This window comes from Loxodonta africana, chromosome 10 (genome assembly GCF_030014295.1).
Source record: "Loxodonta africana isolate mLoxAfr1 chromosome 10, mLoxAfr1.hap2, whole genome shotgun sequence".
Classification (NCBI taxonomy): Eukaryota; Metazoa; Chordata; class Mammalia; order Proboscidea; family Elephantidae; genus Loxodonta; species Loxodonta africana.
The window spans coordinates 26,197,556-26,269,644 of record NC_087351.1 but is presented as its reverse complement, the minus strand read 5'-3'; the positions used below and the strand labels follow the sequence as shown (position 1 = coordinate 26,269,644).

Below are 72,089 nucleotides of genomic sequence, written 5' to 3'. Positions count from 1 at the left end.
AAAGCCAACCTCCCAGAACAAGAACCAGAGTGCCTATAACAGAGACACACAAATACAAGTTATGCCTGCTTGTTAGCCAAATTGAAAGTAAACTCTTGATGCCAGAACTCACCGAGCCGGAGGGGCACTGAACAAAGGGAGCCCACGTGGCCGCTTCACCTCTCTAGAGGTTAGATCTGCTCAGATAGTTGACTCGGGAGAACCCAATTATGGCCCCATCTGGGTCGCCAGGAAATCTGTTACCGAATGCAATGGGTTCACTGCTTGTGTTCTTACAAAGAATAACTAAGAGCAAAGGCATAGTTTGTTACTCGCAGTAAGAAGACAGGGAGACCACTCTCAAAACTCTGTCTCCTGGAAGAAAGGACTGGAGAAAGTTTTATGTTACACAAGAAAGGGGAAGTCATACATATTCATTAAATTTCTGGGCAATATTAGGCATATTTATTGTGAGGGCAGGCTAGGAATTGGCACAGAAGTAGCCGATTGACCTCATGTATCTGAAATGGTCTCGGCTGCTGCTCATGATATAAGTCCGGTGACTTTTAGTTCTTTGGCATGAGTCCTTTGGCTCCTTCACATGAGTTTCAAAGCTCAAGTTCAACTTCAGGTCAGTGATTGTTTCACAGCACATGCATGGGGGTCTGGCTTCAGCTGCTTGACCTGAAAAACAAATTTAAGTAGGAGGATTAGGAAGAAGGGGAAACCACTGCACTTAAGCTTTAACTGCCCTGTAAGGGGGCTAAATGGTGTTTGTGGTGAAGCCATTGTGTTTAAACGTTAACATCCTTCTAACTGGGGTAAGCAATGCTTTGTGGTCAATGCTATTCTTTTTCTACAAAATTTTAACTGACCGCAGCTTATTGTTTAAGGCCTTTTTCTGTTTTTAGCTGATCTCAAAAGCATAATGTTGAAATGTAGCAAGACTAAAACTCACTTGGGCAAAATAGAATCTGTCTTATTTTTCTGTATCCCTCAATTAAGTTTAATTCAATAATTAAAAAACTGAGTGTCTACTGGATGCAAAACCATAGAATAGCAATTCAAGAATAAGTAAGCCAAAGTGCCTATTTGTAAGTTGTTTGCAATTTAGAATGGGCAATTAAAGAAAATAAATGAAAAATAATACAAATACAATAGCATACATATTGCAAAAGAAGAGTAAACACAATTATGTACATATTCAACACTGGAAGAGATTCTATTCTGCTGGAAAGAAAGAAGTACAAAGAAGAAGAAGGATTGAGAAGGAGATAAACACAAAAGAGAAGGGAAAAGACAAAACTGTAGTATTTGTGAAGGGCCTTGAATGAGACATAAAGTTTTGAAAGGCAGGGACAGTGAGCAAAAGAAGATTATACAGTGTATGTAGACCAAAAGAAACAAATGTGTCAGTGAAGTATACTAGAAGTGACCCAAGAACCACTGCTGCGGCTTGGCTAGAGCATATGTGTCAGAGTTTTTAAAATGCACACCACAAGAGAGACTTTTACTGGAAAATAATTTGGAGGATCTTAAACAGAGGCTTTAGGATCTTGTACTTAATCTCTTGGAAGACAGAATGCTATTCATGGCTTCAGTGCAGGGGGCTGTGCTTCAGGAATATGTAGAAAATGGATCTGGCAGTGTTTGTGGAATTGACTAGAGGGGGAAAGGCTAGAGGTGTGTGGGTACAATTGGAAGCTATTGGAGAAGTTCCCTGCACATGCCCACCGAAGTCATGAGATGGGTATAGATGGAGATGGGACTAAGGTAAAAGCATTTCAAGGATAGGATGATTCTTGTTAGCTGCTGTGTAGTGGGCCCCTGATCCATGGCAAGCCCATGCACGTCGGGATCAGACCATTGTGATCCATAGGGTTTTCATTGGCTGTTGTTTGGAAGTAGACCACCCAGTCTTTCTTCCTAGTCCATCTTAGTCTGGAAGCTCTGCTGAAATCTATTCAACATAGTTAGAACATGCAGACTTCCACTGACATATGGGTGGTGGCTGTGCAGGAGGTGTATTGAGCAAAATCAAATTTGGGTCTTCTCATGGAAGATGAGAATTCTACCACTGAACCACCACTGCCCTACAGGGATAGGACATTCAGACTTAATTAGCCACCTCGAAAGATAGGTGGAAAATCAAATTATAAAAAACCTGGAAAGCGATGGATACTCTAGTGCAGGAAATTTCACAATGTTATCCATGGAACTTGGAGGTGCTGTTCTGATGCACCACATGCTCCTAAAGGGGAATGGAGGCTCCAGATCTCCCCACAATCCCAATATGCTACAGTCAGGCTGGCACAATACAAATAGCAATCCACAAGTTAGTATATCAGTGCTGTGGTGCATACAGTAGGGCAGTGTTCAGCAATAAGAAAAAATGAACTACTGAGAACCACAACAACTTGGATGAATCTCAAATAATTATACTGATGAAAGAAGCCAGACCCTCCCTCCAACAGAAGAGTACAAAAGATGGTTTTGGGGAGGGTTGGGAGAAAACTTTTGGGGTGATGCATATGTTCATTATCTTGATCGTGGTGATGGTTTTTGACATACACATGACAAAACAAATTGTGCAGTTTGAATATGTTTGGTTTATTGTATATCCATTATACCTTAATAAAGTTTCCTTTTTTAATACAGCCACCATAAGACTCAGTAATTGCACTACAAGATATTTACTTGAGAGAAAGGAAAATATCTTCATCCAAAAACATGTACAACAATGTCTGTAGGAACTTCATTCATCATCCTCCCAAATTGGAAACTTCCCAAATATTCATTATCTGGTAACCAGATAAATAAAATATGATACATCTATACAATGGAAAGCTAGTCAGTGATAAAAGAAACAAGGCAATGCTCAAGAATAATTGATTCACGTACCAAATGGGTGAATTTTAAATGCATTTTGTGGCTTAAAAGAAGCCCTTCATATGATACTCTGGAAAAGGCAAAACTACAAGAAGGAAAACAGATCAGTGGTTACCAGGAGTTGTGGAGAGAGGAAAGAGGTTGTCCATACATGGGGTACAATGGGGAAACTTTTGGGGTGAAGGAAATGTTCCTTATGAAACTGTGGTGGTGGACATGACTCTGTATTTGTCAAAATCCTTAGAAACGCACACAACACACGGTGAATTTTGTTCTTTGCAAACTTGAAAAAATCACAAATAATTAAGAGAAAAGGCTTACTTATCTTAATATAGCAAAAGTACAAACAGGCTGAGGAAAGCAGTACTAAGTGTCTCAAAGGGTATGGAATGCGAGGACAATTCACAAAAGATAACTTCATGAGAAATCAAGAAAATGCAAACGAAAAAAAAAGCAGTCATTAAACTTTCTCACTAAATTAATACATTAAAATTTTATACGCCATGATGCAAAAGTCTGTGCTTAGTATGCAGTAAGAAAAATACTCTGGAAAGCAATTTTGAAAAATATAACAAGAAACTTTAGAATGCTCACATTTTGTCTTCCTAATTTAACTCCCTTTCAGTGGAAAAGGAATATAAACTTGCAGAAAAATATTTAAATAGTAAAAAAATATGTAATAATGAAACATACCTATAATGGAATATGATGTGTTTGTTAAACTAATGATTAAGAATTTTTTTTTGTTTAATATTTGGAAATATTAAATACATGAGTATATTTACAGTTTGGAGAGTGACGATACTTCTGGCTGGTGCCTGTGAATCACCTTAGGCTCTGGTCACCTCACCACCAGCACATACACACACATTAAGGAATAAGGAGATCCTTCTATCAGAGCCTGGCCAGGTGGAAGCTCTTCAACTACAACCTGACAAGCAGAGAGTTCCTGGGGCACACAGCCCAGGGCTGGGGTCCATGAAATGCCATTTTCTCAGAATCATCTGCTCCCATATTGGATAATGCCTCTGTAAATGCTTGGCTTGGGAGAAGAGACTCTATCCCATAATGAGTATCTGACTCCAGCTGAGAGGGCTATGAATGAAGGTCAGTGGTGTGAGTGGCAGCTAAGGCAGAAGAGGGCATGCTGTGCAGACCCAGCAGGAGATGGCATTTCCTAGACTGACAGTGTAAGGGACTGAAAGAGGTTTGATCTTGCTCTTCTACCTAGTCTTCTGTGGGATTTTAGCTGTACTCCTATCATTCACAACATGGGCTATGCTGCAGACTCTGAACCATGTGTTTCCAAAATGGAGTGGACAGATTCCTAATCCAGGATTTATGGTTTTTCTAATACCAGTGACTGCATTGATATGTCTGATTCAAGTTCCCATTATAGATGTATTGCAAACCTTAATAATTTTCTAAAGATATACTAGAGGAAGAAGTGCACAATCAGTCCTGTTGGAGTAGTTTTTGAACAGAAAGGCCCGATCTATAATGCATGGCAGTTTCCTGATACGCTACTTGAAACATGCAGTGATATGATCCTTTTTTTTTTTTTTTTTGCCTATCCCAACGGAAACGCTTGCATTTTTGTGAAAATGAAGGGAATAATTGGATTCACGTCTTGAGGTGGAAAAAAAAAAAAGATCATGCGGGCTTTGAAGGAAGAATACAAGACAGCTATGAAAACTAATACTCACCATGGAGATAAAGCCTTATTTTCCACTTTGTGGTGGTAAATTGCATACCGGGTATCTACAGACAGTTGTTGATGTTCAGGTAGTCTTTGATTTTATTGCCGATTCAAGGAAAGAAGCAAGCAGAATGCAAGATTTATAGATCACCCAAACGAAAAGACCAGGATGATGGTGACAAGTTCTTGGGATGAGTTAAATTCCAAATCACAGTGAATGCATAGCATGAGTAGGATATTTCCACAGAGCCAATGTCCATTTTTGTATTAGCTTTACCTGTCATTCCAGAATGAGATACCTTGAGAAAGTTGGGGCATGCATGACACTGGAGTAACATCAAAATATGTTTGTTCTCAGATCAATGTTCTCCAAAGTAACTGCCTGTTGCCTCTGCTGCCCTTTGAGCCAGTGTACAGACACCACGTCAAGGACTGATTCACTACATCCACAATGTGGGCCTTTTCCTATTTTTATGCAGTTTGAATTGCTAAGTGTTTAAAGCTTAATGTGTTGTGCTATGTAAATATTTTATTGTTTCAAAACTCATTAACTCTTATATTTTGATGTCAACATGGTTTTAGGGATAAAATGACAAAAAACGAAATGACATGTGAACAACATCAAGTACTTTAATAAAGTTGCAAAAAAAAAATGAATTATGGTGTGTGGACACCCATGAAGCTCTGTATGTGAGGAGGAAGACATAAAATAATGGTGGATATGAAAAGTGCTACAGTGAATTTTTATAAATTATTTTGTACATGCTGAGTTAGTCTACGGACGTTTTTATTGAGAGCACAAACATTTTGATGTAAAATACGTGGAAAAAGAGTACAGATGGGATTATTTTTGTGCTGGAACTAGACTTTACAAATTACTAGGAGTATTTTAAACCATAGTGCAACACAGCATTTTTGTTTAGCTGCTAGGATTATGACCTAAATTTTCAGGTAATTAAATTCATAAAATTTACATTTTACAATACTTTGTAAAGCAGCCTATCACTATTTTTATATAGTGATTCAACTATTTGCAGATTTTGTGAAAGTTGAAACAAGTTTTGGCTTCTTTCAAATCAAGTGCTCCTACAAGAGTGCTGCATCAGACTTATACTTGAGCTCAGACATCATAGCTTTTACAGGTCTTGACTTAGATCTCGTCCTTTTCTTGGCACTGTATTTTACCCTTTTCCCATTTCATCATTTCTCTATTTCATTCAGAACTGGGGATACAGCTGGACCATGGCAGATGAATGTGTTCCATGGAGATTCCTTGTCATTAGCTGTTTGCTGGGGTAAATGGCTGAAGTCCAGAGAGCCAAAACACTGTCAACCTTTCACAACTCCCAGAGCTATTCCCCTGTGTCACACTCACTGCCAATTATGAGCCTTTTATTTCTAACAGATTTGGGGAAATTGGTTACTTCATGAAGAATTGAATTGAATCTTTAGTGATATTACCCATGATAGGAGGAAAAAAACGGAAAAGCTCAGCAGAGAATATCTGATCCCCTGAAATGGTAGTGTATCAAGAATTTCTCTTTTAATCTTAAATGTTAAATACCATTAATACATCATCAAAAGTGAATATATTTGCATACAATACGCCTTAATTATTGTGTGAAGTGACAATATCATAACTTGGATTTGATAGGCTAATTCTTTTAATTTTGAAACATAGAGAATATAGTTTATTTATTTCCTTCTGACAAATATTTTGTTTACCAAAGTTTTTAAAAAGCGTTGGAGCTATGAATGCAATACTTAAAGGACAAGAAATTTGCACTCTACTTGTGTATGATTAAATAAGCCCTGACCCACTTTTAAGTGTAGAGTTATTCAAAAAATTAAAAAAATAAAATACAATGACGTAGTGCAAAGGCACTGCAACACAATTGATTTTCAGATGACAGATAAGAGTTTCATAAAAGATTTTACTATGCAGTTTCTCCTAAGCTCCTCAAGAACACTTCATATTCCTATATAATTTCTCACCAATTCTTTCAAGCATACTAAGACATATGGATATCCTCCTCTGACTTCCTTTCTTTTACTTCCCATAGATCTTTTTTTCTCCCATTTGTGGATTTTTCTAAGGCACAATGTAATGATTAAATAGAATAAGTGACTGTATAGAGCTTATTCTTAAGATATATCTCGGCCAGGTATATCCTACCTGATATGATGCATATCAGAAAAGGAAAATGAATTCTCCACTTTATCTATTTTAGGGTTAATCTTTCCAAAGTAGTGATATTTATAGGTGCCTTCTTCTGTCATCAAATTATAAGAGAACCATGGTTTTATCTAAGTGATCTCTTGAAGCTCTTGAGATTTAACAATAGATAGCCAAGGTTCATCTGCCAGTAGTAATTATTCATACCTTCCACCAGATATTTCCACTGGAACAAAGCAAATAACATATCACATAGTTGGCAGTTACAATGAGGACTGAAGAACCACAGGAAAAAAAAAAAAAAAAACCGGAGGGTCCTTTCACCCTTGGGCAATATGTGGAGTCAACTATCTTCTGTGAACTCTGTACAATTGAGCCTGCTACTCCAGGGAAAATGTGTGGAAAAGTACATGCTTTTGCCCAAATGAGAAATGCTTTGATTTGGGAATGGAAGTGAATACTGTTTTCTTGCCACATGAGTATGTGGTGACATGGGGGAAAGGTAATTACTTAGAGGACATAACTTCTTATTTCCAACTAAGAAAAGATGATTGGACAGATCACTTTTATTTTTCTGAGCCTCAGTTTATTCTTGTATAAAATGATTTTTAATATGTCAAACACACAAAAATAAAAAGAACTTTGAAATGAATATACTTAAAGTCCATGTTAAACTTTGACAAATCCCAATATTCTGCCACATTTTCCTCTATTTGCATCTTATGTATCACCATAAATCATTTTCCCAGAACTAAACCATAATCTGAATTTGATATTTAGCATTCCTAGGATTTCTATACTCTTACAACATAAAAATATATCTACAAAAACATATATAGTCTTGAGTTGCATATTTATGTACTTTCATACAAGTGGTATCATCCTCTATGCATTCTTTCACAACTTTCTATTTCCACACAATAATTTGTTTTGAATAGTTTTCTATAAGGATACAGAGAATTTTAGCTCATTCATTTTAATACTGTGAATTTTTTCTCAAATACTTTGTTCATTTGTCCACTTTTGTATGAATGATCATTTAGGTTGTGTTTGATATTTGCTATTATGAACAGCAGTATAATGACTGTTGTGGATTGAATTGTGTCCCCTAAAAATATGTGTGATCTCTGTTAGGCCCTGATTCCCAGTATTGTGTGGTTGTCCTCTGTTTTGTGATTTTCCTATGTGTTGTAAATCATACTCTTTGTCTGTGGTTAAAGAGGATTAGGGTGGGATATAACATCCTTGCTCAAGTCACATCCCTGATCCAACATAAAGAAAGTTTCCTTGGAGTGTGGCCTTCGCCACATTTTATCTTGCAAGGGATAAAAGGAAAGGGAAGCAGGCTGAGTGTTGGAGGCCTTGTACCACAAGAAAGTAACACTAGAAGCAGAGTACATCCTTTGGACCCCGAATTCCTGTGCAGAGAAGCTTCTTGATCAGGGGAAGATTGATGAGAAGGACCTTCCTCTGGAGCTGAAAGAGAGAGAAAACCTTCCCCTGTAACTGAACCCCTGAATTTGGGTTTCTAGCCTACTAGACTGTGAGAAAATAGATTTCTCTTTGTTAAAGCTATCCACTTATGATATTTCTGTTGTTGCAGCACTAGATGACTAAGACAGAATTTGGTACCAAGAGAGTGGTATACTGTTCTAATAGATACCTAAATGTGGAAGCAGTTTTGAAACTGAATGGATAAAACACTCAGAGGAAAATGAGGAGAACTGTTAACTTCAGAGAAGGCACAGAAGGTGAGAAACAGCATCAGAGCACTGGCAGCAGCAGTGAACTGACTGCAGCAGAACCAGGAGACCAGCACCAGACAGCACTGGGGCTAACCCATGGAGCAAGAGAGCTGACTGCCTGTGAGCAGGAGGCTTCCTGGCAGAGTGGGGTGCCTCCAGGCACTTATCAGTGGAGCTACTGAGCTTTGGAACACTTGCCCCAGTAGGGCAGTTATGGCTGTGACGCCCAAGGGCTGAGAAGCCAAGGAACAGAGGGAGCAGAGCTGCCTCAATCTCAAAAGGTATGGCTACAACCTCTGTGGTTTCAAAGATTGAAGCCATGGCCTCTGGTGTTTGTTTCTAAGGGTGCAGTCACCACTCAGATGGACTAGAAGAATGGTGTGCCTAAAGCTGAGGGAGCAAGTTGCCATATCAGTGGGCCTGGAAGGTGGAGCTGAAGTCCAGGGCCAAGGGGTTTCCACTCAGAATTCCGAGAATGTGGCCAATGCCTAGAGCCTGGAAGGCAGGGCTATTGAGCAAATGATCTCAGAGAACAAAGGATTATTTTCAAAGTCTTGTGGGCTAATGTAATGTGTCCTGCTGACTTGCTTGGTGCCTGTTATCCTTTCTTTCTCTGCAATTTCTTCTATTTGTAATGGAAAAGTCTACCTTTGCCGATTCTACCATTGTACTTTGGAGGCGGATACCTTGTATTCTAGATTTCACAGATGAAGAGGGATTTTTGGATTTTGGAAGTGGAGTTGATTTAAAATTTTGCTATGATATGATGGGGTGAATATGTTTTACATGTGGCAAGAACACGAATTTTGGGATGCCAAAAGGTGGACTGCCAGGGATTGAATTTTGTCCCCCCAAAATATGCGACAACACGGTTAGGCATTGATTCCCAGTAGTATGTGGTTGTCCTACATTTTGTGATTTTCTTATGTGTTATAAATCATAATTTCTGCCAGTGGATAAAGAGGATTAGTGTGGGATGTAACACGCTTGCTTAGGTTACACCCCTGAACCAACGTAAAGGGAGTATCCCTGGGGTGTGGCCTATACCACCTCTTATCTTACAAGAGATAAAAGAGAAGCAAGCAGCGAGTTGGGGACCCCATGCCACCAAGAAAGCAGCACTGGGAGCAGAGTGCATCCTTTGGACCTGGGGTCCCTGAGCAGAGCTCCTAGCCCAGAGTCCTCCAGAGCCAACAGGTAAAGTCTTCCCCTTGAGCTAACACCATGAATTTGGACTTCTAGCCTACTAGACTGCAAGAATATAAATTTCTCTTTATTAAAGCCATTCACTTATGGTACTTCTGTTTATAGCAGCACCAGACAGCTAAGACAATGACCATATGTGTGAATGTGTCCTAATAGTTCTATGTTACAGGCTTTCCAAAGTGTGTTCTTGGTGAAGAGTTACTAAGTCATAAAACTTATTAATCTTCAACATTACCAAATGTTTCCAGAATTATTCTGCAAAATAGTTTTACAAGTTTACATTTTATTTCAGTTATCAGTTTATTGCCTCTCAGATCCAATTGCACTTTTCAATATGTACTCTGTAATGAATAACGGGATTCTTTCAAGTATTTCTCCTTTAAAGTGAGCACAATCTTAAGCTTTCTCAAAAGGACATTAGAGGCACATTGCAGGAGGAAGAGAAATTCCTACAGTGTTTCCAAATGCCCGGAAGTCAGGAGTGTGGGCTTGAAGACATCTATGGAGTCTGCTCTAGTCATGAGTCCAGAACACAGTCTCTGTGAATTGCAGCCAACACCTGGTAATAACCTTTCTGCAGTCGTCTGAATACAGAAATCAAAGTTCCCATTCTGAGGAGTTCCTGTCCCTACCACACCCAGACTCCCTCTGCTCCCCCACACCACTGGCTGTTGTTCACCTCACTGATACCGTACTCCTGCCCCACATGTACTGCAGATGGTGGCTTATTGTTTGCCCAGCAGTTATAGACCAGTTCCAACCTAGCCAAATCAGTGAACTTCTTTATTATCTGGTCGAGTGAGCCACACCTCCAAACAGGCTCGAACTTTTTCCAAGTTTGTGTTTCCCTTGGGTACTCCCCCTCCACACTAAGATAACATTAACCCATTGGCGTCAAGTCAATTCTAACTCACAGAAAACCTATTAGGACAGAGTAGAACTGCTCCAGGTTTCCAAGGCTATAATCTTTACAGGAGAAAACTGCCACATCTTTAACCTACAGAGCACCTGGTGGGTTTGAAGCACCAAGCTTTTGATTAACAGCCAAGAACTCAACCACTAAGCAACCAGAGTTCATTTAGGGTAACATCAGAATTTTCTTATATCTTATAACTACTCTATCATAGTTAATAATTATATACATTCAATTTCCCCTTCTTAATCAGTGTGGTTTCTAGCCCATTATTAGAACCAGAGTGCTGCAGAATTCTACCAACATGTATGAAAGCTCTGATATTATACATTGTCACATACACACACACAGAACTAGTTGCATTCAAACCGTTTCTGACTCATTGTGACCATACGTGTGTCAGGGTAGAACTGTGCTCCACAGGATTTTCAATGACTGATTTTTCAGAAGCAGATTTTCAGGACTTTCTCTTGAAGTGCCACTGGTTGGACTGTAACCTCCACCCTTCATTTAGAAGACTTTGGTGGATTGAAACTTTTCTCACTATTCAATATTCCTCCCTGTGGTTGGTAATTTTTTTTTATTCTGATGTCTACTTTTTCTGATATCTGAAAGTCATTTTTGCTTTCTTTCAATTAATATTTGTGTGATATATCTTTTTCTATCCTTTTTCTTTCAAGCTTTCTATAGTGTTATATACTCATGTTTAATATGAGGATTTTCTTTGACAAAAATGAGAAAGTTGGAAACAAAAAAGAAGGATTGGCAGTTAGAAAATAGGGCCTCGATGATGGAAATGATGCAGGAGATCTCAGGATAGAACTTTGCAAGACCAACAATTTCTTCATTGCACATACCTTTTTTCAACAAAGAAAAGATGACTCTTATACCCGTAGATCTTACCCAATGGAATACACAAGAATCAAAGTGACTATATCTGTGGAAAGAGATGATGGAAAAGTTCAATATTATCCTTCAGAATAAGGCCAGGGACTGACTGTGGAACAGGCCACTAATCACTCATATTCAAGTTGAAGCTGAAGGTGAAGAAAATTAGAACAAGTCCAAAGAATGATTTTGAGTATATCCACCTGAATTTACAGACAATCTCAAGAATAGATTTGATGTGTTGAACACTAACGACCAAAGACCAGACAAGTTGTGGAATAACATCAAGAACATCATACATGAAAAATGCAAGAGTTATTAAAAAGACAGGAAAGAAAGAAAATACCAAAATGGGTGCCAGAAGAAACACTGAAACTTGCTCTTGAAGGTTGAGTAGCTAAAGTAAATGGAAGAAATGATGAAATAAAAGAAGTAAACAAAGATTTCAAAGGGCATCTCTAGAAGACAAAGTATTAAAATGATGTGTGCAAAGAGGAGATAGAAAACCAAAAGGGAAGAACATGTTCCGCATTTCTGAAAGAATTGAGGGAAAAAAATTCAAGCTTTGAGTTGCAATACTGAATTATTCTATGAGGAAAATATTAAATGATGCAGGAAGCATCAGAAGAAGATTGGAGGAATATGCAGAGTTGGTATACCAGAAAGAATTGGTTGATGTTCAGCCTTATGATCAGGAACCCAGGGTACTGAAGGAAGAAGTCCAAGCTGCACTGAAGGCATTGGAGAAAACAAGGTGCCAGAAATTGTGAGAAAACCTGTTGAGATGTTGCAACAATCAGATGCAGTGCTGGCAGTGCCCATTCATCTATGCCAGAAAATCTGGAAGAGAGCTACTTGGCAAACCAACTGGAAGAGATACATATTTATGCCTGTTCTCAAGAAAAGTGATCCAACAAAATGAGGTATTTGTCAAACAATGTCATTCAGAAGAGGAGGTGAAACCAGGGATATCATTACTGATGTCAGATAGATCCTGTCAAAAGCAGAGAATACCAGAAACATTTTTACCTGTGTTTCATTAACTATACAAAGGCATTCAATGGTGTGGATCATAACAAATTATGGATAACATTGCAAAGAATGGGAATTCCAGAACACTTTATTGTGTTCATGAGGCACCTGTACATACACTGAAAGGCAGTTGTTCGAACAGAACAATGGAATACTGCTTGGCTTAAAGTCAGGAAATGTGTATGTCAGGATTGTATCCTTTCACCATATTTATTTAATCTCTATGCTGAGCAAATAATCCAAGAAGCTGGACTATGTGAAGAACAGGGCATCAGGATTGAAGGAAGACTCCCTAACAACCTGCATTATGCAGATGACACAATCGTGCTTGCTGAAAGTGAAGAGGACTTGAAGTACTTACTGATGAAGATCAAAGAACACAGCCTTCAGTATGGATTACACCTGGACATGAAGAAAACAAAAACCCTCACACCTGGACCAATAAGCAATGTCAGTATAAAGGAAAAAAAGGTTGAATTTGTCAAGGATTTTATTTTACTTGGATTCACAATCAACATTCATGGAAGCAGCAGTCGAGAAATCAAACCACACATTGTGCTGGGCAACTCGGCTGCAAAAGAACTATTTAAAGTATTAAAAAGCAAAGAGGTCACCTTGAAGTTTAAGTTGCACCTGACCCGAGTCATGGCATTTTGTATTGTCTCATATGCATGTGAAAGCTGGATGATGAATAAGGGAAACCAAAAAAAAAAAAAAAAAAATGCTGTCTTTGAATTGTGGTGCTGGTGAAGAATACCATGGACTGCCAAAAGAAAAAAACAAATCTGTCTTGGAAAAGTTCAACTAGAATTCTCCTTAGAAGCAAGGATGGCAAGCCTACGTCTCATATACTTTGGACATGTTGTCACGTGGGATCAGTCCCTGGTGAAGGACATCATGCCTAGTAGAGTAGAGAGTCAGCAAAAAAGAGGGAGAGCCTCAACAAGATGGATTGACACAGTGCCTGCAAACAATGGGCTCAACCATAACAAGGATTGTGATGATGATGTAGGACTGGGCAGAGTTTCATTCTGTTGTACGTAGGGTTGCTGTGAGTTGGGGCCAACTCTACTGCACTTAACAACAACAACAACATAGTTGGCCCAATTTTTTTTTAATCCACTGCCAATCTTTGTCTTTTACATGGTATATTTCCACTATTTATATTTAATGAAATTATTGATATGTTGGGGCTTACATTGGCTGCTTTATTTTTGTTTTCTGTTTGTTCCTCTGGTGTATATCTGTTTCCTTTTTCTTGCCTTCCTGTAGGTTACTTGGATATTTATTAAAATGTCCTTTTGATTTTATTAAAGGTTTTTAAATGTATTTCTGTGCACAGTATTTGTAGTTGTTGCTCTAGATATTACATGATATCTACATAATTTATTACAGTCCACTTGTGTTGTCATTTTTCCAGTTCAATTGAATCATACAGATCTTAACCTCCCTTTATGTTCCTTTACCTTCCACCAGCAATAATATAATTGTCTTAAATATTTCCTCTACATACATTTCAAATCACATTAAATAGTGTTATAATTTTTCTTCAACCATTTAACATGATTTGGAGAATTTAAGAGATGAAAGAATGTGCTTTCCATGTTCTTCCTTCCAAGACCCATCTTTTTATTGCTTTCTTTCCGTTTATCCATTCATTTAAGGTTGGTAGGCTGGTGAGAAAATATCTTAGTTTTTTTCATCTGATAATGTCATTATTTCTTCTTCATTTATGAAGGATATTTTAGTTGGGTATAGGATTCTGAGGTGACAGTCTTTTTCTTTCAGTATTTAAAATATGTTATGGCACTTCCTTCTGACCAACATGGCTTCTGAATGTTACATCCACTGTCATTTGAATTTTTCTTTTCCCCTGTAGGTAAAGTGTTGTTTCTCTTTTACTATTTTCAATGTTTTTTCTTTCACTTTAGTTATTGGAAGTTCAGTTGTTGTGTGTCTTGTTATGAATTTCTTTGGGTTTATCCTGTTTGGGTTTGCTTAGTTTCTGGAATCTGTAGATGTATTGCTTTTGCAAAATTGGGGAACTTTTCAGCCATTATTTCAAGTAGCTTCAACTCCACCTTCATTCTTTTCTCTTTCCAGGATTCTGAGGACACAGTGGTAGAATTTTTTTTATACTCCCTCTGTTACCTGAGGTTTGTTCATTTTTTGAAATTTTTTTTTTTACATTTTATTTTAGATTACTTTTTGATTTACAGAAAAAAAATGAATATAGTAAGGAGTTGCCATATACCCACTGAACTTTCTCTATTATTAAAATTTTACATTAGCATGGTACATTTGTCACAACTAATAAACTAACATTGGTGTATTATTTTTGCCTAAAAATATATACTAGATTTAAATTTCTTTAGTTTTTAGGTAATATACTTATCTATTCCAGGATCGTATCTTGAGTACCACATTGGATTTGGCAATCTTGTTTCCTTAGGCTTCTCTTGACTGTGACAGTTTCTCAGACTTCTTTTTTTGTGTGATTTTAACAGTTTTGAGTTGTACTGGTTAGGTATTTTGTGAAATTTCCCTCTACTGAGATTTGCCCAGTGTTTTTATCATGATTAGGCCAGGCTTATGGATTTCTGGAGGAAGAACACAGGAAAAAAGATGTCATTCTCATCACATCATATGAAGGGTACATTTTATCAGCATAACTTATCACTGTTGACAATAACCTTGATTATCTGACTGAGATAGCGTTCCTCAGTTTTCCCATTGTAAAGGTAGTCTTTTTCCTCCTTTCTGTGGTTTACTTTTTAGAAGAAAGTTACTATGGGGAGCTCACACTTAAGGAATGAGGCATTAAACTCCTTGAGGGTCAAGTGTCCTGTTCATTTATTTTTAGTCTATTTCCTCTCAGATTACAAAATTTCTATTGTTCTGTGTTTCGTTTACTGTCCTTTTTTAGGCCAATTCCTCTACTCTGTAGTTAAGCCCATCCATTGAATTTATTTAGTTATTGTTAAAATTTTCATTTTTTCTTTATGTCTTGTTTCTTTCCTAAGACTCTCTCTTCTTTGCCAAGGATGTTTTTGTTTTCCTTTTTTCTTTTCAAGTGTGTTCATAATTGCTCATTGAAGCATTTGTATGACAAAGGCTTTTAAATATTTTTTCAGGTACTTGTAACATCTTCCTCACCTTGGTGTGGCATCTATTGTCCTTTTTCATTCATGGTGAGATTCCCTGGTTATTTGTATGACTAGTGATTTTTTTTTTCTTGAAATCTAGACATTGTGGGTATTATAAGAATAAACCAAAAAACCAGACCTGTTGCTGTTAAGTCAATTCCAACTCCCAGTGACCCTATTGGGCAGAGTAGAACTGCCCCATAGGTTTTCCATGGAGCACCTGGTACTTTCAAACTGCCAACCTTTTGGTTAGCAGCCACAGCTCTGAACCTCTATGCCACCAGGGTTTCCATTAGAAGAGTGGACTTCATTTAAACCTTCTCTTTTACCTGGCTTTTTTTTACACCACTCCAGCAGGGGATTGGTAAGGATCCTGTCTTGTTACTGCAAGGTGGAGATAGAAGTCTGGTTTCCCACTCTACCTCCACTGATACTCAACGCAGGGGTTCCTTGGTACTGCTTGATGGCAGTGAGAGTTCTGACTCTCCTTTAGACCTCCACTGATCGCTCTTAGACTGCGAGTAGTAGAAATGCCTTGTTACTGCTATATGGCCACCACTGACCCCATGGGAATGGAGTGTTGGCTCCTTGCTTGGCGTTCTTTGACCCCACCACAGGAGTCAGTTGGGGAGGGGAAGTTGGGCTTGGTATGAAGGGGAAGTAGAAGTTTAGGATCCCCACTTGGCCTTTGTTGGCATGAGTGGTTTTGGCTAGAAAGTTTTTTTTTTTTTTTTTTTTTTTGTGGTGTTTGGCTGGAGTAGAATGCTTACTGTCTAACAAATTTCTGTATTGCTAGGTGCCTCTTTCCTGGTCCTATGGATAGAGAGAGTAGATTTTCCTTCCTTCCTTCTTTTTTTCCTTCATTTCCTTTCCTTTCATTTCCCTCCGCTTCCTTCATTTATTTGATAAATTGATCCCTAGGGATTATTAAAAATAATGTGCAATTTTAACTCTAGAGAGACCCCGTAGTCTCCTTAAGCATCCCTCCTTGTGCTTCTCAAACAGGGTATGTGATTTTGTGCCATGAGATACAGAAATCCTTCAGTTAAATGTTTTCCTGAAGGGCCAATTTTATTTAGAGAAAAGAATTTTATATTATACAAAATACATGTATACTGTGGAATAAACTCATTGCTGTCAATTCGACTCTGACTCATAGTAACCCAAAGGACATAGTAGAACTGTTCCATAGGGTTTCCAAGGCTGCAATCTTTACAGGAGAAGACTGCTATAGCTGTCTCCCATGGAGTGGCCGGTGGGTTCGAACCACCGACTTTTGGTTAGCAGCCAACTGCATAACCACTGTGACTAGGAAGTAAAGTTTGTAATGAACTTTAAAATAAAACTTTGGATTTCAAATAATTATTGTTCCCACATGGCCTGTGTTCTCTGACCACTGTTCTTAAGCATGCATTGGGGGAAAGGTTGAGAAACACCATGCTGGAGTATTTCTTCACCTGGCACCCAGAAAGTCCTTCCTCTTCACACACCTCATTTCAGCCCCAGTATGGCCACAACTAAAACCCTGGGCATTCTCTCATTTTAAGTAGGTTGGCCTCTCAGCTGAAGGTCTTCTTGTTCAGTATGGGGTTTGGGCACAAACATGGAAATCTTGGCATTGTTTTCTGTGCACACTTTTCTGTCTGAGGCTTTGCCCTACAGCCTTCTGAGAGACACACATTGCTGTGTGGATAACATGGAAACTGCTAAACACAAATAAAATATGCTTAGGTTATTGTCTTCTATATATATTCCGAGTGATATTAGAGTTGTCATAGTCAGTTTGGGGAGGATGGGTTCTACGTATTTCCTGGCACATCTAGGAGAGAACCATCCATGAAGGAGGCTAAAGCGCTGCTGAGTGGCTTCATGTCTTCTATGGTTGCAATCTGATGGATTTGCTTCTAGTTTTAGCAAGTTTTCATCATCAGGCAAATTTTAAAACTCCTCCTACCAATGTTAATTTACCACTTGTTTCTGTGCTGTGAATGTGGAATATCACTAAATAGGCAGAAAATGACTGTCACATCTGGGAACGTAGGGGTAATCTCAGTTTGTGTGTAGTCTTTACTCAGCGACAACATGAAGGAATTAGAACAGGTGGGGTTCAGGAATTAGGAAAGCTGATGAACATTTTATGCCATTATATTAATTATAAAACATTGTTTTAATCTCCAAGATATATGGTATATAGAACTCAGTCTGAGCTCGTATACTCAAAGATTCTCTTAAGTACCTTCAATTCGTATGGAGTGGATCAACATCACAATGATTATCACAGGTTATCATCAAAGGAAATTTCAAAGTGATTGCTGCTCTAATGTTGTGTTAATCTAAGAGTCTAGCAGAATTTTGCTACATGTATCACATTAATAATTCAGCTCCTTTTGAAGAACTAGTATGAGCCAAGCAACCAGGAGACTATTATAGAGATGGAAGGTATGGATTATTCCCTTTGCACAGTTCACCATCCAAGGTGTATCGACATAAAACAATTAGGAAGCAATGTAAGATTGAATCTAGTAGAATTGACTGCTAGATTTTGTGGTGTTCTCAGTGCTGAACACCCTGCTCTGAAAACCTGCTTTAGAGTCCCCTTTCCCACAGACACACTCTAGTATGACCTATAGAGTTTTCTTCTGGAGGTGGATAAGGTCATTTAAAAAGGTTCCAATCTAGTTAGGACCCAATTAAGTGTATGTGAAGAATAAATTAATGTTTATCTATATGACTGTATTTTGCATGAGAAGAATAAATTAATGTTTATCTATATGACTGTACTTTGCATGAATAAGTTGTAGGATTAGAAATCAAATTGAGGATTTTAGATATACATTTGGCTAGTCTTGATGATAGAGTCAGTACCCTAGATATTTATTAACTTACTTATAGGTATTTGGTTTGTGTCTATTGTGTACATTGCCCTGACTTGGGCATTGAGGGACAAAGCAAAAGATATCTAGTTTTTAGACTTGCTCATAAAAGAACAGGTAAGCGTCCCTACAAAATTGTATGCAATTAAATGGCCAAATTGCAGATAAAGATACTTTTTGGGGAAGGGAGAGTTCAAGGAGACATCAGGTATTATCTCATGGAAGAGAAAGGGTTGATTAAGATTTACTTCAGTAGATAGAAACCCTGGTGGTGTAGTGGTTAAGTGCTATGGCTGCTAACCAAGAGGTCAGCAGTTCGAATCCACCAGTGCTCCTTGGAAAACTCTATGGATCAGTTCTACTCTGTCCTATAGGGTCGCTACGAGTTAGATCGATTTGATGGCAGTGGGTTTGGTTTTTCTGGTTTTCAGTCGATAGACAGGGGCAAGTCTCATGGTCAGGGGAAGCACTATGATTAAAACACCCAAACCCAAAACAAACCTGCTGCCATCAAGTCAATTCTGACTTACAGCAACCCTATAGGGCAGAGTAGAACTGTCCCATAGGGTTTCCCAGGAGCAGCTGATGTATTCAAACTACTGACCCTTTGGTTAGCAGCGAAGCTTTTAACCACTATGCCACCAGGGCTCAGTTGGGAATAAATGTGTTTAAAAGAAGTAAGAAGGCTGATCATCGTGAAGTGCAGGGTTATACAGTGGATAAGTGGGAAAGAAGACTGGACCTAGCAGTCTATTGGAAAGACTTTGAATGGCAAATGAAGAGTTTGTACTTCATTCATAATTGATAGAGATATGAAGCACACTGTTTTTGGTGTGAAAGAGAACCTCAATCAATGAAAGGTGTCCACTGCTTTTTTTTTTTTTTTTTTGAGGCTGCTTGGCCCATTGTCTTTAAGAGTATTTATTTTCTGAAGTTAGAAGACTCCTCCCTCTCTTGAAAGCCTTCAGAAACACATGCAATCAATTCCTTCTGGCAGTCAAGATTAAAGCCAGCAAAGACACATATAAAGTACAGCAAAAAGTACATATAACATACATATAACAACCCTACATAATTACTCAGTGAGCTATGCATATTTAAAATGTTTTACTGAATATACCATCAGTGAACTGAACTTGAACTGCCAAAATCCAAACCAAACCCACTGCCATTGAGTTGATTCTGATGCATAGCAACTCTATAGGACAGAGTAGAACAACCCTATAGGGTTTCCAAGGCTGCAAATCTTTAGAGAAGCAGACTGCTACATCTTTCTCCCATGGAGTGGTTGGTTGGTTCTAACTGCCGAGCTTTCAGTTAGCAGCCAAGTCCTTTCATCACTGTACCTCCAGGGTCCACTGAACTGTTAAGGAACAGTGAAAGGGAATTCTCTCTCTTAAGTATGAGCCAGAACATGATGTACTGATGCCATTCTCTATTGTTATTGTAAATAACACAGGCCAGAAGTGACAAACTCAGTTTCCCTTCCAAAAGTGTCTCAATTTTGGCTAATTCATAATCTCAGGACTTTCTTTAGGGCATCTTTGATGTCTTTGTTTCTTAGACTATAGATAAGAGGGTTTAGTAGTGGGGTCACTGCTGAGTATACTAAAGTGACGAACTTCTGCGTCCCTGCTGGGTTCCCTGATGTTGGACTCACATACATAACCATAAGACTTCCATAGAACAGACACACCACCATCAGGTGGGATGTGCATGTGGAGAAAGCTTTAGTTCGACCAGTTCCAGAGGGAACATGAAGAACAGCTCTGAGAACCAGGGCGTAAGATCCCAAAATGGAGATGAAGGGCCCGAAGATGATCACTGAGTTGAAGGTGTAACAGATAAGCTCAGTAGAAGGTGCAGGGACACAGGCCAGTGCCAACAATGGGCCTGGGTCACACACAATGTGATCAATGATATTGGGTCCACAGAAGGGAAGTTGGCAGATAAGAACAATTGGGACTGGATAGCAGAGGAATCCACTCACCCAGCAAACACAGACCAGGATCACACAGAACTTTCCAGTCATGATAGAGGGGTAGCGCAGTGGGTGGCAGATGGCAAGGTACCGATCATAGGCCATAACTGATAAGAAGAAACACTCAGTTGTACCCAATGAAAAAAAGAAGTAGAATTGGAGGAAGCAGCCAGAAAAAGAGATGGTCTTAGTCTCAGAGAGAATGTTGACCAGCATGTTTGGGACAGTGGAGGAAACATACCAGATCTCTAGGAAGGCAAAGTTCCCCAAGAGGATGTACATGGGTATGTGGAGCCGCCTGTCCCATTTCACTGCACAGGCAATAGCCCCATTCCCCAGCAGGGTCAGAAGATAGACCCCCAGGATTAACGCGAACAGGAAGTTCTGTGTCTTCCTTTGACCAGGGAAACCCAGGAGGACAAACTCAGTCACGACATGCATCGTTCTGTTCTGGGCTCTCGAAGGTGTTCGAGAAACAGAAGAGACCAAGGAGTGAGTAATAATGAGCATTAGTTAGATAAGCTAACAATTGGTTGAAAATGTCCTAAGCATTTTCACATAGGCTATCTCATTTGGTCTTCCTCATGGCCCCTTGAGCTATAGGGAAGTGTGTTGTATTGTCTTCTTCTTCTTTTTTTTTTTTTTTTTTGTTTTTTACAGATAAGAAAACTGAAGCTCAGAGAGATTTAAGGAATTTACTTGAATATGCAAAGCCAATAATTCCTAGATACACTGGCCTGTTTGGAGGTTGGGTTGGAATAAACACCAGTTCATTTAAAATGTTCCTGCAACCCTAAGTCTCAGTTTCAACTTTAATGGTAGAATCAGGGCCTCTTGGATAGCCTACATATAAGTATAAATTCTGGATGCACTCCTTCATTTTGAAGCAAAATTGAGTATAAATCTGAAACAAAAATATCTGTTAAGTTGCCTTCTTACTCAGAGTTTCATATGCAGACATGCAATATAAGCAGGTGAGAATGGAGCTATGTGGTAACCTTGAGCTCCCTTGCCTTCACTGCTCCTAGTGATGTGCTGCAAAACTCTTAGGGTTCTGTAAAGCAGTCCCCAAATCACCAATCTGGTTCCCTCTAGATCACATCTCTCAGGTGGCATCTGGATTTGCTGAACATTTCAACCCATTTCCCACTTAAGGAGCACTGGTTCTCTCAAAGCACTTCCTTCTGTTGCACAAACTCTGTCTTGCTTATTACTTCTACACACTGATGCTGGGCCTCCTCTTTGCAGCTACACAAAATAAGTCTAATTCCTCATCCATGGGGGTAGGGAGATTAAATTACTGAAGACAGCTGTTTTTTTCCTTTTACATCATTTCTTTCGCCACCATTTCCCCTGGCTTGTTTACCCCAGCATCTGTACTATTCCACAACCCCACAGTCACAGCTGGGCACCTGAGACACCTTGGTGTTTTGCTGCTGGTAAGTCAATTTCGCTAGTATATACAGCCACGTGCCTTCATTTTTTCCGGGAATAAAGCCCTAAAGACAACAATTTATGTTGCTTCATAATCTTGCTTTTACCTAAATTCAGTCATGAATAGAGGGATCTCCTTAAGATGTGCAGAGACCAAAAAGATCTTTCTGACGATGGCTGAATCAGGAGTTGAGACAAAGGTATAAATCTGGATATTTTGCTAGCAAAGTTCTTGAAATTATTGGTCCCGGTTGATTTCTGTGTCCTAAACTTTGCCAGCTAAAACTCAGAATGTTTTGCTAGGTAAGTCACCATCCATATTTTAAGTTCAACCATACATTGACTTTAAAACTAGAATAAATGACCATATTATTTATTTAGGTCATTGTTAAGATACTCACCGATAACCATCCTTATGCCATTTATACCATCTGCAGAGAGCAAGGGACCTGCTTCTTAGCACTTGATCAAACCTGGAGCAAACCCAGAAGGATAAATGTCTTATGGCCAAGGTTACTTTGGATATTTGCATTAACATTTGTATTTAGAATGGTGAAAAATATTATCTTTAATAAACATGATTTTTGTGAAAATGTAAATTTTGTCTGAGAGATTTCGTTCACTGGGCTGTAATCGTCATGACCTGTGCACCAAAATTTCTAGCAGAGAGATAATTTCCAATATACTTCCTACAACTATGCTTATATTTTTCAGACCACATGCTGTCATTTTTGGTTGGGAACATAGGTACTGGGCTTCTGATAATAAAAAAAAAAAATTGAATGCCAAATGTAGATTTCAGAATTTCCTCCATTTACCTATTAATTCAGACATTTAACAAATGCTTTTGTCACTGTTAGGCTCCTAGCGGTGTGCTAAGTTCTTGGGCACAATGATGAACATAAAAAATAAAATGTCTCCCCCTTTGGAACTTATGATTTGTGGAAAAAATCAGTGCTGCCACCTGCATCTGTACAGTTGTGTGTCCACATGAATGGGGCTTCCTGGAGCAGTGTGTTTCATGCATGCCCCACAGTATGCTGCGGACCTGGAAAACAATATTTACTGCAGTTAGAAGCCATTTAGATAAACATATGTAGTGAGGGTGGCATGATAACAAGCTTTACTTGGCATGACAGGGGTGCAATGTCACTGTATTCACAGTTTCTTAGTGGAGGGCTGTCTGGAGCAGAGCACAGACCAGATACTTCTAATGGCATGATCAAGAGGCGTTTATTACTCACAGGATAAACAGGGCAGGGATGAGTAGAACAGCACACATCATCACCAGGCTACGGTCTCTGAAGTTAGGCTCTCATCTACAGGGTCAGATCATATCCATGCGTGCCCCAGTTCACGTCTTGGGAAGATAACTCCTAAGTTCCTCTCCCTCAGGATTAAATACTAATCAGACAGACATGTCTATGTGCCAAATAACATGTAGAGAGAATAATTAGGGGAAGGGGAAATAAAAGGGGGGGTAATAAAAGGTAAAAGGTGAAAAAAAAAATAGCGGAAGACCCCGTGTGGGCAATGGACATCATTTCTTGCCTCTGTTCAGAGTGGGCTAGATTTACTGGTGCCAGAGAATAGTCCTTCCTCCTTTACCTCACTGAGAGAGTTTAACAGAGTTCTGGGTTTCTTCGAGGGGCAATAATCTCCCCCTAAAGGACATATGTTACTTTACATTCATTAGTAGCTATTATGTCCATTAGCAGATAGGGAGATGATAAGGGGGCAATTATAATTTAGCACACCTGTGCATCCAAAAATGGACATTTTGGACTTTTTGAGACAATATGCAGAAATATGAGACACAAATTAACTTACCTTAGTCACAGACCAGGTAGATTTTGGCATTAAGAACAGAAATATCATCCCAACTCATGGTCCTTGGCCTGGAACCAGATCTTGTAAGTCTTGACTCCCAGCTCGTGATTTGACTTCATAACATCTGAGATTTTGTCGACATGATTTGTGCTGCAGTGAAATCTCAGTTATCTATGGAATACACGGCCAGAGAAAGATGGATTAGGTGGATAAATGAACTTCACAGATAATTCGAAATCTTACTGGGTATGTTTCTACTTCCTCTAGCTCCAAAGTACGCCTATTGATAGCTTAAAGGGAAAAGTAAATTTGCTTCATTTATCTTTCTATTCACCCAAAATGTTCGTACAAATGGGCAGCTGCAGAGAAGGGGAGGAACACAGAGCCTGGGCAATCCATCCTGAATGAACTAGAAAGGGAACCAAACCTTCCCTGATAACCAACCATTTGCTGAGAATTTAAACCATTTGACCAGCAAAGAGCATTCACTTCTTAAGTTATTAGTGAAAAGCTTCTTCTTCCTTTAATATTTATGTATTATGATAAATTTAAAGGACCAGAGAGTCTGCTGGGCTACTTCTGTCTCAGTTTCCCCTTGCCACTTGCCAACGACTTGAAAAATATAAGAATGACCTGCTTTAATTGCTCTTGATGAAGGATAATCCATTAATGAAAACTACATTGCACCAATATTAAAAACAAGGCCCTACCAGATTCTCTGGGTGGTACAAGAGTTAATGCACTTGGATGCTGGTTGAAAGGTTGGAGGAAGAAGACCACCCAGAGGCACCTTGAAAGAAAGGCCTGGTCATTTTTTTCTGAAAAATCAGCCATTGAAAACCCTATGGAGTACAGTTCTACTCTGACACACATGTGGTCACCATGAGTTGGATTGACTCAATGGCAATTGGTCTGGTTACCAGGTTCAGACTACATTCGAATGGAAGGAAATTTAGCGGCCAAAAAATAATACCCAAGACATCTGAGCATCATTTTCCCTAATTGAGCTGCATGGTGGGCACACTGTAGTACCTTGTGAGGCCTAAATGTGGCTATATCACTGTGAGCACTCTTCAGGAGTGTCTTGGGAGAAGAGAACTGTAGGGTCCTATAAGGAACAAAGGAATGAAGACTCAGTGGATTTACAGAAGGACCAGCATGCTCTTAGGTTCTGACAGCAGTGGTGCACAGGAGCGGTGATACACTGATGCGTGACCTTCCTTACGTACCTGGTGGCATTTCTGGCTCCAAGAGGAAGTTGTGAGAGAAACTCCAGCCACAAGACTCTCCTTATTAACATGACCTAAAAACTGAGTCAGGGATGGAGAACATTATTTGTGGCTCCAGAGACTCGCTTCCTTACAACGTAAAGAGCCTTTAGTACTCTGAACAAAATGAAATTTATTTTTCAGGTCAAATCTCTCCTGCAAGGACCCATAGTTCCCCAGTGTGCTCCTTGGGAGGTATCACTCCCTGTGCTTGCATCTAATCTGATCTATATTTGTGTAAATTTGCCCCAGGGGCTGGACTAGCGATACACAGAGGTCAGGATAATTATCCAGAGAGGCCAGGGAAACTTCCTTAGTGGGGACACCATCTTCTAAGGATTGAATCTACAGGGAAAAGGGGGGAAGATGGAGAGAGTGGGAGGTGGAGAGTTGGGGTGGAGGTGGGGAGTCGTGGTTGATGGGGGAGGAAAGATTACAGTGTGAGTGTGTGTTTGATCTTCTCTCAAAAATAGACTTATTTCAGTCTTGGTAACTAACCAGTAAGCAATTACATTAAAAACAATCTTTGTCTATACATAATTTAATTTGTTACATTCAATATAAAATATCTCCTTTTTCAATTTTAAATGCAGTTTGAAAGCATTTGTTTGAAAAAAGATAGACTTCTATAAATGCAAATTTGAAAGGGTGTTGGTTGACGTGACATAATATTACTGAAAATGGAAGTTTGGCACTGTGAATGGCTCAGAGGTGGGAAGTATGAATTCTTTCAGTGATATCAGTTGAAGGAGGACAAAAAAACATGAGGCAGAGAACCTGACGACGTAAGAGAAAGATGAATTCAAATATAGCAAGAGCTCAAGTACAGACCATGTCTAAGTTTAGAAGTGAGGATGAGAAAGCGTAAGTTTTCTCAAAATGTAGTCTCTGCACCAGCACCAGCAGTATTAGCATCAGTTGACAACTTGTTAGAAATGCACATTTTCAGGCCCCATCCTGACCTACTGATCAGAAACTCTGAGTGTGGGGCCCAGCAATCTGTGTTCACAAGCTTTCCAGTGTTTGTGGTGCACACCAAAGTTTGACCACCATTGTGATATAAGATAGAGCATTGGAGTCAGTAGGGTCAGGAATCAATTGAGGGTATCTTGGCAAAGGAATAAGAATGATATTTGTAGGGATAATAGGCACTTGGAGCTGAGGTACATGTGATGGTGAGTGTGGGGCTAAGATCTAGGTCTGGAAAAGCAGGGTTGGATTTAATCAACTGGAGAGGCTTTTGAAAGAGGCCTAGGATAGGCAAGAAAATGGTGGAAAAGATTATTCAGACATTTTATGAGTGTGGGTGCCCTGGGATAAAGAGGAACACTGGGTGAGAGCAGGGTTGAATCTAAAGAAAAGGTGGGGTAATGGAAAGAAAACTGGGACACAGGTAATTTGAGTTCTAATCTGAGCATTTTCACTTATTAAATGTAACAGCTTGGTGAGCTCCAGTTTCTTCAAGTATGAAATACATGCTCACTTTTCCTGCATGCCCCATAGGGCAGACATGGGATATGGGTGTGAAATGAAATAATGAATATAAATGTTTTATCAATTATTATGTAATAATAATTGATTACCTGTAGTTCAAGAGTTTCAAGGATTGATTTCCAAATTCCCATTTTCTCTCTCAAGACTGTCATGGAAACATCATTCCTAAATTAGAATTTCCTTCCCCAGGGCTTGGAGAAATTTCCATTCCTCTGGGGCAACTAAGCTCCCTAGCTTTTCCCCCTCCCCAAAAATATATTCTCAAGGGCAGGTGAAATATATAAATTTCTTTAAGAAGAAACACCTTTTTTTATTTGACATCTAGAAATAAGAATTTTAAAAATATAAATACCCAAGAGAGTAGACACATTGGCATGAAAGACTTCTAGGAAAACTTACAAATGATGATAGAAAGTTCTTTCTGAATTTGTAATAGAGAAGGAACCAGGAGCTAGAGGGTAGGGTGGGGAAACAAGAATAGAATGAGGCACAAAAACTAACTCAATGGATCAAAGACCTAAATATAAAACCTAAAATGATAAAGTTCATGGGAGAAAAAATAGGGACAATGCTAGGGGCCCTAGTTCATGGCATATATACAATACAAACCATAACAATGCACAAACACTAGAAGAAAAACAAGATAACCAGGAGCTCCTAAAAATTAAACACTTATCTTCATCAAAAGACTTCACCAAAAGAGTAAAAAAAGAACGTACAGACTGGGAAAAAATATTTGGCTACAACACGTTCAACAAGAGTCTAATCTTAAACTCTATAGAATACTTCAATACCTCAATAAAAAAAAACACAAATAATCCAATTAAAAAATGGGCAAAGGATATGAACAGATACTTCACCAAAGAAGGCATTCAAAAGACTAACAGATACATGAGGAAACGTTCATGAACATTAGCCATTAAAAAAAAAACCCTTTGCCGTCAAGTCCATTCGGACTCATAGTGACCCTCTAGGACACACTAGAACTGCCCCATGGAGTTTCCAAGGAGTGCCTGGTGGGCTCGATCTGCTGACCTTTTGGTTAGCAGAGGTAGTTCTTAACCACTATGTCATTAGCCATTAGAGAAATGCAAATCAAAACAGAAATGAGATACTATCTCACCGTGACATAACTGGCACTAATCAGAAAAAACAAAAACAAAATCAACCCCAAAATAAGAAATGTTGGAGGGGTTTCGGGGAGACTGGAACTCTTATGTACTGCTGGTGGGAATGTAAAAGGTACAATCACTATGGAAAATGATATGGCACCTCCTTAAAAGTTGGAAATAGAAATACCACATAATCCAGCAATCCCACTCTTAGGAATATATGCTAGAGAAATAAGAGCCATCAAAAGAATAGACATATGCACACTTATGTCCATTGCAGCATTTTTCACAATAGTAAAAGAATGAAAACAATCTAAGTGCTCATCAACAGATGAATGGATAAACAAATTATGGTGCATACGCACAATGGAATACTGCACATAAGTAAACAACAATGATGAATCATCGAAACATCTAAAACATGGATGAATCTGAAGGATATTACGCTGAGTGAAAGAAATCAATCACGAAAGGACAAATATTGCATGAGACCACTATCATAAAACTTCAACAAACGTTTTACACGTAGTAAAAAACAATCTCTCAGGTTTATGAGGGAGAGGAAGGGCGGGAGGAGAAACACAATTAACACAAGTGTTAATTCTGGTGAAGGGTAAGACAGTACACATAATAGGGGAAGTCAGCACCACTTGGCCAAGGGAAAGTCATAGAAGCTTCCGAGACACATCCAAATAACTTGAAGGACCTAGTTATTGGGGCTGAGGTCTGGGGATCATGCTCAATTGATATAATATAGTTCATAAAGAAAATGTTCTACATCCAACTTTTGTGAGTAGCAACTGGAGTCTTGAGAGCTTGCCCATGGCTGTCTAAAATACATCTATTTGTTCCACCATGTTGAGAGCAAAAGAGAATGAAGAAAACCAAAGACACAAGGGAAATATTAGTCCAAAGGACTCAGGGACCACATGAAACATAACCTCCACCAGCCTAAGCCCAGAGGAACTGGATGGTGCCTGGCTACCACCACCAACCACTATGACAGAGATCACATTGGAGGGTCCCAGACAGCACAGGAGAAAAATGTAGAACAAAATTCAAACTCTCTCTCTCACACACACACACACACACACACCCACACGCACACACAAAAGGACCAGACTTACTGGCCTGGCAGAGACTGGAGAAACCCCCAAGAACATGGCCCTCAGACACCCTGCTAACTCAGAACGGAAGCCACTCCCAAAGTCCACCTTTCAGTCAAAGATTGGACAGGCCTATAAAACAACACAGGTGAGGAGTGTGCTTCTTGGTTTAATCAAGTACAGGAGACTAAATGGGCAACACCTGCCCAAAAGCAGATACGAAGGCAGGAAGGAATAGGAAAACTGGATGAATGGTGTGGAAAGGGAAAGAGGGAGAGTGCTGACACATTGTGGGGATTGCAACCAATGTCACAAAACAATTTGTGCCTAAATTTTTGAATGAGAAACGAATTTGTGCTGTAAACTTTCACCTAAAATGCAATAAAATTTTTAAAAACTTCTAAAACATTACTTTAGAAACATCTGTGAAAGAGGAAAACAAGTCTACATTGTATAAACCAAATCCAAACTAGTTACCCCAGAGTCGATTCTGACTAATGGCCATCCCATGTGTCTCATTTTAGAACTGTGCTCTGCTCCACAGGGTTTTCAAGGGCTGATTTTTTCTGAAGTAGATGTGTCTTCCAATCTGACTTTGGGTGGATTCGAAATGCCTTTTTGTGTGTGTGTGTGTGTGTGCTTTAGGTGAAAGTCCACAGAGCAAATTAGTTTCTCATTCAACAATTCCTACACAAATTGTTTTGTGACATTGATTGCAACTCCCGTGATATGTCAGCACTTCCCCCACCCCCATCTTTTCAGGTTTCCATCCATCCATTTTACCTGTCCTTCCCGCCTTCTCATCTTTGCTTTCGGGCAAGTATTGCCCATTTGGTCTTGTGTACATGATTAAAATAAGAAGCCCTTTCCTTACATGTGTAATTGTTTATTTTATAAAACTATACCATCTGGCTTCAGCTCTGATTTAAAAGAGTGTCTGGGGTCTATAGTCTTAAGAGTTCCTCTAGTCTCTGTCAAACCAGTAAGTCTCGGCTTTCTTTTTTTTTTTTTTTTTTGGTGAGTTTCAATTCTGTTCTACATTTTTCTCCAGCTCTGTTTGGGACCCTGTATTGTGATTCTTGTCAGAGCAGTCCATGGTTGTAGTTGTGCACAGTCTAGTTGTTCTGCATTCAGGGTAGTGGAGGCTGTGGTTCATGTGGCCCATTAGTCTTTTGGACTAATATTTCCTTTATGTCTTTGGTTTTCTTCATGCTCCCTTGCTCTGGATGGGATGGGACCAAGAGATGTGTCTTAGATGGCCACTTGCAAGTTTTTAAGACCCCAGATGCTACTCACAAATGTTGAATGTAGAATATTTCCTTTATGAACTATGTTATGCCTATTGAGCTAGATATCCCCAGAGACCGTGGTCCCCAGCCCTCAGCCCCAGTAACTCAGTCCCTCATGGTGTTTGCTTGTGCCTAGGAAGTTTCTATGGCTTTGCCTTTGTCAAGTTGTGTTGATTTCCCGTATATTGTATACTCTTTTCCTTTATCAAGTTTTACACTCGTCTACTATCTAGTTCTTGGATGATGTTCAACCATTTCAGGAGGTAACATATGATCAGGAACCAACGGTACTGACGGAAGAAGTCCAAGCTGAACTGAAGGCATTGGCAAAAAACAAGGCTTCAAGAATTGACAGAATACCAGTTGAGTTGTTTCAGCAAATGAATGTAGTGTTGGAAGTGCTTATTTGTCTATGCCAACAAATTTGGAAAACAATTACCTGGCCAACCAAATGGAAGAGATCCACATTTATGCCTGTTCCCAAGAAAGGTATCCAACCAAATGTGAAAATTATCAAACAATATCATTAATATTATACTCAAGCAAAATTTTGCTGAACATCATTCAAAAGCTGCCGTAGCAGTATATCAACAGGGAACTGCCAGAAATTCAGACTAGATTCAGAATAGTATGTGGAACCAGGAATATCAATGCTGGTGTCAGATGGATCCTGGTTGAAAGCAGAGAATACCAGAAGGATGTTTACCTGTGTTTTACTGATTACACAAAGTCATTTGACTGGGTGGATCGTAATGAATTGTGAAGACTGGGAATTCCAGAACACTTAATAGAGCTCATGAGGAATCTGTACGTAGATCAAGACACAGTTGTTTAGACAGAACAAGATAATACTGTGTGGTTTAAAGTCAGGAAAGGTGTGCATCGGGTTGTATCCTTTCACCACACCTATTGAACCTGTATGCTGAGCAAATAATACGAGAAGCTGGACTATATGAAGAAGGATGCGGCATCAGAATTGGAGGAAGACTCATTAACAACCTGCGTTATGCAGATGACACAACTTTGCTTGCTGAAAGTGAAGAGGACTTGAGGCACTTACTGATGAAAATCAAAGGCTGTAGCCTTCAGTATGTATTACACCTCAACATAAAGAAAACAAAAACCCTCAGAACTGGACCAATAACAACATCATGATAAATGGAGAAAAGATTGAGGTTGTGAAGGATTTCATTTTACTTGGATCCACAACCAACGCCCATGGAAGCAGCAGTCAAGACTCAAAAGACCTATTGCACTGGGTAAATCCACTGCAAAGTACCTCTTTAAAATGTAGAAAAGCAAAGATGTCACCTTGAAGACTAAGGTGTGCTTGACCCAAGCCATGGTATTTTCAAAAGTATTCTATGCATGTGAAATCTGGACAATGAATAAGGAAGACCGAATAAGAATTGATGCCTTTGCGTTGTGGTGTTGGAGAAGAATGTTGAATATACCATGGACTCCCAAAGAACAAACAAATTTGTCATAGAAGAAGTACGACCAGAATACTCCTTGGAAGCAAGCATGGTGTGACAGTGTCTTACATACTTTGAACATGTTGTCAGGAGGGGTCAGTCCCTGGAGAAGGACACTATTCTTGGTAAAGTAGAGAGTCAGCGGAAAAGAGGAAGACCCCCAACAAGATGGAGTGACACAGTGGCTGCAACAATGGCCTCAAGCATAACAAAGATTGTGAGCATGGCGCAGGGCTGGGCAGTGTGGTGCATAGGGTTGCTGTGAGTTGGAACTGACTGGAACGCACCCAACAACAACTATCTAGTTAGTTATTTTCCATCCCCAACCCTCCCCTTCCTCTTAACCATCAAAGATTGTTTTTTTCTGTGTGTAAACCTTTCCTGAGGTTTTATGATAGTGGTCTCATACACTATTTGTCCTTCTGTGATTGACTTATTTCACTGAGCATAGTACTCTCCAGATTTGTCCATGTTGTGAGATATTTCACAGATTCATTGTTGTTTATCATTGTATAGTGTTCTGTTTTATATATGTACTATCATTTGTTTATCCGTTCATCTATTGATGGGCGTTAAGTTGTTTCCATCATTTTGCTATTGCGAATCATGATGCAATGAACATGGGTATGCATATGCCTATTTGCGTGATGGCTCTTATATTCTCTAGGATATATTCCTAGGAATGGGATTGCTGGATTGTATGGTATTTCTATTTCTAGTCTTTTAAGGAAGCACCATACCATTTTCCACAGCAGTTGACCTCCAAACAAGTGTGTTAACCATTTGTACAACAAAGCGACTCCCTACATGGTACAATGGGGGGGGGAGGGGAAAGGATAAAAGTGATTTAGAGTAAAATAATCTGAATTTTCTACTTATTGACTATTATAAAGTACATGTATTTTAAAAAGAAAAGAATAGAATGAGGGAGAGATGCTGGATATACTAAAGAAAACATTTCCAAAGTATCACAATTTTGCTGAGTGGGCTCTCTCCCCCTCTTTTGTCATTTTTATGCAGGACATAGATATGCAAGACATGTAGAATCACAGGGTAGAACTTCTTCACTTACTGTATTGCTATTTAAATGCTATTCAAACTACTGTTCTAACACAGAGTTTTTTTTTTTTTTTTGGAAAAAAGCAAAATCAACTGTATTATAAGTTTATATCTCACTTTTACATTTAAGGTGATGCTTTAGCCTAAGCTACTCTGCCTGGCTTCACCCTCCATTAGCTGACAGTTTCTTGAAAAGCAGGCATAGTGTTCAGGAAAAATTACTCAACTTCTAGGTCAGAGTCCTGGATCCCTGGGTGGTGCAAGCAGTTTGTGATTGGCTACTATGGAGCAGTGGTTAAGAACTCAGCTGCTAACCAAAAGGTTGGCAGTTGCAGTCCACCAGCCACTCCCTGAAAGCCCTATAGGGCAGTTCTGCTCTGGCTATGAGTTGGAATCAACTCGACAGCAATGGGTTTGGGCTTTTGTTTTTTATACTAACCTAAAGTTTGGTGGTTCACACCCACTATCAGAACCATGGAGGAAAGGTCTGATGAACTGCTTACCTATAGATTGCAGCTAAGAAAACCCTATGGAGGATTTCTACTGTGTAATGCATGGAGTCGCCATGAGTTGTATCAACTCAACAGCAACAAGTTACCAGTTAGAGTTATCTAGGATGTTTCAACAGTACAATTCATCATAATCAGAAACCTTTATGTATGTGGATCACATGATGTAAAAAAAAAGATGAAAATCATGAAGGAGAGGATCTTCAATCAAATGTATTGCTTAGGTATTAAGGAGTAGAATGTGAGCCATATGTACATGCAGGCTTTGTTCATACCAATTTTCCTTTTGTAGTCCTTCATAATAACACCATTTCATGGGGCAGTTTTAGTTGACTCAAACTAGAATGATTCAAATTGTAAAATTATTACATCATGTTCATTATCAATGAAAGTTGCTATTTTGTGTAATCTTGCTAGCAGGACATTAGGGCTTAGTCATTTTTACAGTAGAAATAATAGTATAATGGGGTCCTTAAGATCCTACATGGGTTTCATCTCAGGTTCAATCTCACATAACCTCCAACCTGCAGTCTACTATGAACAAAACATCCAAGGAGTTGAACATTTGTAATGTAAATACCATTATATTACTCCTTTACTGAAAACTTTCCAAAGGCTTCTCATCTCATGCAGAAATAAAAGTTCTTAAAATGACTTATAAGGTTCTGAACAATTTGCTTCCCTGGTCACTCTCTGACTTGATCTCCATTAGTCCTTCCCTTATTCTCTCTACTGTGAAACCATCTTCCTTGGTGTTACTTGAATACACTCCTGCCTCAGAATTTTGTAGAGAACTTACTCTCCTGCATGCAGGAAATACTCTTTCCTCAGCTGTCTACATGGCTCCCTCCCTCACCTCCTTCAAGTTTTTGCTTAAATCTTGACTTCTCAGGGTGGCCTTTCCTGACCACCCTATTTAAAATTTCAACCTTCTCTCCTATGCTCCCTGCCCTCTTTCCCCTTTCTCCATAGCACTTACCTCTCTCTCTGACATGCTATATATTTTACTTATTTACTGTTTTTCTTTCCCCAACTAGAATGTAAATTCCATGTGGGTAGTAGTTTTTGGCCATTTTGGGTGTAGTGTCTCTCTAGTGCTTAGACGAGTGTCTGGACATAGTAGTTGCCCAGTAGTATTTGTTGCCCAGTGAAAGAATGACTACTACTTTATCTAATGTCAAAACCTTTACTACTTACTTAAGCATGAAACTTTCGGTTTGTCCCTAGTGTGGAAGACTCTCAACCATCAAGAACCAAGGAAATTAGAAAGTTGTTCTGTTACTAAGTCCTTTAGTTCTGTAGTCATTAGGCATTAAAATTTATTCCGTATTCACTTTGTAAAATATTAGACTATGTTCAGAAATGCCTCAAGTACACCAATGATGATCCACCTGGGATAACAGCTCTCTGACCTTCTACACCCAACCCCTCCAGTAATCAAACCTAAAACATTGAGAAATACCACAGATGTAATGACCTTATATCTACCAGGATTACCCATGTTGAAAATATAGTTGTTACAATTAAGTTAATTATAATACAGCTCTTCCTGGTTAGCTGAAGATTAAATCGATGAAGGGCCCCACTGAGAAAATGTCTTCTTTAAAGTGTGCATCGGCAGCTGAAATCAAGTCTTTCTTAAGTGATCCTTTTCGTGTGGACAGTGGTGTGCTTGGTCTCACATAGATTATGCTCGTTCTATCCTCAAGACTTTCTTCAATGCGGCCTTCATTTCTTTGTTACGTAAGCTGTAAATCAGAGGATTTAAGAAGGGAGTGACCACAGAATAGAACAAAGTAATAATCTTCTGAAGTTCAGCTGGGTTTTCAGATGTGGGGCTCACATACATTGCCAAGAGGGCCCCAAAGAATAAACACACCACTGTCAGATGCGATCCACAGGTGGAAAAAGCTTTTCGTCGGCCAGCTGCTGAAGGGACTCTTAATACAGCTATCAGTAAAAGGATATAAGAGCCAAGGATGTATAGAAGGGTGAGGATGATAATGAGGGAGCTCAGGATATAGAAGACAATCTCAGTGATAGGAGCTGGAGCACAGGACAGAGACATCAGTGGGTCCATGTCACACATAAAGTGATCAATGATGTTGGGCCCACAGAAAGACAATTGGGAGAGTTGCATTGTGGAGACTCAGTAACTAAGGAACCCAAACACCCAGCAAAGAAACATCCAGAGATAGCAGAGTCGTAGGGTCATGATGGTTGGGTAGTGCAATGGGCGGCAGATGGCGAGGTACCGATCATATGCCATGACACAGAGGAGATATGTTTCAGTTGTAGCAAGGGAAGTAAAAAAATAGAACTGCAGGAAACAGCCAACAAAAGAGATGGTTTTTGTTTCTGAGAGGAAATTGGCCAGCATATTGGGCACAGTGGAGGTAATGTACCAGATTTCAAGGAAAGCAAAGTTCCCCAGGAGAATATACATTGGTGTGTGGAGTCGTTGGTCCCACCTCACAGCACAGACAATGGTGCCATTTCCCATCATGGTAAATATGTAGACCCCAAAGAACAATGAGAAGAGGAAAATTTGCATCTCCTGGCCACCAGGGAAGCCTAGGAGGACAAACTCCGTCACAGTGCTTTTCACCGAATTGTTCATGAATCCCAGAGCTGCAGAGAAGACAGAGAACAGCATTATACAAGTTGTTTTGCTTCCTGAGAAACCTGTAGGAAACCTATGCATGGCACCTATGTTGGCCATTTGGGAATTAGTTTGGAATAAGGTACCCACTGACTCCGAACTCTTCCTTAAAAGCCACCAATCAGTGGTATTAGTGATTCTAAATTTCAATAAAATTGGGTTCGTAGCAATAGAAGCTTTGTATTTTATGGACTTTATCAATGTGCTAGATTAAAAAAAAAATTTTCCTCTTTGAAATTTCAAAAACTCAGAAACATCACCCTCTCACCTCTTTGAAGGGCAGCCAAGTGACTATCAGTTTGTGTTTCTTTTTCACACCCATAGTTATTTATTTTAATAGGCCCACTTTTAGTCCAAGTTGCTTTTTATTAGGACTGAAATGACTATGTTCTGACATCTCTCACCCAATGGAAAGTATTTGACATACTTCTCAGTTAACCTGAACTGTGAATGTCCATTATACACTTGTTTCTGTGTCTAGTTCACATCAGAATAATTTTCTCTTGTAACATGTCAGTGAATTATAAGTCTTAACTCAGAAGCCAAAATGAAAGTTTGTAGTAATATTTTCCTGGAGAGTAGAGAGCTAATAGTTACCACAGAACATTCCTTGAATTTGCTTTACTTCAAGCTTTTATTTTAAACCCCTCTAATTTATCAACTGAACCTCTGCAACCCTAAACAAATATGGTGTTTTAAATAATTTTATCATAAATGTCACTTGAAACAATTTCTTGCAGAATACATAGTTTGGTTACTTACATGTAATCATTCTTGTGCTATCCAGATATTGCACATGATAAAAAAAAAATACTTTATTTCTCACAAAATTTCAAATAATCTGAAGTGCTTATGCTTTGTGATTTTAGTTTATTTACACCACAGTATTTAAAAATTTACTTTTCTAAAATAGAATATCTGTTTTTAATTATTAAGCACATAAAAAATATGGAAACAGACAAAGAAAAATGAGGAATTATCTCACTTTCCAGAGAAGACAATTTTAACTCTTTGGAGTATTGCGTTCCTCTATTCTTTAAAAAACGTTAAAAAGAGATCTTCAAAATACTTTGTTTTATAACCTTTTTTTTTTTAACTTAATACTTTTTAGACTTCTCTCCATGTAAAAATACATGGCTCTACACCATTAATTCAATCACTGCATTGTCTTTTATTCTATAAATTGAATCAACCCCTCGTGATAGATTTATGCTTGACCTATAAAATAAATTTAAGATTATTAGAATATTTAATGGTTAGTCAGCGTAGCATGCCCTAGTTTTTGATGATGAATATGATAGATATGCTTTTGATACCTATAATATACTGAAGCTAGTCAGACAAAACCCTACTACATATAAGATGAATTCTCTCTATATTTCCATGTTGTTAGGTTCTGTCGATTCGGTTCCAACGCATAGAGACCCTACAAGACAGAGTAGAACTGCCCCATAGAGTTTCCAAGGAGCAGCTTGTGGATTTGAACTGCCAACCTTTTGGTTAGCAGCCGAGCTCTTTAACACTGCACCACCAGGGCTCCTAAAAAGCAGGATACTAGTTGCCTGAAAGGCAGAATTGAACCACTCTGTTGCCAGACATCTACAGGTTTGAAGCCTGCACCCCAGACCACTGAGGTTCATTCGGGTGGTATTTTCCACAGCATGTTATAATATATCCACTGGGGCATGTGACGTAATGACTAAATTGTATGTTTATGTTTTTCTGTCTAGGCTGAAAGCTCCTTTAATTCACGGATGCTGTTAAATTCATCTTTATATTCTCAGTTGACTCAGTTTCTGGTGTCCAGTAGGCATTTATTAAATGAATGAATGGATAAATGAGTTTCAGACTTGCTATCCTGTCATCAAAAACCTGAGTTTCTGAACATTGCCATTGCTGAGTTTCCAATCTGAACATCATTGGGTAGAATCTTGTGTGACTCTGACCAAATTGTCAGCAGGGCTACTAATCCCACCTTGGGGCCCAGTAATCCCACCTTGCCTCATATCCCTATCATCCTTTAGGGTCCGTTCTAAATGTAAGCCTCTCCACTCATTTACTCTGTTGTATATTTTCAACCCTATAATTGACATTCTGCTCAGTCCTTCTCCTTATTCCATCTTTTTCTTCCTAAGTGCTCCTCCTCTGTACTTGCTTCTTGGTGAATGGTTCTTCTCTCCATTCATCAATCCATTCAGCATTTACTAAAGCCAGAAACTTGACAGTCATTCAAGGCACCTTCTAATTCTGTTACCTCCTATGTGCAACTAATTACCAAATCCTGTTGATTTTCCCTCCCAAATGTTTCTCAAATATGTCTTGAGCACTTAAGAGATCAATGTAAGTATGCTCTCTTTGTTTGGATGGTTCAGTAGTGGAGCACAGCAGCCACACATGTAACTTACAAAGGAAAATGGGCTGCTTTTTAGGAGGGATGAAGAGTACAGTTTTAGGAAGAAAGCATATGATTTGGTGAAAAAGAAGAAACCCAGCCTGGCAATCTATGGGGTGACATACTACAGCTGAGACATGTTCACAACTGATTACTCAATCCAGACCAAGAACCCATTACCACTGAGTCAATTCCAACTCATGGCAACCCTACAGGACAGACTAGAACTGCCCCATAGAGCTTCCAAGGAGCAGTTGGTGGATTCAAACTGCCAACCTTTTGGTTAGCAGCTGAGCTCTTAACCAATGTACCACCATCTGATTCAATCCAGTAACACTGAAATCAGCAGTCCTGGAATGTCATGTACTTAAAGGAACATAAATGATAAAGTCAAATTGATTTGGGTTCTAGTACTATATGACCCACTGTGTGATTTTGGGCAAGTTGGTATCTATCTTGCAGAACTCTTGTGAAAATAGAATTGAACACATGCCTAGCACAGTGCTTGCAATACATGAGGACCTAAAAAAAAATTGCTGTTAGATTGTTAATTAATATTGCTACTAACAAACATGATTACAACTTAATTGGGGTAATAATGTTTAGGATAATTGCTTAGCTTAAAAATCACTTACAAACTTAAATAACAACAATAAACTCAAATGAAATTAATAGGCTGGATTAAGAATTTACCCTCTTCCAGTGTATCACATAACAAAGCTACAGGCAGCTCTCTAGTTTGCTCAGATTTATTTTATTATCTTCTTGTATATTCTGGCACTCAAAAACATACAGCTTGATATGACATAAGGAAGAAGATATGAAAACAAATTAATGTTCCCAACTCAATATGCAGAAAATAAATCATTAAAGGAAGGGCATTACATTAACTGGGGGATGCATAACAGTAAATAGGAATCTGTTAACTGTATTGGCAGTGTAAAAGGTGAGTTAGATACCACACTGAACAGTTTTCTAATATCATATTATGAAATTTATCAATTTTCTGAGTAATGAGTCATTCCTTTGTGAATCACGAGGTAAGAAAGTTTATGGGAGTGTTAAGCTAAGGAACATCTGAGTAATTGGGTCCTCAGTCAGCAGCTCATTACATTTGATTATTATATTACTGATGATACAGTTTACTGTGAATGAGATCACATGTCCAGAAATATAAAACCCACAAAAATTTGCAAAAGTATACTAAGAGTGAAAGGTGGTCCCACTGGAGCTAGTGTCCATGTGGATGCCTCAGGAAAAGTCCAGTGAAGCCTGGACAGGAAGAAAAGTTACTTACCCCTCATGATAGGACTAAGTGTAGACACAGCTGGGAACAAACACTGTGTCTGGGTACCGTCATTGATGGTTTTCAATCCCTTCCATGGAATCAAAACCCAGAGGTCTCAGCCTTGAGAGTTCTCCTGATCACTAGTGCACACTTGGATGTTATTCCAAATCCAAGGAAATAACAATGCTAACCAATGAACCTTTCTTTCCTCCCTTCCTGAGGAGCTCAAAAAAGAAAGTTATAGCAACAGGGTACTTCCACTGGGCAATAGTGATAGCTAACGGAAAGAAGCATAGCCCTATAATCAGTCCTTGAGGTGTGGGCCTTAATCGCCAGTTTGGTATTTTCCTCAAGACCTTAGTCAACCACAGGCACCCAGATCTTTCTCCTGTCTGGCCGGCAGAGAAAGTTCATTGGATGATTTTTATAGATTAGTTATTTTTGGTGCAGAGTTGATGGAAACACTGAGGGATGAAGTCATGAGGCAATTTCAAAAATGGGTGCATGCGAAGGAATGGGTAGAGAGTGTTGTTGAGATTCTCAAGGGGTGCAATTAAAGTTGTATCTTCGAAATTTCTGTGAAGTTTTCAGTCTCCCCTTGGGGTGGTTTGTGCTCAAGAGTCCTTGGTGTAGCATCCTTTCTTCCACCCATAATCTTCATAATAGTTTAGGGTAAAGTGGTCTCTAGAGTGAAGGCAGGAAAATTGTGTTAAAAAGGCAATGGTGAGATGTCTGTATGGATTTACAGAGAACTTCTTTTTGTTTTCAGGAAAATTCTTTTTCACTGTGAAGTTCAGAAAATGTTCAAAATGTACATTGTTTATATTCTCTGAGGATATGTTTTCTTCACACAATTGACAACAGTAAATTTTTGCTTCCAGGCTTTAATTACTGATAGGCTATTTCTTTTCTGTTTGTCCTATTTGTTCTTTGTTCCTTCTTTCTTGTTTGGATTATCCAAGTAATTTTATTATTTTGTTTTCCTCTGTTAGCTTTTTAGTTGTACACTCTTGGATAATTATTCTAGTAATCATAATATGCATCCTTAACTTATTACAGTCTATACATTAAATTGGAGCCCTGGTGGTGCAGTAGTTAAGCGTTTAGGCTGCTAATCAAAAGGTCGCAGTTCACATCTATCACCTGCTCTTTGGACACCCGGTGGGGCAGGTCTACTCTGTCCTATAGGGTTGCTGTTAGTTGCAATTGACTTTATGGCAATGGGTTTGGGTTTCGTTTTGGTGTACCTTAAATTAATACTTCTACCACTTCTGGAACAATTTAAGATGGTAACAATGGTTTAAACCCATTTATTCATACATTTTATTTACACATATGTTATAAATCCCACCAGATATTATGATTATTTTGTAAATGGTCGTTTTTTTATTTATACACATATTTATCCTCCCTAGAATTCATTCCTTTTTTTCACTTCCAGACCATCCCTTTGTAACTGCACTGCAATGTCACTTTTGTCATAAACCAAGTGACTTTACATCTGTTGGTATTTTACTGGACTTTCTAATTGGTTCCATTGGCCTATTTGCTTACCTTTGCCCTAAAATCACAGTGCCGTTATCTTTGTAATAAGTCCTGTTGTCTGGAAATATAAGTCATCCACCTATATTTTTTTTTCTTCCTTTTTTCATATTTCTCTTTCCCTTCTCCTTCTCTTCCTTTTTCTTCACTATTTTTTATAGCTATATAGTATTACATTGTTGGAACACACTGCAATTTTTTTTGCCCATTGTCTGTTCATGATTATTTCCATTATTTCATCTGAAATTAGGACTAGCTTGTTAATTTTCCCAAAAATAACTGCTGGAATTTTGGTTGGTATATTGTTAAATCCATAGAACAATTTGGACAGAACTGATACTTTCACAATACTGAGTTTCAATTCATGAAATAATATAACCACCATTTATTTAAATCTTTAATTTTTTTTTGTCATGAGGCCATGTACATCTTTTGTTAGATTTATTTTTTGGCATTCAATAATTTTTTGATGCCATTATAAGTGGTATTTTTATTATAAGTGGTATCGATAAAATATTTTATAGCTTTTGTTGCTGGCATATAGAAATAAAATCAATATTTGCATATTGACTCATATTCAATGATTATTAAAAATTCATCTATTAAACGTGAGATTTTCTTGGGACATTATTTTGGATATTATACATACACAATTATACCATTTTAATTTCTTTTAGATAATACATATAAATCAATACAATTTTTTCAATTTTATATCCTAACTTTCCACTCCTTGTAACTTTATTTTTTCTGTCTAATTGCACTGGCTAGAACCTCAAGTACAATTTTAAACACGATGAGCATCCTTGTCTCCTTTTCAATCTGAAAGAGAAAAACTTTCAAATTAAAACATTAAGTGTATTTAATGTAGCTTTATTTTTTTTAAATAAAACATCATTATCAGTTAAGAAGTAATTCTTTTATCGCTATTTTACTAAGATGTTTTAAAATGGGTGATATTGAGTTTTAATACGTGTTTTGCTGTATGTTTTGATAAGATACAATGTTTATACTCTCTTATTTTGTTAATGTGATGAATTACATAGATTGATTTTCTAATGTAAAAGCAAGCATGAAGTTTTCAGGTATAAATTCAATTTGGTCTTGATTTTTTTTAAATATATTTTTCCTGGTTATGATCATGATTAGCAGCTTAGCAATTAACCCTTCTGACAAATGTAGCTATAAAATCTGGACAAAATACAAGCAACCATTTGAATGCATTGGAGAGCAATCTACACAGGTAAATCTTCAGGGACTACAATTCCAAGAAAAAAGCAAGGGCAAGGAAGTGTGTTCCATTCACCTCCCACACCCCCACCCCAGGATGTTTGACAATTAACCAATAAAAAACCAAACCCATTGCCATGAAGTGGATTCCAACTCGTAGTGACCCTAAAGGACACAGTAAAATTGTCCCATAGGATTTCCAAGGAATAGCTGGTAGATTCAAACTGCCACACTTTTGGTTAGCAAGCAGAGGTCTTAACTATTACACCAGGGCTCTGGACAAGTCACTAGGTGTGTGGGATATGGAGATGTGGAGGCATGGGGAAGAGACTGGGGGTTGGGGGACAGAGGAATAAAATCTGAGTAGAAAGCAGTGGTTTTACTGAACTGAGGAGACAAAAGATTGGAGTTTGCAGCTGCCTAAGCAGTTAGTGTTTCAGAAACATTTTCGTGAGAGAGGCTGACCACAGAGAAGCAACACCCAGAATTTGATGAAACCTTCCTTCAACTCACTTTGGGTTTCCTAGGAGCCCTGGGGGAGCAGTGGTTATGAGCTCAACTGCTAACCAAAAGGTCAGCAATTCGAATCCAACACCCGCTCCTTGGAAACCCTATGGAGCAGTTCTACTCTGTCCTATAGGGTTTCTATGAGTCAGAATTGACTCAAAGGCAATGGGTTTGGGTTTTTTTTTTTTGTTTTTTTGTTTTTAATTGAGTGCCTATGCCTTGGAATAGACTCGACGGCAAAGAGTTTGGTTTTTGTTTTTTTAACTCTTCATGGAGCCCTGGTGGCTAGTAGATAAGAGTTCGGCTGCTAACCAAAAGGTTGACAGTTTGAATCCACCAGCCGTTCCCCAGAAATCCTATGGGGCAGTTCTAGTGTGTCCTATAGGATTGCTATGAGTCAGAATCAGCTCCATGGGTTTGGGTTTTTTTGGAGATTTTCATATGCAAGATGAGACTTCATGAAATCTAGCAGAAAGCAGAAACTGAGAGTCTGAAGAGATGAGCAGAGATTTCAGGAGTCACAGGGTGCAAGAAGTACAGAAATAGGAGTCAGGGCACACTAGAAGTGGCCCTGGTACATGGTCCAGGCTTCAGTTGAGATCTCATGAGGGCCATGTTCCTGAGTAAGGAATGTATCCCAGGAGTGAGGTCAAAACAGACATAGACCATCTTTAAGAGACATAAAAATCACTTTTAAATGGGATTAAAACTATCTGTGCCTACTCTACCTACCTGCTAAAAGGAAACCTTATCTTGGTTTGGTTACTACACCCAATGTCTACAGAATTTTTTAAGCACAATGTGCTGCATTCCAAAAAAAAAAATTGAGGCATGCTAAGACATAGGATTAAATGATCAAAAACCAAGAGAAGAAATAGATAATACAAACAGGCTTATGGGTGGTTAAAGTTTTGGATGAATACTAGAATGAACAATTAAATGAATGACACCTGTTTTTCTTTTTTTAATCTGAAAAAGAAGTTAAATATGAGTTTAATATTGCTCAAGAGCCTTTTTGATTAGCATCCTTCTTTATATTCTCAGAAATTTCTGCAGGGTTCTTTTCATATCTTTGTTCCTAAGACTGTATGTCACAGGATTAAGGAGAGGGGTCACAAAAGAATAAAACAGGGTTACAATTTTGTGCATTCTGTCTTCATGCTGAGATGTTGGAGTCCCATAAATGACCAATACTGAGCCACAGAAAAGTGAAACCACAGCCAGGTGAGACCCACAGGTGGAAAAGGCTTTTCTTGGTCCAGCTGCTGAGGGGACCCTTAGTACTACTCTTAGGACCAGAGTGTGGGACCCCATGATGAAGAGAAATAGAATAATGAGGGGAAGAGGACTTTAAGGTGGAGAGGACAAGCTCCATCACTGCAGTTCTTTTGCAAGTGAGTGCTAGAAGAGGACCTGGGTCACATAGGAAGTGGTCAATTATTCTGGATCCACAGAAGGACATCTGGGAGATGATGATAATAGGAATCAGGAACCAGAGGAAACCAAATACCCAGCAACTGACCGCAAGTTTGGTGCAGAGACGTCCAGTTATAATGGTTGGATAGCATAGAGGTCGGCAGATTGCAAGGTATTGATCAAATGCCATAGCCGCCAAGAATAAGCATTCTGTGGAACCCAGGGAGAAGAAAAAGTAGAATTGGAGAAAGCACCCAGAGAAGGAGATGATTTTGGTCTCAGAGAGGAAGTTGACCAACATGTTGAGGACAGTGGGGGTGACATAGCAGATCTCGAGGAAGGAGAAGTTGACAAGAAGAATGTACATGGCAGTGTGGAGTCTTTGACCCCAGCACACAGCACAGATGATGGAACCATTCCCCATGAGGGTCAGGAGGTAGACAATAGAGAAGAGCACAAAGAGAAAGATCTGACCCTGCCTGGGGCTAGGGAAGCCCAAGAGGATGAAGCCAGTGATGGTGCTTGAATTGCTGGGGGTGTTGAAAGTTTTCATGTCGGTGAGCTGTAAAATACCAGCAAATACTGAATAACAGTGTGAAGACAGAGGGGGCCCCAGAATTATATAAGAAACATCTTTGGAAAGAAAATAAAGAATTAAGTATCAATTGCTACTCTTTTTCTAGAATCCTGGAATGCTGTCCTGGCTTCCTTTCATTCACATTTTCACTGTGGGCCCAAGAAAACTTGTGGTCAGAACTGAAAAGCTCTTGAAGAAGAGTGTTGTTGAGGTATTTATGTGAAGACTTACACTTAGTAGTACATATGTATGCACGTGCATAAATATATATATATATCATCTGACAATGTTGAATTTTACCTGAACCCCGTGAGCCTAGAAAACAGCTATGATTAAAGAAACTCTTTTGTCTTTTGTCTTCAGGAAAATGGCTCACTGCAAGTGACAATCCTTCTTCATATGAGTTGGATACAACTCTTGGATGCTCCCTTGTGTACCTATGACAAGGTAAGACACAGGTCCTCCAAATTCATATTTTTGCCTTATAAGTACTTAACTGAGCTTATGAACTAGTTGTTCCCACTGATCAATCAGAAATGAAATGCTTGTTAAGAAAACTTGAGTGATGGTTTTCCCACCTCCACTGTCTCTGCCCTAGTTCAAGTCATCTTTTTTCCCTTGGACACTGTCATGGTGTCTTAACTGGCTTCCTGCTTCCATTCTTGCTTCACAGTACACTGCTCTCCATGCCACAGCTACAGTGACTCTTTAAACAAAGAAAATCAGATCATTTCCTTCTCTTGTACATAGACTTTAGTTAGCTTCCCACTTCACTCAGAATAAAATAAAACCTGTAAACTGTGGTCTTTGATTTAGCCCCTATAAATATCTCCACAAAATTCTATAATAAACATCTCCATGAGAAATTATGGATGACATTGCAAAGAATGGGAATTCCAGGATACTTTATTGTACTCCTGCAGAACCTGTACATAAACCAAGAGGCAGTTGTTCGAACAAACAAGGGGATATTACGTGGTTTAAAGCCAGGAAAGGTATATGTCAGGGTCGTATCTTTTCACCATGCTTGTTCAGTCTGTAAGATGAGCAGATAATTCAAGAAACTGGACAATATGAAGAAGAACGTGGCATCAGAACTGGAGGAAGACTCGCTAACAACCTGTGATCTGCAGATGACATAATCTTGATTGCTGAAAGTGAAGAGAAATTGAAGCACTCAACGGATGAGGATCAAAGACTAAAAGCGTTTACTATGGATTACTATTCAGTAAAAGAAAACAAAAACCCTAGCAACTGAACCAATAGGATTTCATTTTACTTGGATCCACAATCGACACCCATGGAAGCAGCAGTCAAGAAATCAAATAATGTATTGCACTGGGCAAATCTGCTGCAAAAAGACTTCTTTAAAGTGTTAAAAAGCAAAGGTGTCACCCTGAGGACTAAGGTGCACCTGACACCAAGCCATGGTATTTTCAGTGGCCTCATATGCATATGAAAGCTGAACAATGAGTAAGGAAGACCAAAGAAGAATTAATGCCTTCAAATTATGGTGTTGGTGTAGAATATCGAATATACCATGGACTGCCAATAGAATGAAAAAATCTGTACAGCCAGAATGTACCTTAGAAGCGAGGATGACTGGACTTCGTCACATGTACTTTGGATGGATTATCAGGAGGGATCAATCTCTGGAGAAAAGATCATACTTCTTACCGTAGAGGGTCAGTGAAAAAAAAGGAAGACCCTCAACGAGGTGGTTTGACACAGTGGCTGGAACAATGGGCTCTAACATAGCAAGCATTGTGAGGATGGCTCAGGACCAGGCAGTGTTTCATTCTGTTGTGCATGGAGTTGTTATGAGCGGATTCGACTTGATGGTGCCTAACAACAACAAAAACAAACATCTCCAACCTCTTTTCATGGTTCTATCAATCAAACTGTCACTCATTCTCTCTCTTACACACAGTGCTGTGAACATGGGGTATGCATACATGCCCTACTAATATAAGCTCTGCACATATAAAATAGGGTTCATTGCAGAAAAACTGACAAGCTGAAAAGTAACAGGAGACCCACCATCCCCTGAGCTCTCACAATCCCACTGAGGTGTGCATATTTAGAATGTACTCACCAAGGTCTGCGTTTCAGTAGAGAAGGATTGCCCTACCCGTATAATGCCCTATACCAGGGGAGGGCAAATTTTTAAAAAACATTTCAGGCTTGTGCACAATATAGGCTTGTGCACAATATAGGCTCTGTCATAACAACTGAGCTCCTTTTTTGTAGTGCAAAAGTAGCCATACATAATACCTAAATGAATGAACATATCCACATTCTAATAAAATTTTATTTATGTCGACTGAAATTTGAATTTTATATAATTAACATCACATATGTCAAATGTTTTATGAAATGTTACTCTCCAATTAATTCTTCAACCATTTAAAAATATAAAAAACATTCTTAGCTTTCTGTATTATAGAAACAGGCAGCAGGCCAGATTTGACCCATGAACCATGGTTTGTTGACTCCTGCTCTACATATTTATAGGGACAGGAAAGCAAAGACCATCAATTTGACTACGGAACAATGGAAGTTCCTTGGTTGAGGAAGTGGCCTTGTTAGAAAGCAGGGGCCTCTACAGACCAGCAGCTGGAATCAGCCTGTTCTTCTACTGAGCTAACTTAGACATGCTGGACCAGCTTTTAGTCAAGTTACTGAAATGAGTTTCCAGAGCCATCGGTATTGCCTTTACACACACACACACACATATACACACCACACACACACAATGACACACTCATACGCTCATAGCCTTCCCCAACACAATACCTCAGTAACATAACTTTGGCCTTTCTTTCTGTCTACATGATTTGTGCTGCAGTGAAATCTCAGTTATCTATGGAATACAGGACCAGAGAAAGATGGATAATGTGGATAAATGAACTTCACAGATAAATTGAAATCTTATTGAATCTTTTTCTACTGCCCCTAGTTCCGAAGCACATCTATTAGTAGCTTAAATGGAAAATAAAATTTATCTCATTCATCTTCCTGATCACCTCAAGTGTTAGTACAAATGGGCAGCTGCAGAGAAGAGGAACAGTGAGCCTGGGGAGTCCATCCTGAATGCACTAGAAAGGGGGCTGGACCCTCCCTGATAACCAACCATTTGCTGGGAATTTAAGCCATTTGACCAGTGAGGAGCTTTTACTTTCTAAATTATAAATGAATGGGTTGTTCTTCTTTTAAATATTTCTGTATTTACGGCTAACCTTTAGAGAAATCTGAAAGGCAAGGTACTCTTTTGGGCTACTTCTTTCTCAGTTTCTCTTTGGCACTTGCCAACAACTTGAAAAAAATCAGAATGACCTGCTTTAATTGCTCTCAATGAAGGATAATCCATCAATGAAAACTACATTGCATTAATATTAAAAACAAAGCCTACCAGATTCCCTGGATGGTGCAGTTAGTGCACTTGAATGCTAACTATAATGTTGGAGGTTTGAGTCCACCCAGAGATGGCAGTGGGTTTTTAGAGGCATCTTGAAAGAAAGGCCTGTATCTGAAAATTCAGCCATTGAAAACTCTATGGAGCACAGTTCTCCTCTGACACAGATAGGGTGCCATGAGTTGGAATTGACTCCACAGCAGTTAGTCTGTTTATCAGATTCAGGCTACATTCTAATGGAAGGAAATTTAGTGGCCAAAAAATAACACCAAAGACTCCTGAGCAACATTTTCGCCAAGTGTGCTGTACCATGGGCACTGTATGGTACCTTGTGAGTCCTAAATGTGGCTATATCACCTTGAGAACTTCTCAGTAGTGTGTTGGGAGAAGAGAACTGCAGAGTCCTATGAAGAACAAAGGAATGAAGACTCTGGATTTACAGAAGGACCAGCATCCTCTTAGACTCTGACAGCAATGGTGCACAGGCACTGTGACGTACTGATGTGTGCATCCTCCTTACGTACCTGGTGGCATTTCTGGCTCCAAGAGGAAGTTGTGAGAGAAACTCCAGCCACAAGACTCTCCTTATTATTATGACCTAAAAAAAAATTAAAAACTGAGTCAAGGACGGAGAACAATATTTGTGGCTCCAGACGCTTGCTTCCTTACAGTGTAAAGAACCTGGACAAATGGAATTCATTCTTCTGGTCAGTGATTATTAAGAGTTTACAAGTCTCTCCGGCAAGGACCCATAGTTCATCAATGTCCTCCTTGGGAGGCATCACTCCCTGTGCTTGTATCTAATCTGATCTATATTTGCATAAATTTAGAACAAAATGTAAATTCACAAAAAAGACCAGACACCTCTGAGTCTATGGCCCCTGGATAACCTACTAACTCAGAACTGAAGCTACTCCCGAAGCCCACCTTTCAGGCAAAGATTGGTCAGGCCTATTAAAACGAAACAGAACAGGACAGGACAGGACAGGACAGGACAGGACAAGACAGGACAGGACAGGACAAAACAAAAACAAAACAAAACAAAATAAAACACACATGAGGAACACGCTTCTTAATTCAGTCAAATATATGAGACCAAATGGAAACAACTGCCCAAAAGCAAAGACCAGAAGGCAGGGAGGGACAGGAAAACTGGATGAATGGTGTGGAAAGGGGAAGAGTGCTGACACATTGTGGAAATTGCAACCAATGTCACAAAACAATTTGTGTATAAATTTTTGAATGAGAAACTAATTTGCTATGTCAGCTTTCACCTAAAACACAATTTAAAATTTTTTTTTTAAATATTAAATTACTTTGGAAAAATATTTGTGTAAGTGACAAGAGGAAAACAAAAACAAATTAGTTGCCATCCAGTTGATTCTGACTAATGGCAACCCCATGTATGTCAGATTAAGACTGTGTTCTGCTCCCTAGGATTTTTAATGGCTGATTTTTCTGGAAGTAGTTCACCAGACTCTGGAGGGATTCCAACTTTCAAGCTTTTTTTTTAAATTTTACTTTAGGTAAAAGTTTACACAGCAAATTAGTTTCTCATTTAACAATTCATACACAAATTGCTTTGTGACATTGGTTGCAATCTCCAAGATGTGTCAACATCTCCTCTTCCCCACACCAGGTTCCCCGTTTCCACCTGTCCATTTTTCCTGTCCCTTCCCACCTTCTTGTCTTTGCTTTTGGGCAGGTTTGACCTTTTGGTCTTGTATGTTTGATTGAACTAAGAAGCACATTCCTTACATGTGCTATTGTTTGTTTTATTAACCTGTCTAAGATTTGGCTGAAGGGTGAACGTCAGAGGTGGCTTGAGTTCTGAGTTAGTAGGGTGTTCTGGGTTTTTTTTTTTTTTTTCAGGGGCCACAGTCTGTCAGGCCAGTAAGTCTGATCTTTTTTTGTGAATCTAAATTTTGTTCTACATTTTTCTCCCCCTCTCCCTGGGACCCTCTACTGTTTTCCTTGTCGGAGTGGCTGGTGGTAATGGCTGTGGTACTTGTGGTCCATTAGTCTTCTGGACTAATACTTTCTTTGTGGTTTTGGTTTTCTTCATTCTTCTTTGCTCCAGATGGGATGGGACACTTGCAAGCTTTTAAGACCCTGGATGCTACTCACCAAATTTGGATGAAGAACATTTCCTTTATGAACTATGTTCTGTCAATTGACCTAGATGTCTTTCTCTATCATGGTCCCTAGCCCTCAGCCCCGGTAACTCAAGTCCACCAAGGTGTTTGGATATGTTGTCTAGGAAGCTTCTATGGCTTTGCCTTGGTCAGGTTGTGCTGACTTCCCATATACTGTGTACTGTATTTCCCTTCATTAAAGATAATACTTGTTTACTATCTAGTTAATGATTTCCCTTTCCCAACCCTCCCCTCCCTCATAACCATCAAAGATTGTTTTTTTTTCTCTGTGTAAACCTTTTGGGTTTTTATAATAGGGGTCTCATACAGTATTTGTCCTTTTGTGATGGACTTATTTGGTTTAGCATAATGCCCTCCAGATTCACCCATGTGTGAGATATTTCTAGGATTCATCATTGCCCTTTATCAGTGTCATATTTCATTGTGTGTGTACCATAATTTTTCCATTCACTTCTTGATGGGCACTTAAGTTGTTTCCATTTTTTGCTATTGTCAATAGTGCTGCAATGGACATGGGTGTCCATATGTGTATTTCCGTGATTGCTCTTATCTCTCTAGGATATATTCCTAGGGGTGGGATTGCTGGATTGTATAGCATTTCTATTTCTAGCCTTTCACAGAAGTGCCTTATCTTTTTCCACAGTGGTTGACTTCCAACTTTTTGGTTAGGTAACAAGTGTGTTAAGCATTTGTGCAATCAAGGGACTGCTTGCATGGTACAATGGGGGTGGAGAGGGAGCAAAAGTGATTTAGAATAAAATAATCTGAACTTCCCCTTATTGACTATAATAAAGTGCAAATATTAAAAAAAAAGAGAGAGAGAGAGAGAATAGAATGAGGTGGAGATGCTTAATATACCCAAGGAAAAATTCCAAAGCATTGCAGTTTTGCTGAGTGTGCCCTCTCCCCCACTTTTGTCATTATCTATGCAGGACATGTAGAATCACGGGGCAGAACTTCTTCACATACTCCATTGCAGTTTAAATGCTATTCAAATTACTATTCTAATAGGGAGTTTATTTTTTTTAAATAAAAACAAAATCAACTATATTATAAATTTATATGTCACTTTTACATTTAAGGTAATGCTTTAGCCTAAATTACTCTGCTTGACTGCACCTTCTACTAGATGACAGTTTCTTGAACAGCAGGTGTAGTGTTTAGGAAGAATTACTCAACCTCTGAGTCAGAGTCCTGAATCCCTGGGTAGTGTAAGTAACTTGTGATTGGCTACTAACCTAAAGGTTGGTGGTTTGAACTTGCCCACCAGCACCAGGGAAGAAAGGTCTGGCAATCTGTTAGCCTATAGATTATAGCCAAGAAAACCCTATGGAGCATTTCTACTATGTAACACGTGGGGTCGCAATGAATGGGGTTGCTGGATTGTATGGTATTTCTATTTCTAGCCTTTTAAGGAAGAACCTTTGGATCAACTCAACAGCAAAGACTTAAGGGCTAGAGTCATCTAGCATGTTTCAATAGTATGACTCCTCATGACCAGAAACATCTGTGTATGTGGATCACATGATAAAAAAAAAGATAAAAATCATGAAGGAGAGGATCTTTAATCAACTGTATTGCTTAGGGATTAAGGAGTAGAATGTGAGCCATACGTATATGAAAGATTTGTTCATGCTGATTTTCCCTTTGTAGTCCTAATATTTTCCCCTTGTGTTCATACTAGCACCATTTCATGAGATAATTTTAGCGGACTCAAACAAGAAAGGTTTGAATTGTAAAATGAGTACATTTTGTCCATCTTTCATGAATGTTGCTCTTTAATCTTGCTAGCAGCACATTAGAACTTAGTCATTTTTACAGTAGAAATAATAGTAAAATGGGGTGCTTAAGGTCCTATGTGGGTTTCATCTCAGATTCAGTCTCACAGTAACCTCTTACCTGCAGACTCTTATCAACTAAACATCCAAGGGGCTGAATATTTGTAATGTAAATACCATTATGTTACTCCTTTGCTCAAACCTTTCCAAAGGCTTCTCATTTCATGCAGAAATAGAAGTTCTTAAAATGACTTATAAGGTCCTGAGCAATTTGCTTCCCTGTTCACTCTCTGACTTGATCTCCAATACTCTTTCCCTTATTCTCTCTACTGCCAAACCAACCTCCTTGGTGTTACGTGAACACACTCGTGCCTCAGGATTTTGTAGAGAACTTGCTTCTGCATGGAATACCCTTTCCTCAGCTGTCTACATGGCTCACTCCCTCACCTCTTTCAAGCTTTTGCTTAAAATTTGCTTCCTCGGGGTGGCCCTCCCTGATCACCCTATTTAAAATTTCAGCCTTCTATGCTATACTTCCCACCCTCTTTCCCGTTTCTCCATAGTACTTATTTCTTTCTGACATGCTATACATTTTACTTATTTATTGTTTCTCTCTCCCCAACTAGAATGTAAACTCCGTGTGGGTAGTGCTTTTTCACCATTTTGGTTATAGAGTCTCTTTAGTGCCTAGAAGAGTTCCTGGAACATAGTAGATGCTCAATCGTATTCGTTGCCCAATGAAAGAATGACTACTACTTTTTCTAATGTTATAACATTTCCTACTTATGTAAGCAGGAAACTTTCAGTTTGTTCCTAGTCTAGAAGATTCTCAACTGTCAAGAGCCAAGGGAAGTAGAAAGCTGTCCTGTTAGTAAATCGTTTAGGTCTGTAGTCATTGGTATTGAAGGTTGATTCTTATTCACTTTTTAAAAATATTAGACTGTGTTAAGATATGCCTTCACTACATCAATGATGACCCACCTGGGATAACAGCTCTCCTACCTTCTACACACATCCCTCAAGTATTCAAAGCTAAAGCAGTGAGAAATACCACAGATATAATGCCTTTATACCTACTGGGATCACCAACGTTGAAAATGTTGCACTTGAGTCAATTATAACATAGTTCTTCTTGTTTAGTTGAGGGATAAATCAATGAAGGACCCCACTGAGAAAATATCTTCTTTAAAGTGTGCATTGGCAGCTGAAATCAAATCTTTTTTTAAGTGATCCTTTATGTGTGTACAGTGGTCTGCTTGGTCTCATGTAGATTGCTTTATGCTCCTTGTATCCTTAAGACTTTCTTCAATGCAGCCTTCATCTCCTTGTTTCGTAGGCTGTAAATCAGGGGGTTTAAGAAGGGAGTGACCACAGAATAGAACAAAGTAATAATCTTCTGAAGTTCAGCTGGGTTTTCAGATGTGGGGCTCAAATACATTGCCAAGAGACCCCCAAAGAATAGACACACCACTGTCAGATGGGAACCACAGGTGGAAAAGGCCTTTCGTTGGCCAGCTGCTGAAGGGACTTTTAACACAGCTATCAGTAAAAGGGTATAAGAGCCAAGGATGTATAGAAGGGTGAGGATGATAATGAAGGAGCTCAGGATATAGAAGACAATCTCAGTGATAGGAGCTGGAGCACAGGACAGAGACATCAGTGGGTCCATGTCACACATAAAGTGATGAATGATGTTGGGTCCACAGAAAGACAAGTGGGAGAGTTGCACTGTGGGGACTAAGTAACTAAGGAACCCAAAAAGTCAGCAAAGAAACATCAAGATATAGCAGAGTTGTAGGGTCATGATGGTTGGGTAGTGCAGTGGGCGGCAGATGGCAAGGTACCGATCATACGCCATGACGCAGAGGAGATATGTTTCAGTTGTACCAAGGGAGGTAAAAAAATAGAACTGGAGGAAACAGCCAGCAAAGGAGATGGTTTTTGTCTCCGAGAGAATGTTGGTCAGCATACTGGGCACAGTGGAGCTAATGTACCAGATTTCAAGGAAAGCAAATTTCCCCAGGAGAATATACATTGGTGTGTGGAGTTGTTGGTCCCACCTCACAGCACAGACAATGCTGCCATTTCCCATCATGGTAGATATATAGACCCCAAAGAACAACGAGAAGAGGAAAATTTGCATCTCCTGGCTACCAGGGAAGCCTAGGAGGACAAACTCAGTCACAGTGCTTTTCTCTGAATTGTTCATGAATCCCAGGGCTGCAGAGAAGACAGAGAACACCATTACAGAAGTTGTTTTGCTTCCTGAGAAACATGTAGGAAACCTATACATGGCACATATGTTGGCCATTTGGCAATTAGTTTGGAATAATCCATTCTTTTAGTCTTCCTTAAAAGCCAGCAGTCAATGATCCCAGTGATTCTAAATGTCAGTAAAATTGGGTTCGCAGGAATAGGAGCTTTATATTTTATGGATTTTCTTTATCAGTGAGTTAGCTTTTTTAAAAATTCTCTCTCCCCTTTGAAATTTTGAAAACTCAGAAACATCACCCTCTCTTACCTCTGTGAAAAGCAGTGGAGTGGCTATCAGTTTGTGTTTCTTTTTCACACCCATAGTTATTTATTTTGATAGGCTCACTCTTAGTCTAGTTCCTTTTTATTAGGAGTGGAATGACTACGTTTTTTGACATCTCTCACCCAAAGCAAAGTACGTGACACACTTCTCAGATAACCTGGAGCTGGGAATGCCTGTTAATCACTTGTTTCTCTGTGTTGTTCTCATCAGAATAATTTTCTCTTGTAACGTATTAGCGAATTATAAGTTTTAACACAGAAGCCAAAAGGAAAGGTCATAGTAATATTTTCCTGGAGAGAAGAGAGCTAATATCACCTCGGAACATTCCTTGAATTTGCTTTTCTTCAAGCTTTTATTTTAAACCCCTCTAATTTATGAACTGAATCCATGGTACCCTAAACAAATACAGTGTTTTAAATAATTTTACCATAAATGTCATTAAAAAACAATTCTTTTCAAAACACACAGCTTGGCTACTTACAAGTAATCATTCTTGTGCTATCCAGATATTGCACATGATAGGTTTCCACATTTCTGACTGTAATCCGCCTGCAGGAAACTCAGAATCTTAATCAACTCAGAAAGATCATTTATCAAAAATCAAACAAATGGATAAGGAAACTTATCTCTAAATGTTGCTAAAGATCATTTCTTTTTGCTGAGCACACATGACAATTTTCTTTCAGTTTGATGATACATAAAACATACATGTAAGAAATATTCCACAGGCTTTATCCAAATGCAAGGGTGTTTATTAATATTATTTGGTACAAAATTTCAAATAATCTTAAGTGCTCATGCTTTGTCATTTTAGCTTATTAAAAGCACACTATTTGAAATTTGCTTTTCTGAAATAGAAATCCCTCTTTTTAATAATTAAGAGAATAAAAAATATGGAAACAGACAAAGAAAAATGAGAAATAACCTCACTTCCAAGAGCAAACAATTTCAACTCTTTGGAGAATTGTGTTCCTTTCTTGAAAAAAAACTAAAATGAGATTTTCAAAATACATTGTTTTTTAACTTAATACATTTTAGTATTCTTCCCATGTAAAACTCTGTGGCTGTACGTCATCATTTCAATCACTGCATTGTCTTCTATTCCATAAATTGTATCAACACCTAGTGATAGGTTTATGCGTGACCTATGAAATGAACTTAAGATGATTAGTATATTTAATGATTAGTCAGTGTAGAGTGCTGTAGTTTTTGATGATGAATATGTTAGGTATGCTTTTGATACCTATCATACACGGAAGCCAGCCAGATAAAACCCTATTACACATGAGATGAATTTCCTGTATAGTATTTCCATACATGTACTAATATGTCCACTAGAGCATATAATGCATTGACTAAATTATATGTTTCTGTATTTCACTCTAGACTGAAAGCTCCTGTAATTCATGGACGATGTAAATTCATCTTTATATTCTCAGTTGACTCAGTTTCTGGTGCACGGTAGGCATTTGTTGAACGAGTTAATGAATAAGTGAATTCTAGCCTTGCCACCCTGTCACCAAAAAGCTGAGTTTCTGAACATCACTATTAGTGAGTTTCCAATCTGAACATCATTGGGCAGAATCTTGTGTGACTCTGACCAAACTTGCCAGCAGGGCCACATTTAGACCTTGTGGCCCACTAACCCCACCTTGTCTCATGTCCCTGTCATCCTTTAGGGTCCACTCTAAATGTAAGCCTCTCCAGTCATTTATTCTGTTTCATATTTTCAACTCTATTATTGACATTTTAACCCTGGTGGCATAGTGGTTAAGTGCTAAGACTGCTAACCAAAAGGTCGGCAGTTTGAATCCACTAGGCACTTCTTGGAAACTCTATGGGGCAATTCTACTCTGTCCTGTAGCGTGGCTATGAGTCGGAATTGACTCGACGGCAGTGGGTTTAGTTTACATTTTGCTTAGTCCTTCTCCTTATTCCATCTTTTTCTTCCTAATTCCGCCCCTCCCCCCCGTACTTGCTTGGTGAATGGTTCTTCTGTCCACTCATCAATCCATTTAGCATTTACTAAGCAGGAAACTTGACATTCAAGGCACCTTCTAAATCTGTCGCCTCCCATGTGTAATTAATTACCAAATCCTGTTAATTTTCCCTGCCGAATGTTTCTGAAATCTGTCTGGAGCACATGGGAAATCAATGTAAGCATGCTCTCCTTGTTTGGATGGTTCAGTAGTGGAGTGCAGCAGCCACACACATAACCTAGAAAGAAAAATGGGCTGCTTTTTAGGAAGGATGAAGAGTGCAGTTTTAGGAAGGCAGCATATAGTTTAGTGAGAAAGGAAGAGGAAACCCACTCTGGCAATCTATGGGGTGTCCTACCACAGCTGAGACAGGTTCACAACTGATTGACTAGATCCAGTAATACTTAACTCAGCAGTCCTGTTATGCCACCCACTTAAAGGAAGATAAATAAAATCAAATTGATTTGGGTTCAAGTACGCTATGACCTACTGTGGAAGCTTGGGCAAGTTGACACCTATGTTGCAGAAGAATTCTTGTGAAAATAGCATTGAATGTGTATGCCTAGCACAGTGCTTGGAGTATACGAGGATCTAAAAAAAAAAAAAAAAAAAGGTAGATGTTATTTTAATACTACTACTACTAACAGGAGCCCTGGTGGTGCAGTGGTTTAGACCTACCGCTGCTAACCATAAAGGTGGACAGTTCAAACCCACTAGCTGCTCCTTTGAAACCCCATGGAGGAGTTCTACTCTGTCCTATAGGGTCCCTATGAGTCAGAATAAATTTAACAGCAAAGAATTTTTTTTTTACTACTACTAATAAACATGGTTTAATAAACACAATTAGAAAGTAGTTGGGATAACATTTAGCATAATCACTTAGTTTAAAAATTACTTAAAAATCCAGTTGACAATAAATTTAAGTTATTTTAACAGAAGGGATTAAGAAGTTATCCCATTTCAATATATCACATAACAAAGCTACAGGCAGCTGTCTAGGTTGCTCAGATTTATTTTATTAATCTTCTTGTATATTCTGGCTCTCAGAAACATACAGCTTGATATGACATTAGGAAGAGGATATGAAAACATACTAGTGTTCACAATTCAATATGCAGAAAATAAATGATTAAAGGAAGGGCATTACTTTAGCTGGAGTGTGCATAAGAGTAAATAAGAATAAGCTGTTTAACTGAGGGCTTTCTAAAAGCTGAGTTCTGCACCACACTGAACAGTCTTCTAACATCAAATTATGAAATGTATCAATTTTATGAATAATGAGAGATTCCTTTGTGAATCATGAGGCAAGAAAGTTTAAGAGAGTGTTATGATGAAGAACATCTGAGTAACTGGGTCCTCAGTTAGCAGCTCATTATAACATACCAGATTATTATATTACTAGAGATAGTTTAAAAAAAAAATTTTTTTTTTTTTTTTACTGTGGATAAAATCACATATCCAAAATTATAAAACCCACATTATAAGTTTGCAAAACTATATTAATAGTGAAAGGGGATTCCACTGGAGCTAGTGTCTATGTATGGATGTCTTAGGAAAAATCCAGTGAAGCCTAGATACGGAGAAAAGTTACTTACCTCTCACGATAGGACTAAGTGTGGACACAGCTGGGAACAAACACTGTGTCTGGGTACCCTCATTGATGGTTTTCAATCCGTTCCATGGAATCAGGACCCAGGGATCTGAGCCTTAGAGTTCTCCTGATCATTAGTGCACACTTGGATGTTATTCCAAATCCTAGGAAATACAAAGCTAACCACTGAACCTCTCTTTCCTCCCTTCCTGAGGAGCTCAAAAAAGAAAGTTATAGCAACAGTGTACTTCTGTTGGGCAATAGTGATAGCCAATGGAAAGAAGCACAGCCCTATAGTCAGCCCTTGAGGCGTGGGCCTTAACTGCCAGTCTGGTATTTTCCTCAAGACCTCAGTCAACCACAGGCACTCAGATCTTTCTCCTGTCTGGCCCGGCAGAGAATGTTCATCAGATGATTTTTATAGATTAGTTACTTACGCTGCAGAGTTGATGGAAATACTGAGGTATGAACTCACGAGGCAATTTCAAAAATGGGGTGCAGGTGAAGGAAGGGAAGAGAGTGTTGTTGAGACTCTCAAGGGGTACAATTAAAGGGGCATCTTAGAAATTATTGTGAAGCCTTCAGTTTCCCCTTGGGATGGTTTGTGCTCAAGAGTCCTTGGTGTAGCATCCTTTCTTCCATCCATAGTCTTCATATAGTTTAGGGTAAGTTGGTCCCTAGAGTGAAGGCAGGAAGAATGTCTTAAAAAGGCAATGGTGAGATATCTGTACGGGTTTACAGAGAATTTTTTTTTTTTTTTTTCAGGGAAAGTCTTTTTCACTGTCAATTCTAGAGAACGTTCAAAACGTACATTGTTTATATTCCCTGCGGGTGCATTTCCTCACACAATTGACATCTCTTAAGTTTTTGCTTCCAGGCTTTAATTACTGATAGGCTATTTCTCTTCTATTTGTTGTTTCTGTTCTGTGTTCTTTCTTGTTTTGGATTATTCAAGTAACTTTATTATTTAATAATCCCCATTAGTTTTTTTAGTTGTACACTCTTGAATAATTATTGTAGTGATTACAGTACACATCCACAATTTATTACAGTATGTAGCTTAAATTAGAGCCCTGGTGGTGCAGTGGTTAAGTGTTAAGGCTGCTTTCCAAAAGGTCGGCAGTTCAAATCCACCAGCTTCTCTTTGAAAACCCTATGGGGCAGTTCTGCTCTGTCCTATAGGGTTGCTATTAGGTGCAATTGACCGTATGGCAATGGGCTTGGGTTTGGTTTTGGTATACCTTAAATTAGTACTTTTACCACTTCCTGAACAATTTAAGATTGTAACAGTGGTTTAAATCCATTTGTTCATACATTTTATTTCTTCATATGTTACAAATCCCACAAGATATCATAATTATTATATAAACAGTTTTTTATTTATCCACATATTTATCCTCCCTAGAGTTCACTCCTTTTTTCACTTTCGGAACATCCCTTTGTAACTGCACTGCACTGTTACTTTTGTCATAAACCGAGTGACTTTATATCTGTGGTTCTTTTATTGAACGTGCTAACCCTGGTGGCACAGTGGTTAAGAGCTACCGCTGCTAACCAAAGGGTTGGCAGTTCAAATCCACCAGGCGCTCCTTGGAAACTCTGTGGGATAGTCCTACTCTGTCCTATAGGATAGCTATGAGTTGGAATCGACTGGGCAGCACTGAGTTTTAATTGGTTCCATTGGCTATTTGATTACCTTTGCCCTAATATCACAATGTCATTCCCTTTGTAATAAGTCTTGATGTCTAGATATATGTCATCCACCCGTATTTTTTCTTCCTTTCATATTTCTCTTTCTCTTCTCCTCCTTTTCCTTTTACTTCACTACTGTTCTTTTAAATAGGTATTTAGCATTACATTGTATGAATATACTGCAATTTATTTGCCCATTCTCTGTTCATGATTATTTCAATCATTTCATTTAAAATTAGGACTAGCTTGTTAATGTTCCCAAAAATAACTGCTGGAGTTTTGGTTGATATTTTGTTAAAACTATAGAGCAATTTGGAGAGAATCGATACCTTCACGATACTGAGTTTCAACTCATGAAATAATAACCCCCAGCCAACCCTGTGATGAAATAATGCAACCTCCATTTATTTAAATCTTCAACTTTTCTTCTGTCATGAGGTCTTTTACCTCTTTTGTTAGATTTTTTTTTTTTTTTTTTGGCATTTGGTAATTTTTTGATGTCATTATAAGTGGTATCATTAAAATATAGCTTTTGTTGCTGGTATATAGAAATAAAATTAAAATTTGTATATTGACTCATATTCAATGATTTTTAAAAATTCGTCTGTTAAATGTGATATTTTCTTGGGAGATTATTTTGGATATAATACATGTATAATTATACCATTTAATTTCTTTTAGATATTGCACATAAATATATACAGTTTTTTCAATTTTATATCCTAACTTTCCACTCCTTGTAACTTTAATTTATTTTTCCTGCATAATCGCACTGGCTAGAACCTGAAGTACAATGTTGAACACTAGTGTTTGTAATCAACATCCTTGTCTCCGTTGCAAATCTCAAGGAGAAAAACTTTCAAGCTAAACCAGTAAGTGCATTTAATGTAGGATTATTTATTTTTTAAATAAGACCTCTTTATCAATTAAGAAACAGTTCTTTTACCCCTATTTTTCTAAGATATTTTAAAATGGATTATATTGAGTTTTAATATGTGTTTTGCTGTATGTTTTGAAAAGATATAATGTTTATACACTTTTACTTTGTTAATGTGATGAATTACATTGATTTTCTAATTTTAAATCAAACATGCAGTTTTCAGGTATAAATCCAATTCAGTCTTTTTTTTTTAGCGTATATTTCCTGGTTATTGTCATGACTTAGCAGCTTAGCAACTAACCCTTCTGAGAAAAGTAACTATAAAATCTGGACAAAATACAAGCAACCATTTGAATGTACTGGAGAGCAATCTACACAGGTAAAACTTCAGGGACTATAATTCCTGGAAGAAGGCAAAAGCACGGAAGTGGGCTCCACATTCACTTCCCCCCTCCGCCTTAGGATATTTGACAATTCACTAAAAACAAAACAAAACAAAAAACCATTGCCTTGGAGTGGATTCTGAATCATAGCAATCATATAGAACAGAATAGAACTGCTCCACAGGGTTTCCAAGGAGCAGGTGGTGGATTCAAGCTGTCAGCCTGAAGGTTAGCAGCTGTAGCTCTTAACCACTATGCCACAAGGGCTCGGACAATTCATTAGGTGGGGGGAATATAGAGGTGTGGAGGCATGGGGAAGAGACGGGGTTGGGGGATGAAGGAATAAAATCTGAATAGAAAGCAGTGAGTTTTGTGAACTGAAGACATAGAAGGTTTGGAGTTTGTATTTTTTTTTTTTTTTTTTTAAGCAGCAGGTGTTCTAGGTACAAATTGTTTTTTTTTTTTAATTTTTATTGTGCTTTAAGGGAAAGTTTACAAATCAAGTCAGTCTCTCATACCAAAATTTATATACACCTTGCTATATACTCCTAGTTGCTTTCCCCCTAATGAGACAGCGCAGTCCTCTCCATCCTCTATTTTCCTGTCCATTCAGCCAGCTTCTGACCTCCTCTGCCTTCTCATCTCCCCTCCAGACAGGAGTTGGCCACATAGTCTCATGAGTCTACTTGATCCAAGAAGCTCACACCTCACCAGTATCATTTTCTGTCCTACAGTTCAGTCCAATCCCTGTCTGAAGAGTTGGCTTTAGGAATAGTTCCTGTCTTGGGCTAACAGAAGGTCTGGGGACCATGACTTCTGGGGTCCTTCTAGTCTCAGTCAGATCATTAAGTCTGGTCTTTTTACAAGAATTTGGGGTCTGTATCACACTGCTCTCCTGCTCCCTCAGGGTTTCTCTTGTGTTCCATGTCAGGGAAGTCATCAGTTGTAGCCGGGCACCATCTAGTTCTTCTGGTCTCAGGCTGGTGTAGTCTCTGGTTTATGTGCCGTTTCTGTCTCTTGGCCTCATAATTCCCTTGTGTCTTTTGTGTTCTTTATTTTTCCTTTGCTCCAGGTGGGTTAAGACCAATTAATACATCTTAGATGGCTGCTTGCTAGCATTTAAGACCCCAGACGCCACTCTCCAAAGTGGGATGCAGAATGTTTTCTTAATAGATTTTATTATACCAATTGACCTAGATGTCTCCTGAAACCATGGTACCCCAAACCCCTGCCGCTGCTACGCTGGCCTTTGAAGCAATCAGTTTATTCAGGAAACTTCTTTGCTTTTGGTTTAGTCCAGTTGTGCTGACCTCTTCCGTATTGTGTGTTGATTTTCCTTTCATCTAAAATAGTTTTTGTCTACTATCTAATTAGTGCATACCCCTTTCCCTCCCTCCCTTCCCACTGTCATAACTGTCAAAGAATATTTTCTCTCTGTTTAACCTATTTCTCAAGTTCTTATAAGAGTGGTCTCATACAATATTTGTCCTTTTGCAACTGACTAATTTCACTTAGCATAATGCTTCCAGATTCTCCAAGTTTTGAAATATTTCATGGATTCATCATTTTTCTTTATTAATGCATAGTATTCCATTGTGTGAATATACCATAATTTGTTTATCCATGCATCCATTGATGGGCACCTTGGTTGCTTCCATCTTTTTGCTATTGTAAACAATGCTGCAGTAAACATGGGTGTGCATGCATCTGTTTGTGTAATTCTTTTATTTCTCTAGAATATATTCCAAGGAGAAGGATAGCTGGATCGTATGGTGGTTCTATTTCTAGCTTTTTAAGGAAGCCCCCAATCGATTTCCAAAGTGGTTGTACCAGGTTACATTCCCACCAGCACTTCCAGTCTCTCCACAACCTCTCCAGCATTTATTATTCTGTGTTTTTTAGATTAATGCCAGCCTTGGTGGAGTGAGATGGAATCTCATCGTAATTTTGATTTGCATTTCTCTAATGGCTAATGATCGTGAGCATTTCCTCGTATCTGTTAGCTACCTGAATGTCTTCTTTAGTGAAGTGTCTGTTCACATACTTTGCCGATTTTTTAATTGGGTTATTTGTCTTTTTGTAGTTGAGTTTTTGCTGTATCATGTATATTTTAGAGATCAGACTCTGATGGGAAATGTTATAGCTAAAAACTCTTTCCCAATATGTAGGTTATTGTTTTACTCTTTTGGTGAAGTCTTTGGATGAGCATAGGTGTTTGGTTTTTAGGAGTTTTGAGTTATCTCCTTTTTTTTTCTGCAATGTTAGTAATGTTTTCTATACTGTTCATGCCATGTATTAGGGCTCCTAGCGTTGCCCCTATTTTTTCTTCCATGATCTTTATCGTTTTAGATTTCATATTTAGGTCTTTGATCCACTTTGAGCTCGTTTTTGTACATGGTGGGAGGCATGGGTCTTGTTTCATTTTTTTGCAAATGGATATCCAGTTACCCCAGCACCATTTGTTAAAGAGTCTATCTTTTCCCCATTTAACTGACTTAGGGCTTTTGTCAAATATCAGCTTCTCATTTGTGGATGGATTTATATCTGGATTCTCAATTCTGTTCCATTGGTCTATGTATCTGTTTTTTACAATACCAGGTTGTTTTGACTAATGTGGTGGTTTAATAGTGAGGCCTCCCACTTTGTTCTTCTTTTTCAGTAATGCTTTACTTAACAGGGTCTCTTGCCCTTTCATATGAAGTTGGTGATTTGTTTCTCCATCTCACTGAAAAATGTCTTTGGAATTTAGATCGGAATTGCATTGTATCTATAGATCGCTTTTGGTAGAATAGACATTTTTACAATGTTAAGTCTTCCTATGCATAAGCAAGGTATGTTTTTCTACTTATGTAGGTCTCTTTTGGTTTCTTGCAGTAGTGTCTTGTAGTTTTCTTTGTATAATTCTTTTACATCTCTGGTAAGATTTAATCCTAAGTATTTTATCTTCTTGGGGGCTACTGTAAATGGTATTGACTTGGTGATTTCTTCTTCAATGTTCTCTTTGTTGGTGTAGAGGAATCAAGCTGATTTTTGTATGTTTATCTTGTATCCCGATACTCTGCTGAACTTTCTATTAGTTTCAGTAGTTGTATTTAGGATTCCTTAGGGTGTTCTGTGTATAAGATCACGTCACCTGCAAATAGAGATACTTTTACTTCTTCCTTACCAATCTGGATGCCCTTTCTTTCTTTGTCTAGCCTAATTGCTCTGGCCAGGACCTCCAGCACAATGTTGAATAAGAGTGGTGATAAGGGGCATCCTTGTCTGGTTCCCGATCTCAGGGGGATTGCTTTCACTTTCTCTCCATTTAGGATGATTTTGGCTATTGGCTTTGTATAAATGCCCTTTATTCTGTTGAGGAATTTTCCTTCTATTCCTATTTTGCTGAGATTTTTTATAATGAATTGGTGGTTGAAACTTTTCAAATGCCTTTTCTGCATCAATTGATAAGATAATGTTCTTGTCTTTTGTTTTATTCATATGATGGATTGTATTAATTGTTTTTCTAATGTTGAAGCATCTCTGCACACCTGGTATGAATCCCACTTGGTCATGGTGAATTACTTTTTTGATATGTTGTTGAATTCTCTTGGCTAGAATTTTATTGAGGATTTTTGCATCTACATTCACGAGCGATAGAGGTCTGTAATTTTCTTTCTTTGTGGTGTCTTTACCTGCTTTTGTTATCAGGGATATGCTGGCTTCATAGAATGATTTTGGGAGAATTTCATCCTTGTCCTTGCTTGGAAATACTTTGAGTAGTAGTGGTATTAACTCTTCTCTGAAAGTTCATAGCACTCTCCAGTGGAGCCTTCCAGGCCAGGGCTTTTTTTTTTTTTGTTTGGAGTTTTTAATTACCTCTGCAATCTCTTGTTGTGGGTTTATTTATTTAGTTTTTTTTTTTTACTTCTGTTTGTGTTAGTTTAGGTAGGTAAAGATTTTCTAGAAATTCATCCATTTCACTATGTTTTCAAAAGGAACAAATTCTTGAGAGAGGCGGACCACAGAGAATGACACCCAAAATTTGGTGAAATCTTCCCTCAAGGCATTTTTGGATTCCTATGGGGTCCACTTGATGGTAATGGGTTTAGTTTTTTTTTTTTTTTTTACTGTGTATGGAGCCCTGGTGGCGTAGTGGTTAAGAGCGTGGCTGCTAAACACAAGGTCAGCAATTCGAATCCACCAGTTGCAACGTGGAAATCCTTTGGGGCAGTTCTACTTTGACCTATGGGATTGCTATGAGTAGGAATCAACTCAATGGGTTTAGGGCTTTTTTTTTTTTTTTTTTTGAATCTGTTAATATGCAAGATGATACTTCAAGAAATGTAGAAGAAAGCAGAAACTGAGAGTCTGAAGAGTTAGGGAGAGATTCCAGGAGTCAGAGGGTGAAATAGGAGTCAGGGCATACTAAACAGGAGCAGCCCTGGTACATAGTCCTGGCTTCATTTGAGATCTCATGAATGCCATATTCCTGAGTAAGGGCTGTATCCCAGCAGAAAGAGCACTACTGACATGGATCATCTTTAAAACACATAAAAATAACTTTTAAATGGTATTAAAATTATCTACCTCTACTCTATCTACCTGCTAAAAGACCACCTTATCTTGGTTGGGTTGCTACACACAATGTCTGCAGAATTTTTTTAATGCAATGTCCTGCATTCAAAAAAAAGAAAAAAAAATTGAGGCCTGCTAAGAAATAGTTCTAAATGATCAAAAACTCAGAGAAGAAATAGACAGTAGAAGCAGACTCACAGGTGATTAAGGTTTTGGATCAATACTAGGATGAATAGTTATATGAACTATACCAGTTTTTTTTTTTTAATCTGAAAAAGAGATTAAATATGAGTTTAATATTGCTCAAGGGTCTTTTTGATTAACACTGTTTTTTGTATTCCCAGAAATTTCTGCAGGGCTCTTTTCATATCTTTGTTCCTAAGACTGTATATCACAGGGTTAAGGAGTGGGGTCAAGACAGAATAAAATAGGGTCACAATTTTCTGCATTCCTTCTTCTTGCTGAGATGATAGACTCCCATACATGACCAGTACTGAGCCATAGAAAAGTGAAACCATAGCCAGATGAGACCCACAGATAGAGAAGGCTTTTCTTTTTCCAGCTGCTGAGGGGACTCTTAGTACAGCTCTTAGGACCAGAGTGTAGGATCCCATGATGAAGAAAAAGAGAATAATAATGAGGAGAGGATTTAAGGTGGAGAAGAGAAGCTCCATCACAGGAATTCTTTTGCAAGTGAGTGCTAGAAGGGGACCCGGGTCACATAGGAAGTGGTCAATCATCCTGGATCCACAAAAGGACATTTGGGAAACGATGATAACAGGAATCAAGAACCAGAGGAAAGCAAATATCCAGCAACTGATCACAAGATTGATGCAGAGACTTCCAGTCATAATGGTTGGATAGTGAAGAGGCCGGCAGATTGCAAGGTATCGATCAAATGCCATAACCATCAAGAAAAAGCTTTCTGTAGAACCCAGGGAGAAGAAAAAGTAGAATTGGAGAAAGCACCCAGAGAAGGAGATGACTTTGGTCTTAGAGAGGAAATTGGCCAACATTTTGGGGATAGTGGAGGTGACATAGCAGATCTCCAGGAAGGAGAAGTTGGCGAGTAAGATGTACATGGGTGTGTGGAGTCTCTGATCCCAGCGCACAGCACAGATGATGGAACCGTTCCCCATGAGGGTCAGGAGGTAGACAATAGAGAAGAGCACAAAGAGGAGGATCTGACCCTCCCTGGGGCAAGGGAAGCCCAGGAGGATGAAGCCATCAATGGTGTTGGAGTTGTTGAGGGTGTTGAAGATTTTCATGTGTCTGTGAGCTGTAAAAGACCAGCAAATACTGAATAACAGTGTAAAGACAGATGGGGACCCAGATTTACATTTGAAACACCTTGGGAAAGAAAATAAAGAATTAAATATCAATTGCTACTCTTTTCATTCAACACTGAGAGATTTCCTAGCTCGCTTTTTTGCTCTCATTCACATTTTTACTGAGGGCTCAAGTAAATTTTTGGTCAGAACTGATAAGCTCTTCAAGTACAGTGCTGTAGAGGTATTTATATTAGAGTTACTCTTAGTAGAATACATATGTATATATCACCTGACAATGTTAAATTTTACCTGAATCCTGTTATCCTGGAAAACAGCCACGGTTAAAGAAATCCCTTTGCCTTTTGTGTTCAGAAAATGGCTCAATGCAGATAACAATCCTTCTTCATATGACTTAGATACAACTCTTGGATTCTCCCTTGTGTATCTATGACAAGGTCAGACACAGATCCTCCAAATTCACATCTTCACCTCATAATTACTTAATTGAGCATATGAACTGCTTGTTCCCACCAATCAATCAGAAATGAAATGTTTGTTAACAAAATTTTGGTTAAGCTTCTCCTATCTACACTGCCTCCACCCTAGTTCGAGTCATCTTTTTTTCCCTTGGACCACTGTGATAGTGTCTTAGTTGGCTTCCATTCTGACCTCACAACAGACTGCCCTCCATGCCAGAGCCCAAGTGATGCTTTAAACAAAGAAAATCCGATCATTCCCTTCTGTTGTACATAGACTTTAGGTAGCTTCTGAATTCACTTAGAATAAAATAAAATATCTAGACCTTGGTTTTTGATTTGTCCCCTCTAAACATCTCCACAATAATTCCATAATAAACATCTCCATAACAAATTATGGATGACATTGCAATGAATGGGAATTCCGGAACATTTAGTTATGCTCCTATAGACCCTGTACATAGACCAAGAGCCAGTTATTCGAACAGAAGAATGTGGTACTGTGTGGTTTAAAATCAGAAAAGATATGTGTCAGGGTTGTATCTTTTCACCACACTTATTCAATCTGCATGCTGAGCAGATAATTCAAGAAATTGGACTATATGAAGAAGAACATGGCATCAGGACTGGAGGAAGACTCACTAACAACCTGCGATACACAGATGACACAATCTTGATTGCTGAAAGTGAAGAGAACTTGAAGCACTTACTGATGAAGATCAAAGACTACAGCCTTCAGTATGGATTACATATCAATAAAAAAGAAATCCTCACAACTAGACTTATAAGCAACATCATCATAAATGGAGAAAATATTGAAGTTGTAAAGGATTTCATTTTATTTGGATCCACAATCAATGCCTATTGAAGCAGCAGTCAAGAAATCAAATGACGTATCGCATTTTGCAAATCTGCTGCAGAAGACCTCTTCAAAGTGTTATAAAACAAAGGTGTTACCTTGAGAACTAAGGTGTGTCTAACACCAAGCCATGGTATTTTCAATCACCTTATATGCATGTGAAAGGTAGACAATGAGTAAAGAAGACCAAAGAAGAATTGATGCCTTTGAATTACGGTGTTGGTGAAGCATATTGAATATGCTATGGAGTGCCAGTAGAACAAACAAATCTGTATAGCCAGAATGCACCTTAGAAACGAGGATGCCTAGACTTCATCTCATGTACTTTGGACATGTCATCAGGTGGAACGAGTCTCTGGAGAAAAATATCATGCTTGGCAAATTAGGGGGTCAGTGAAAAAGAGGAAGACCTTCAACGAGGTGGACTGACACAGTGGCTGCAACAATAGGCTCAAAGAAAGGAAGGATTGTGAAGGTTGCTCAGGACCAGGCAATATTTCATTCTGTTGTGTATGGGGTTCTTCTGAGCGGAATCAACTCAATGGTGCCTGACAACAACAACAACAAATATCTCCAACCACATCTCACGGTTCTAGCAATCAAACTCTCTCTCATTCTCTCTCACACACACAGTGTTGTACAAATGGGGTGTGCATACATGCTCTACTAATATAAGCTCTGCACATATAAAATAGGATTTATTAGAGAAAAACTGAGAAGGTGAAAAGTATCAGGGGGCCCACCTTCCCCTGAGCTCTCATGATCCCACTGAGAGGTGTGAATATTTGGACTGTACTCTTCAAGGTCTGCGTTTCAGTAGAGAAGGACTCCCCTACCCCTGTAATGTCCTATACCAGGGGTGGGCAAATTTTTCTTAAATATTTTAGGCTTGTGGACCATATAGTCCCTGTCATAACAATTCAACTCCATTTTTGTAAGGTAAAGTAGCCATATATAATACCTAAATGAAAGAACATAGCTGTATTCTAATAAAAATTTATGTCCACTGAAATTTGAATTTCATAAAATTAACATCATATATTTCTAGTGTTTTATGAAATGTTACTCTCCAATGAATTTTTTCAACCATTTAAAAATGTGAGAAAAGCGTTTTTAGCTTGCTGTAATATAAAAACAGGCAGCAGGCCAGATTTGACCCATGAACCATCATTTGCTCACTCCTGCTCTATGTATTTATAAGGACAGGAAAGCAAGGACCATCGATTTGACTACAGAACAGTGGAAGTTCCTTGGTTGAGCAAGTGGGCTTGTTAGAAAGCAGGGGCCTTTATAGGCCAGCAACTGGAATCAGCCTGTTCTTCTACTGAGCTAACTCAAACCTGCTGGACCAGGTTTCAGCTAAATTACTGAAGTGAGTTTCCAAAGCCAGCGGGATATGTCTCTACACACAGACACACCTCCCCCCACACACACAATGACACACTCATGTGCTCATAGCCTTTCCCAACACTTATATTAAACTTCAGTAATATAACTTTGGCCTTTCTTTCTGTTTCTAAAAACAGCCAAGTTCTTTCCTGAATCAGGTCTTTGCTTTCATGCTTACTGTTTATACCGATGCCCAGCAAAGTCTGAGGAAGAAAGTAGGTATTATGTAAATATCTGTTAAAGATGATTGTCTACACTGTCAGAAACACAGAAAATATGTATACTCTTTCTCTACATATATATGTATATTGTGTATATATATATATATATACATACACAACAGAGAGAGATAGAGAGAGAGAAGGAGAGAAAGAGATAGGTAAGTAGATAGATACTTAACCAGTTACTTCATTTGAACTTTACAAAACCTGTGAGATGAAATTTGAGGAGCTGGCATACACAAGAAAGGTTCCAAATGACTTGAGGCTACTAGAGAGTTCACCCAGGCTTAAGGGGAATTCCATTTAAAGGAAGTAATGGGAGACTGAATGCTCTGGGTGGTAGAACATGTTCCACCCTAGATGGTTTCCTGTCTTGAGGCTACAGATGATTAGGACCCCACAGTCCTGGATGTAGGAGTAGGAGAGGGGGTGGGGTGGAGATTCTAAGTTTAGCATTGCAGTACACTTGCTTAGTCACTCCAGTGGAATCTTTCAAACTTTATGAAGTATAAGAGAGTTCGATTATATGATTCTTAACCCTTTTTCAATATAAAATGCTTATTCTTATCCCAAATATATGGCAACTGCACACGAAATCAAGGTTTTATAGACATAGATGTTTTAGTTACATTTATCTCTCAGACAAAAACATGGTTGGAGAATTTGTCACTTATAATCAAAGCCACAAGATCCAGGCCAGTTCCCCCTTGGGGTACCTCTCCAGCTTTGAGAGTCTCACAAAGCTGCCCTAGAAAACAAGGTGTGAAAAATGATTCTCTGTGTACCCACAGCCTTTTACATTTGACCTAACTAAATTAATAGTGGGTCAGAAAACTATTTCTAACAAGACTATTGTTGCTCACCTTTTACTACTTAGCTCCACTGTACAGAGATCAACTGTGGTGTTTACCCAGAAGAAGTCTATGCAGGAGCTGTTATGTGGTAGCCAAAGTTTCCTGAACCAGCACAGAAGATGCTGTGCAGAGGGAGTGAGAATATGGGTACAGTGGTGTTAAAGCTGTGTTAATGTACATAGGCTGCTCAGAACGAGTTTATGTGCAAAGCAAAGCAAAACAAAACAAAACAAACTCTAACCCTCCTCCCATTATATCTCAGGAAGGTTGGGATCGATCAGACCCAAGTGAGGCAGATCCTGCGCTCTAAATGAGAGGGAGATGTTTCTCTGATTTTTACTTTTTCCCTAAGGCTAGTCCAAGAAGGCACAGTTATTAGAAGCATTATTGCTGTGCCCTCTCTCACACCAGCATAAGCATCTATTTCATTTGATCTGGACGTTTGGTCACATCCACCCCATTTTGCAAAGCCCTTGAAATGAACAACAATTTTCTTATTTGTGATAAATGGTAGGCAGCTAAGATGTAATAGAGAAGCAATGGATTAGGAGTAAGGATCCTAGGGTTTGAATTACAACTCATACTTTATGAACTGTGAGAACTTGGTCAAGTCAATTATATTAATTATTACCCAATTTTTCTGGCTGTAAAATGCACCTGTAACCCTTTCATCAAAGAGCTGAGCACTCTGAATGAGGTAACATATGTGGACGTGCCTTCTCTAGGTCTGACAGATACTAATGCTTAGGAATTGACAGCTGTATAATGTATAGCTGAAGCAAAGTAAGTAGGTGCCTTTTTAGAGAGCAGTAGTTTTTTCCAGCTCTCTCTTTTTTTTTTTTTTTTTTATTACAGTTATCTTGTCCTCTAAGTATTACACAATGTCATTTTCTGGGCAAGAGGGAAATGAATCCAAACCTGAAGTTTCTCCTACAGTTTCTGATCTTTCTGGAACGGAGAGGTGTTCTCCTCTACAACAACCATCAAAGAGCGAAGGAGTAGCAATGGGTTTGGGGTGAAGCTTTCTGGTGTTTGTTGGAGGATGGAAGGATTATAAGCCTAACCTCCAGGGAGTGAGTCCTATTTCCCTCCTCCATGAGGATCAATTTACCACTTCTAGAAGGAGAATGGTGTCAGGAGATTGTTTCTTGCTGATTCTTCCCTTGCTCTGGGGCCTGCCTTCTCTGGAGACATTGATGCCTTCTGCTTTTGTTTTCCTTTCCAGAAGAAGCTAACTTTTCCGGTCCCAAACTTTTCAGGGTTGGCATGAGATATAATCAATCAATTTTTAAGCTCAGTCAGTGTGCCTGCCAGCTGTCTAAGGGAAAAATCTGT

General features: G+C 38.7%; 2 protein-coding genes, 1 non-coding gene and 3 pseudogenes across 3 annotated transcripts; all 6 read right to left on the bottom strand.

Moving 5' to 3' along the window:
• Positions 1-20,059: 20,059 nt before the first annotated feature.
• LOC100664154 (olfactory receptor 11H6-like) lies at positions 20,060-21,122 on the bottom strand. Its single transcript, XM_010602554.3, has one exon. The coding sequence runs from the start codon at positions 21,035-21,037 to the stop codon at positions 20,060-20,062; it is 978 nt and encodes a 325-aa protein (XP_010600856.2). The 5' UTR covers positions 21,038-21,122.
• A 13,588-nt stretch (positions 21,123-34,710) lies between these two features.
• Positions 34,711-36,463, bottom strand: LOC100664127 (olfactory receptor 11H4-like; annotated as a pseudogene).
• Positions 36,464-37,324: 861 nt separating this feature from the next.
• Positions 37,325-37,411, bottom strand: TRNASTOP-UCA (transfer RNA opal suppressor (anticodon UCA)). The gene has a single exon. It is a non-coding gene; the product is annotated as a tRNA-Sec (tRNA).
• A 6,345-nt stretch (positions 37,412-43,756) lies between these two features.
• LOC100661389 (olfactory receptor 11G2-like) lies at positions 43,757-44,805 on the bottom strand (annotated as a pseudogene).
• An 8,403-nt stretch (positions 44,806-53,208) lies between these two features.
• LOC135232521 (olfactory receptor 11H4-like) lies at positions 53,209-54,311 on the bottom strand (annotated as a pseudogene).
• Positions 54,312-65,977: 11,666 nt separating this feature from the next.
• On the bottom strand, positions 65,978-66,980 carry LOC135232570 (olfactory receptor 11G2-like). The gene has a single exon (XM_064291973.1). It carries the CDS (start codon positions 66,950-66,952, stop codon positions 65,978-65,980), a length of 975 nt encoding a protein of 324 aa, XP_064148043.1. The 5' UTR covers positions 66,953-66,980.
• Between the last annotated feature and the right edge of the window lie 5,109 nt (positions 66,981-72,089).

Bases quoted from the DNA above. Each gene is read 5' to 3' on its own strand.
- LOC100664154 (XM_010602554.3), bottom strand. From the start codon at position 21,037: ATGCTCATTATTACTCACTCCTTGGTCTCTTCTGTTTCTCGAACACCT.
- LOC135232570 (XM_064291973.1), bottom strand. From the start codon at position 66,952: ATGAAAATCTTCAACACCCTCAACAACTCCAACACCATTGATGGCTTC.